At 49.9% G+C, this 61,947-nt stretch overlaps 1 protein-coding gene, 1 long non-coding RNA gene and 1 other non-coding gene across 3 annotated transcripts; all 3 read left to right on the top strand.

Annotated features, from left to right (window-relative positions):
• The first annotated feature begins 892 nt into the window (after nt 1-892).
• On the top strand, nt 893-9,339 carry LOC110255721 (uncharacterized). The gene is made up of 4 exons (XR_014818149.1): nt 893-959; nt 1,106-1,332; nt 5,848-5,910; nt 6,645-9,339. It is a non-coding gene; the product is annotated as an uncharacterized LOC110255721 (long non-coding RNA).
• Nucleotides 9,340-35,717: 26,378 nt separating this feature from the next.
• RBM17 (RNA binding motif protein 17) lies at nt 35,718-58,250 on the top strand. Its single transcript, XM_003130822.7, has 12 exons — nt 35,718-35,848; nt 42,026-42,163; nt 45,325-45,441; nt 49,082-49,248; nt 50,363-50,460; nt 51,057-51,113; nt 52,026-52,167; nt 53,949-54,100; nt 55,093-55,166; nt 55,573-55,671; nt 56,660-56,732; nt 56,862-58,250. Exons 2-12 carry the CDS (start codon nt 42,041-42,043, stop codon nt 56,963-56,965), a joined length of 1,206 nt encoding a protein of 401 aa, XP_003130870.3. The 5' UTR covers nt 35,718-35,848; nt 42,026-42,040; the 3' UTR covers nt 56,966-58,250.
• Nucleotides 58,251-60,915: 2,665 nt separating this feature from the next.
• On the top strand, nt 60,916-61,011 carry LOC146399601 (small nucleolar RNA SNORA84). The gene has a single exon (XR_014818389.1). It is a non-coding gene; the product is annotated as a small nucleolar RNA SNORA84 (small nucleolar RNA).
• Nucleotides 61,012-61,947: the final 936 nt, after the last annotated feature.

Below are 61,947 nucleotides of genomic sequence, written 5' to 3'. Positions count from 1 at the left end.
CCTGATATTAAAGTTTCACACAAACATATCTTGACCTTTGAACCAAGACGTTGCTGAAGTTCACGTAGCTAAACTCCCAGTCCACTTGTAAAGCAGCAGAAAAAATACCTTCAAGTATTTGATCATCATAATAAAATATTCAAATTAATAATGAAATATTTAAATTCCTATTAATCAAAAACTTTAAAAATATCACACCCCAGAGCACTGTCCTGACAAAATAAGAGGACCAGTTCTTGGAGCCACGATGGATTCATCTAAGACAAATAACTTGGCTAACTCTGACAGTTTGCACTGAGCTGAACTCTCAGTCTTAGTCTCCTGACCTGGAGCCTTCCCTCTGAAGGCTCTCAGCACCATGTCAAGGCAGGGACGGGGGAGAGGAGAAGAAAGCAGATCTGTTTGTCGTGAATTGTGTATTATCTGGCACCAAGGCTCCATGAGCAAAGTTGCTGCCCTTAGTGGATTTACAATTGAGAAGGAAAGATGCTTGCTTGAGTCTCAATTCCTCCAGGAAGCCTTTCCTAATCCCTCAGACTTGAAACTCTGGGTTAAATCCATTTCGCCTTCCCCAATCAAGGGTGTTTTAAGACTTGCAGGTGCTCCAGGCGGCAGGTATCCTGAGCAGTTAAGATGTTCGCCCAAGTTGTCTTCTGGGAACTTGAAGTCAGCTGTGTCCAGTTCAAGCTGAGCTGGGTAAGACTAGATGGGACCGACGACCCTTCAACCCAGCAGGTGAGAGGGTCCCCGTGACCTTGAGGACGTGCTGAGGCTCGTGGCTTAGTCACGCTTGCGCAGAGCAATGGTTATCACACCTTTTCCCAATCACCTTTCCCTGCGCTCCCCACGTGCAGACCACCCTGCTTTTTTTTGTTTTCTTCCTATAAGTACCTGGAGCTCCTTGCCTGTGGGGAGCTGGGCCTGAGGTTGGTTTTTCTGTCTCCTTGCCTGGCTGCTTGGTGAGTAACCCTTGCTGCCTCAAGCCCCAGCTTCTTAGCTTGCTGTATCCGGCAAGGTCAATCTGGTTCAGTAACAGCGTCTCTTTGTCACAGCTCTTGCTATGCTGTATTGTCACCCACTATGCACACGCCTCTTCTCCCTTTAGCCTCGTGGTTAACCTTTTGGAGGGTGGGTGGTCCCTTTGAGGACCAGAGATTGAAGATCTTCATGCCAAAGGATGGACCTCTGGGAAGCTGAACTCGTGTGACCCAACACAGCATGTAGCACATGGGTGTCCAACTGCTATTTGTGAATTACATGCTTATAAAAGTATAACTGGCATCTATCAAAGCAACGCCACACAAAAGTTTGCTGCGCGCGTCGTACCAGGAGGTAAGGTCCAATCAGTCCAGGTCAAAGATTTCCTTTGTGGTAGAGATTCTTTTCAGAAGAAAAGGTGGCTAGATAACATTGAGAGGTGACGTTCAAGAGGGGACCCTTTGGTTAAAGGTAGCTAAGTTCCTCCCAGGAGAGATGGTCACCGTGCAAACCGAGGCTCAGTTTATCAGGAAATTGCTCAACGTTATGAGCAGAAGTGCTTGGTACTTCCCAGAAGAGACTGTTCAACACATCAGACGACACATTTCTGCCCCAGACTGCCTTATCTCGGCTTTCAGACAATTCGGTAGCAGTGAGAGGTGGAGTAGAAACTCAGTTGGATTTAGAGCGAGGGGGACCTCCGAGGACAGGATGAGATGTCTGGACGTCAGCCCCTGACGATGTCTACACAGGGACAGCGTGTACTCCAAGCCGTGTCGTAATTAGCCTGCGTGGGTTCAGAAGACCCAAAGAGTGGAGGGGGAGGCGGGAGGGACAGATGCTGGGATGCTCTTCAGGCATGAAATCATGAGGACTGGATGAGGTGATGCAAACTGAATTGGCAGAAGGATTGATGTCAAGGATATCTTGCAAAGGAAAAATGCAAATTTTTGTTTCTTTTTTGTCCTGTTTAGGGCCACATCTGCAGCATGTGGAAGTTCCCAGGCTCGGGGTCAAATTGGAGCTGCAGCTGCCGGCCTATGCCACAGCTACAGCGCCCACAGATTGAGCCGCATCTTTGACCTACACCACAGCTCATGGCAACACTGGATCCTTAACCCACTGAGCGAGGCCAGGGATCGAACCTGCATCCTCATGGATACCAGTCAGATTTTTTTCCACTGTGCCATGATGGGAACGCCCAAAAAGTGCAGTTTTTAACACCTGGTATTTGGAGGCGAGAGGTAGAGATTGGGAGTTTGGAGCTTTGGCAGAGGTGGAATCCATGGGTTTGAGCTGCTCCTTCTCCTTCCCTTGAGCAGGGCCATGAAGGTACTTGTCAAGGTGAAATCAAGAGGGGGGCGAGGGTGGGGGTGGAGGGAGAAGGAAGAAGACCTAGGTGATTAAATCCAGGTGTGTGAGGCTGCGGTTGGGTGGGTGGCGAAAAGGCGGGTGAGAGGATAGGGGCTAGGAAACGACAGCGTTCTCTCACTTCCACTGTCTCGTCTGGTCCTGGCAGACGGGACCTTGGTTTGCCATTCGGACCATCCTCGTTGTAGGCTCTCCCGCTTCTCTGTCTACCTCACTAATAAATAGCTCAGAACAAGCCGTTTCTACTCATCAGCATCTCAAACAACCGACCAGGGAGGAGCGGGTAAAGGCGTAGCAGGTGAAAAGGAAGAGGTGGTGAATAATCTGTCCCCTTCTTTCGTTTTCTCCTGACTTGTCATTACGGCTCATCAGCGGTCACTCCAACAATGCCTCTGGTCCCAAGGGGCACAGGTTCACCTATGAAAGAGGAAAGAAATGGATGGGGGCAAGGTGGAGATGGCGAGAGAGAGGATGAAGAGAAAGGATGGGTAAGGAAGAGATAGGATGTGAACACGATGAGCGGTGGTCCCACTTGGGGATGCTAACCCCAGATCAAGGGGACTGGGGCCCTGCTGGAGCCCAGGGGGGTTAAGTGAGCTCATGGCTGAATCACCTGTTACTGTGTGCAGGTATCAAACTGCTTGTTCTCCAAGGCAAGCTTGAAAGGATGGTCTGAGGAAGCACATTAGGGAAGCCAAGGGCGAGAAAAATTGAAAAAGAAAAAATTGACAGGAAAAGAAATAGCTGGAGTTCCCATCGTGGCTCAGCGGAAACATATCCAACTAGGATCCATGAGGTTGCAGGTTCCATCCCTGGCCTCGCTCAGTGGGTTAAGGATCCAGCGTTGCCGTGAGCTGTGGTGTAGTTTACAGACAGAGCCTGGATCTGGCATGGCTGTGGTGTAAGCCAGCAGCTGTAGCTCCGATTTGACCCCTAGCCTGGGAACCTCCATATGCCACAGGTGCAGCCCTAAAAAGCAAAACAAAAAACGGCCGGCAAAGGGGAAGTAGGGTCGAGAGAGTGACCGAGAAGGGGTTAGGATAGAGTGAAAAAAGTAATGGGAACTTAAAACCTTTGGTAGAGAACGGGGTGCAATTTGCTTCACGCTCTTCACCCTTCCCCCCAGTATTCCACAAAAAATCTTGAGTGACCCCCCCCTTTCTTGCTCGTGCCTTTTGGGGTTGGAGTTACTCTGAAGCTGAGCACAGCTTTGTGAGGTGGGCACAGGGTGCAGCCTGTTCTGGCTCAGAGCCACACGGTTTCTCCCCCTCCTCTGCCCTTCTTAGCATCGCGTTCTATTCTGGTACCGTCAAGGGACATCTGAGGAGGAGCAAAGGTGAGGCTTGGATCAAAGGGTTTCACCTGTCAAGCCCTCCATCACCAAACATTGATGAGAACCTCCAGTTCAACAAGTGCCAGACTGGGATCTGGGGACCCTAGGAGGTGTGGCCCCAGTCCCTGCTCTGAGGACACACGTGACCCCCCTGGGGGGGGGGGGAGTGGCAGGTTCTCATTAAGGGTCCTTCACACCCCAGCCCGCCCTGCCTCACCCAGCGGCACCACATGAAAGCCGCCCTGCCCTCTCATCTCACACCCCCTCTGCAGCAAAGCGACGTGCGAAGCTGTGGTCTCCGAGTCAGAATCCAAGGCAAGAGAACCTCGCCTTCTTGGACGGCATCAGTGTAACGGGCAGAGATGGGGCGGAGAGCCTGCGGTTTACGGAGTCGACAGGCCGCACTTCGTTCAATGAGAGGTGGTTTTCGCAGGCCTGTGGTCGTCGAGGCGTTTCTGCCCCTTATCTCTTAGCTATGGCCCTGAGATCTCCAGCTGAGGTCCCTCAATTTCCTTTTTTTCATAGTTCATGGGCTCTGGGGAGCATTCTTTCGTGCATTCAATTCCATGAATCCTGGGAGATGCCAAAAGAAACTTCAAAGCGTTCCTGCCCTCCAAGAGCCCGCAATCTAATTACGGGGGGTGGGGGTCCGAAAAGCCCCAGCTAACTGCAAACACACCCGTCAAATCGACAGTCCCCCAAACAGCCCATCGACTAACACGAGAGAGGCGGGAGCGCGGAGGTGCTTGTGAGGTGGGGGGGTGGCATCCACGTGCGTGACCACCGCCGTCACTGAGAACGCGGGATCCTGTTCGAGTTTGCCCCATCCACGCTGTGAAAACAGTCTTAGTTCTCTCAAACTGGTGTGCAGGCCGCGCTGCTGCAGGTTCTATGAAATCGACAGGTGCATCCTGTTATTGCGAGGAGGAGTTGATTTTCTGCCGCTTGTAATTTCCACCCGATCTCACTAGTAGAAGGGCATCTCGGAAAACCAAAGTCCACCGTGAATCACGCGCCTCGCCCCAGCTCGCGTGTCTCGTTTCCAAGGAGCTCTTTGACTGCTATGAATTGCCCCACCCAGTAAGATCCTCGGAGAGAACCGTCGTCGGTCTGTGTGAATCAAAAACCGAGTCCTCCATCTCTAGCGGTTAAAAATGGACCTGGCTATTAATTGTTTTGCAGTTAATGGTGACTAGTCCTGTTGGATGTTGCAGAGGTTATCAGAAAGTTAGAGCTCTTTGTATGTGAGAGCAGGATGGGTTTGCAAGGTGTTACTCAAGAAAAGCCCTTGTCTCTCTTTTTTTATTTTTTCATTTTTTTAGTCTTTTGTCTTTTTAAGGCTGCACCTGTGGCATATGGAGGTTCCCAGGCTAGGGGTCTAATTGGAGCTGCAGCTGCCGGCCTACACCGCAGACACAGCAATGTCAGATCCGAGCCGTGTCTGCGACCTACACCACAGCAGATCCTTAACCCACTGAGCGAGGCCAGGAATCAAACCTGCAACCTCATGTTTCCTAGTTGGATTCGTTCCCGCTATGCTACAATGGGAACTCCAAAAGCCCCTCGTCTCTTGCATTGTGGCACTATTTCAAGGATGGATAATGAGACATTTCATCTCTCAGGCAGTGCTGATCCGTTGCCAGTGGCTGCCTGGAGCAGATTCTGGGGCTCCGACCGAGCTCACTGGGCTGAGAGGTCTGGAGAGGGTGCGCAGGAATATGCGTCATTTTTTGTCCTCTCTCTAGCTTTGCAAGTGGCTTCTCTGACCAGGATGCTTGTCTCCCCTCCCCCATAATTGTCATCCATTCCTTTCAGTTTAATCTTTCTGAAGAACGTCGTGATTCCCACCCACCCCCCCCCTTAGTCCAGAACTTTGAATTTCAGGAGTGTCCTTAGAGTCTTTGAAATTAAGCCCAGATTCCTTACTGGGTGTTCAAAATCCTTCATCATGGTTGGAAGAGCTAACCAATCTCTTCAACATGAATTCTCCACCCTTCTCCTTCACGCTGTCCTGGCTACAGAAAAAAAAGAGAGAACAAAGCAAAAATCAATCAACTGCTCACTCATTTCCTCCAGCACGGTCCCCCTGTTCTTGGTTCTCTCTGCCAAATCCCCAAGTCCAAATCTAACTCTTTTTTTTTTTTTTAAATGGCCTCACCCCGCAGGAGTTGAATGCCAGATCCTTTAATCCACTGCGCCTGGCCGGCGATCAAACCTGTGCCTCCATGGTGAGCCAAGCTGTTGCAGTCAGGTTCTTAACCCACTGCGCCAAAGCGGGAACTCCCTAACTCATTAAGATCCAAGTCACATGCTACCTCCCAAAAGGAGTCTCACCTCATCCTCCCTCCCTGTGGAAGGGCCCCCTCTTCCCCACGTCTCAGTAACAGTGATAATCACCCACACTGCTGAAAGGCATGCTCCGTGGGCAGGCGCTGGGCTAAGCCTTTCGAAGGTCTCACGGACTCCTCACAGAAACTGGACGAGGTTGTGCACGACCACAATTTCCACGTTGCACACGAGGATGTCGAATCTCCCTGTGGCTGTGAAACCCACACTCACAGTTAGTTAGGGGTGAGGTCCTGTCTGGATCCCAAGGTCAGCCTTTCTCCTAGAGAATGCCTCCACCCCGTCACCCTCAGGGTACCCCCCCCCATGTGTAACTGTGTCCCAGGCCTCTGGGGACATGGCCCATCCTTCTTAGGGGACTCCACGCTCCCTTTCATCCCCAGTGCTTGGTCGGTGCAGACCCAGCCCAGAACAGATGGTAAGTCTGTTGACCGACTGACAGATGGGGGACCCTTTCAGAGCCCTGGTTTGGGGACATAAGGTTCACATGGCATATCCTTCTTAACTGGTTGTCATCAGGCTCTTACTTGGTGGGATGGGGTTTGAGAAGATGTCATTCAGTTGTGGCCTGAGACCACACTTACACCAAGGGTTTCAATTATACTCACACATTCAGTTTCAGGATGCAGGAAGGCCCGTATTTTCAACCAGGGATCCAGAAAATTGTGTGCATCTGACTGGCTGATAAAAGGAGCTGCGTGTGTTCTCCTGGCCTCTTAAGAGCAGATGGGCCTCCAAGGTCTGAGCTGGGGGCCTCGTCTTCTGAGTCAGGGGGGTCGAGGGGGACCGGGCAAGGAGGGAGGAGGAGATCATAGCACTTATTTAGGTTCTGAGCGACACTGCTCCTCTATTAAAAACTCATGGTTTTCCCCCCGATTCTTTCCAGCAACTTCTAGTTTCAGAGCTTAAGAAAACAAAATGAAACAAAACAAAAATTTAAAAAAACACACCAAAAACAGGGACTTTCGGGGTAATGAGGCCAGAAGATTTTTTTCATAATAAGCAAATTTTTGTGACACTTAGAGGATTAAAATAGAACAAAGGAGCCCATCTGAAGCATCTAGAAGTGACATTAGCTCGTGGTTAAATTCATGGAATCTGAGTATCTGTTTCATCAGTCACGACCAGATGGGGTATTAAGAGTACCTCGAACTGACAAAATGACTTTTTTTCTGAGAAGTGCATGACTTTTTTGAGTAACCTCGTATTTTTCCTCCCCAAACGACTGTGACATATTCTGTTTCTTGTTTGAGAAATGAGAAGTTTGAGATCTGTGGAGATTAGGTTAATTTCATGGGGGGGGGGGACGAATTTCTAATTTACTCATCGGCTTGTCTTCTTCTGAAAAACCCCAGGCTCTCCTATTGTTCCCCCACTTCCCACCTTGGTGCCTGGGGTGCTTCAGACAAAGAAGGGAATTCGTCCTTTTCTGCTGAGTCCATTCCTGGGCGCCTTTGCCGTTATCACTGCTATGTGGTTAGTACTTTTTGCCGGGCACAGAGCGCCCGCGTTTGTGATGAGAAGAGACAGCATCCTTGCCTGTGTCATGGCGCTTAAGTTCTGGCGAGGCAGACAGACAAGGAACAAATAAAGGAATGTGGTAATGATCCCCGGTGATCAGCATTGCAAAAGGGAACCATGCAGTCCTTAAAGCATGAGAGGATGGGGCAGGAGAGGAGAGCCTGCCTTCGGTCCAGAAAAGCCCCGCAGAGGAGGTGATACGTGGCCAGAGACCTGGGTGACATGAGGGAACAAGGCGTGTCACTCGATGGGGGAAAAGCCAAACAGGAGTTCAACCACCTGGGAACCCAAAGAGCGGTGGTGGGAGCGGTCGGATGAGCTGGAAGACGGGGGATGCGTTTGAGACAGTCGGGGGTGGGGGTGGCTCATGTCAGGGTCTGCAGACGAGGTCAGGAGGTGGGGATTTTGTTTTAAGTTGATGGAAAACCACAGGGAGGTCGAGAGCAGGGGAGGAAGGCAGTCGGGTGACCACCAGTGTCCAAGCCAGACGATGGCGGCTGGGTCTGGAGGTGGTGAGACGTGCCCTCTCTGAGGACCATTTTTTTTTTTTTTGGTCTTTTTAGGGCTGCACCTGCAGCATATGGAGGTTCCCAGGCTAGGGGTCTAATTGGAGCTGTAGCCACCGGCCCATGCCAGAGCCGCAGCAACGCGGGATCCGAGCCGCGTCTGCAACCTACACCACAGCTCACGGCAATGCTGGATCCTCAATGCACTGAGCAAGGCCAGGGATAGAACCCGCAACCTCAGGGCTCCTAGTCGGATTCGTGACTCAGATCTTTGATTTCAGTACTTGTTCACTTGTCACTAGACGTTTGTACCGTTTCACCAGCATCTCCCTGTTTCCCCCACCAGCCCCGGCTACCCACGCTCTGCTCTGCTTCTGAGTTCCGTTGTTTTAGAGGCCACAGCTCAGGGAGCTCGTACTTCATTTGCCTTTCTCTGTCTGACCTCCCTTGGCATGATGCCTTCGAGGTCCGTGCATGTTGTCCCAAGTGTCCATAGCAAGCTGGCAATCTTGGAAAGTAGGTGTGGTCTGCAGAGCTGGCCTCCTTGGCTGGACTCCTGGATGGAGTCCAAGAACAGCCAGAGGACATCTAAATTTGGGGTAAATCTGAAGCTGTGGTCGCCAATCCTTGTTTCAGTACTAATGCTGACCTTCGGATACCCGCAAGTCCTTTTGCTTTTTTAAATTCTTCGTGTTCATTGTAAACCAAGGAGGGAAAGAGGAGATTATTATTTATTGTCTAGAGATTGTCTAAAACTCCAGCTCCCTTCTGGATGGAAGGCTCCTTGAGATCCTATTCATCTTTGAATCTGAAATGCTAGCCCAAGTCATGGCACCAGGCAGAGGCTTTGAAAATGTTTATTAAACACATTTTTACTGAAGTAGAAGTTTACTGTCTGTCACATTGAAATGCACAGATCTTAAAAGTACAGCTTGATGAATTTTAACTCACATGCACACCCTTGTAACCATCATCCCAACCAAGGTGCCAAAGGTTTCCACCCCTCCCCCCAGAAAGTGTCCCCATCCTTCTTCCCAATCAGGATCTCCTTCCTGCCAGAGAGAACCTCTTGTCTGATGTCTGGTTTTGCTTGTAATTTTACTTCACATAACTGGAATCCTTTGGTGTTTTTTTTTTTTTAGGAGGGGGCAGGGGGTCTGCTTCTCGCACTCAGCATCATGTTTGAGATTTATACAATGTCGTTCCATATATCTGTAGGTTTTTTTCTCTTTTTTATTGCTATGTAGTATTCCACTGTATAAATACACCAAAATTGTTTACCCATTTTTCTATTGGTGGACATTTGGGTTATTTGCAAATAGGGTGGGTGCAGCCCTAAAAAGGAAAAAAAAAAAAAGAGCCGTAAAAAATCGTTTTGGGAAGCAAAATCTTTTAAAGAGAAGAATTCTTAATCTGTCTCTTTTTGAAAAAAAAAAAAAAGGATATTTCTATGTCTGATTATCTTTTTTTTTTTTTTTTTTTTTTTTTGCTTTTTTGCTTTTTTTTAGGGCCACACTCACGGCATATGGAAATTCCCAGGCTACAGGTTGAATGGGAGCTGCAGCTGCTGGTCTACACCACAGCGATAGCAACGCCAGATCCCAGCCACGTCTGCAACCTACACCATAGCTCATAGCAACACCAGATCCTTAATCCACTGAGTGAGGCCAGGGATCGAACCTGAAACCTCATGGATCCTTGCCGGGTTCGTTAACTGTTGAGACAGGAAGGGCACTCCTCTGGTTATCTCAAAGTGGAATTTACTGCTAGACAAAGTTTATGGTGAGAGTGAACTTCATCACAGGTTAGATAAGTTGGTGGAACGGCGGTTATTGCCACTCTCCAGTGGTTTTCAGCCTTGGCTGATTCTTAGAATTGTCTGGGGAGCCTCAAAATCATTTTTACATCAAGGCTCTGCACCTGGAGTGTGAGCCCATCCGTGCAGGAGTGGCTGGGGCTTTGGCTGGTTTTATAAAACTTGCAGGTAACTTTCAGCTGTAGCCTGGGTTTGGAAAGCATGGTTTAAGTGGTTCCTGAGATATAAGATTAAGTGTTTGAGCGGTACACTTAATCTTAAATCTCAGGAACCACTTAAAAATCAAAAATCATGGTTTGATTTTTTTTTTTTCCTTAGAGTAACTCTTGGGGCTAATAAATAAACCTTTTCAAAGGCAAGAGCGGAACATTTAATTGCAGTTAACAGAAATCCATTCAACATAAAGAAAAAGAGGAGAGAGAACAGGAAGAGAGAGAATTTATGGAGAGAGATAGGATATATCACAGAATCCAAGGCAAATGAACAACCAGACCTCGAGGAGCCATTGGCAGCTTTGGCGTCTTTGTGAGAAAGGATGTTGATCTGATGAACCAGGGTTAGGTGACTACCCTTGATTCTCTTACTGTCTATCAAGTCACATCTTCAACGGAGCACCTGACTGGCTGGAGGCAGCTAATGACTTGAATCTCCCTAAGACCGAGGGCCAATCCTGGTCCAAGAACTGTCCCAGGGGTGATGGTCAGTGTGATGATGGCTCTAGCACCCATCCCTGTGTGTGCACGCGCACGTGTGTGTGTCATCCCTGTGTGTACACGCGCACGTGTGTGTGTCATCCCTGTGTGTGCACGCGCACGTGTGTGTGTCATCCCTGTGTGTGCACGCGCACGTGTGTGTGTCATCCCTGTGTGTGCACGTGCAGGTGTGTGTATGTGTGTGTGCCATCCCTGTGTGTGTGTGTGTGAGCACACGGGTGTGTGCACGCATGCGTGTTCTCAAAGATGGTGAGTCTGAACTGAGTAGGCACCCAAAGGAGAAGAAGGCTAACTCAGCAATATAAAAGAGTATATGGATTGAATAAATCGAATAATTAGAATATGTGGCATTATCAACAACACTTGATTCTATAGCTGATGACATTTTACAGCAATTTTAAATCTCAGCTCGGCTTCTTTCTGTCTCCAAGCCACTCCTTTAAGATTGCAGTCAAAGGAGTTCCCGTCATGGCGCAGCGGAAGTGAATCTGACAGCATCTAGGAGGATGCAGGTTCAATCCCTGGCCTTGCTCCGGGGGTTAAGGATCCGGCGTTGCCGTGAGCTGTAGTGTAAGTCGCAGATGTGTCTCGGATATGGCACTGCTGTGGCTCTGGTGCAGGCTGGCAGCTGCAGCTCTGATTCGATTTGACCCATCGCCTGGGAACCGCCATGTGCCATGGGTCAGCTCTAAAAAGGTTTAAAAAAAAAAAGATTGCAGTCAACAGTTTGGGCAGAAAAAATTCAAACGAACTGAGTAAGCGTAATAAAAACACATAGATGAGAGTGAAAACTCCTGCAAACAATACATACACCAAAACCCCACCAGCCGTGATAAATGAGTTGTTTTCTGTTCTATATTTCTTGTTCCCCAGTTTGTTCACACACACACACTCCTTCCTCATTCCAGCCCCACCAGTGAGAAGTGTAAGACTTTTGTTGGTGCCATTCCCACGTGTAAACTGCTTAGGAACTGTGACACTTACGCAGGGAAGTTCGCAAGAAGAGAATGGCCGTGGATTAGTCATGGGGGCCGGGATTAACTTGGGGTCACGGTCCAAAAGATGTTTACTGGGATGAATAACTGGAATAAGTGTTTACTGGAAAGATTACCTCCTGGAGTGGGACGCCGAGGGCTGAGAGGGAGGCTAGTGACCTCCGTTTTGCTGTGCGGCTGTCCCTGCAGGACTGTAGGTCAAGGATGCCGTTGATAGGGTGCTGACTGATTAGCAATGATGGGCGTGGCTGGCCAGGCTCACTCCAGACAGCGGGTACCTGTCCCATCTCTGAGCCCAGCCTAAGCCTCTCTAGACTGACACATATTCCAGTTACTTAACTCAGAGGTTTTCAAACATGTTTTAAACCACGACAATTTTTTGCTTCTGAAAAAAAAATTAAGCGCAATCCCGGTGTGGCTCAGTGGTAATGAACCCAGCTAGTATCCATGAGGACATGGGTTCAATCCCTGGCCTCGCTCAGTGGGTCAAGGATTTGGCGTTGCTGTGGGATGTGGTGTAGGTCGCAGACATGGCTCAGTTCCTGAGTTGCTATGCTGTAGGCTGGCAGCTGCAGCTCCAATTCGACTCTTAGCCTGGGAACCTCCATGTGCTGTGGGTGAGGCCCTAAAGAGACAAAAAAAAAAAAAAAAAATTTAAACACGGAAACCCAATGTGCAAATCAACAAATCAGCATCACTCAGTTGAAGCAGGGGTGGGGGACCCAAAGCTCTCCCACCCAGGTTTTCCCTGGCCCCTCTGGTGTGTCCAGGATGTCGTCACAGAACCCTGGGCATAGTAGGACAGTTTGAAAAATCTGCCATGGCTGGTTCACTCGGTGAAGAAGCAGCTGCTTGAAGATCAACTGAGAGACACTGAAAATTAGAATATATATATATACATATATATATACATACACCCCAGCATATGGAGGTTCCCAGGCTAGGGGTCTCATCGGAGCTACAGCTGCCAGCCTACACCACAGCCACAGCAAAGCCAGATCCAAGCCACACCTGCGACCTACACCACAACTCATGGCAATGCTGGATCCTTAACCCACTGAGCAAGGCCAGGGCTCAAACCGGCAACCTCATGGTTCCTGGCGGATTCATTTCCGCTGTGCCACATTTATCCTAGTTGATAGAATATAAATTGAAAGCGCATGCCCAGTTCCAAGGAGCAGGCTTGTTAGCAGCCGAGACGTTTTACAGCATGTCAAGGAGATAGGTATCTGGGTGAAACGTGTTTGCCCTGAAAAGAAAAGGGCCAGGAAATTTGGATGAGGAGTAAAAGCTACCTTCCTAACATAAACTGCAGAACCTAGACGCTCGCTACATCGGGCAAAGGAATGTCTTTTACAATTTTCATTATTCAAAAAAAATGTTAATGAGATGAATGATGTAATTGCTGTCCTCTAGTCGGTTCTCAAACCTCAGAAGGCGTCAGAGCCACCTGGAGAGCTTGTGAAAGCGCCGTCGATGCCCCCCCCCCCCGCCCTGTTTCTGGTGCAGCTTTTGTTGGATCAGAGAATTAGCATTTCTTTTTTTTTTTTTTTTAGAAAGTTGCCATCTTAGGTGGTTTGGGAGGTACTTTATTTATTTATTTATTTATTTATTTTTGTCTTTTTGTCTTCTTGTTGTTGTTGCTGCTATTTCTTGGGCCGCTCCCGCGGCATATGGAGGTTCCCAGGCTAGGGGTTGAATCGGAGCTGTAGCCAACGGCCTACGCCAGAGCCACAGCGACGTGGGATCCGAGCCGCGTCTGCAACCCACACCACAGCTCACGGCAACGCCGGATCGTTAACCCACTGAGCAAGGGCAGGGACCGAACCTGCAACCTCACGGTTCCTAGTCGGATTCGTTAACCACTGAGCCACGACGGGAACTCCAGAATTCGCATTTCTGATTTCCAGGTGCTCCTGAGGCTACTGGCCTGGGAAGGAATTTGGAGACACACTGCTTTACATGATTCTAACAGAGAAGGAAAAAGTGGGTAATGGCAAAAGTCCCAGGACTCTGGGGGAAAGTTAGACTTTTCAATAACCACAGGGTGAAAGGCTGGAAACAATCAGACATGTCCATTTACCTTTAGGAAGGAATGTTGCCAAATGTTTATTAAGAGGCAGGCAAGGTCAGATGGCATAAGACTTGGAAAGGAAGGTCGGTACGGGAGAGCTGAAAAGCTGAAACACTGCATTTCTGATGGTACCTTTGGGGTTTGTTTGTTTGTTCATTTAGGGCCGCACCTGGAGCATGTGGAGGTTCCCAGGCCAGGGGTGGAATCGGAGCTGCAGCTGCCGGCCTACAGCACAGCCACAGCCACGCCAGATCCGAGCCATGTCTACACCACAGCTCACGGCAGCACCGGATCCTTAACCCACTGAGCGAGGCCAGGGATTGAACCCGCAACCTCATGGTTCCTAGTCAGATTCGTTTCTGCAGAGCCTCAATGAATGATACTCTTATTAACAAGGATGCCCAAGGAGGAAGGAAGTGAAATGACTAAATAGGGAATTACAATTTCAGAAGGACATGATAGAAGAAGAAAAACCAAACTGATGAGTATAAGGTGAGGTGCAAGTCTGTAGCATAATGGACTAGAGCTAAAATCCAAACTGAGCTGAGGTTTGACAGATGAAAAAGAGACAGTCCAAACAGCTTCGGAATGGATAGTTAACAGTACAGAAAATGCAATGTGTCTAATTTTCTTCTTACCTTTTTTTTGGGGGGGGGGGTCAAGGAAAAATGTTACTGTATTTTTAAGAAGAAATAGCACCCAATATCTCTTAATGAGGTAAAATCTTCTGAGCTATAGCAAGAACTAGTAAATACAATTTTAAAATAGTAGCGCCAATCTTGAATCACGAATGTTTCTCTAGCAGTATACTATCATGTGTAGATTAAAATAATTGTCTTATTTCCAAGATTTATCCCATTTATTTCATTTTCTTGTCTTACCACTTAGAATGAACCAAAACAATATTTAAGGACAGTGATGAAAGTAGACACCCCTGTCCAATTCCTGAATTTTGTTGAGATTTTAATGTGATATTTTATTATTTAGTTTTCATTACGTATTTGTTCTTTCCTATTTTCATTATATTTAGAAGACTTTTTAGTATATTTTTGTCCTTTATAAATGAAGGTGATTTTTTTTTTTTATGGGGCTTTTTAGGACCACACCTGTGGCATATGGAGGTTCCCAGGCTAAGAGGCGAATCAGAGCTGTAGCCGCTGGCCTACACCACAGCTCCAGCAATGCCTGATCCTTAACCCACTGAGCGAGGCCAGGGATCAAACCTCCATACCCATGGATGCTAGTCAGATCTGTCTACTGCTGAGCCACGACAGGAATTCCAAAATGAAGGTGATTTTTATTTTTATTTTTTGTCTTTTTTTGGGGGGGGGGCTGTATCCACAGCATATGGATGGTCCCAGGCTAGGGGTCTAAGTGGAGCTACAGCTGCCAGCCTACACCAGAGCCACAGCAACTTGGGATCCAAGATGAGTCTGTGACCCACACCACAGCTCACAGCAATGCTGGATCCTTAACCCACTGAGGGAAGCCAGGGATCGAACACGCAACCTCTTGGTTCATAGTTGGATTCGTTTCCGCCATGCCACGACAGGAACTCCTAAAGGTGATTTTAAAGACGTATTTATTTTATTTTTAGGGCTGCATCTGTAGCATATGAACGTTCCTAGGCTAGGGGTTGAATTGGGGTTGCAGCTGCTGGCCTGCACAACAGCCACAGCAATGCAGGATCCGAGCTGTGTCTTTGACTTACATCACAGCTCACCGCAACGTCGGATCCTTAACCCACGGAGCAAGACCAGGGATCAAACCTGTGTCCTCATGGATACTAGTCGGGTTCGTTACTGCTGAGCCACAACAGGAACCCCCTATGTGAGGTTCTTCACCAGCTAAGCCATAATGGAACTCCAGTGATTTTTTTTTTTTTTTAATACAGCCCTCGCAATATTACCTAATAAGCAGACCTAGACGGTGAATGGACCAAAAGCTTTTCATTTGAGCCTTTACAGATGGTCAACTAAGAGAAGACGGCTATGGCGCTGTCAGAAAAGTATACCTCGAAGCTTTTTAAGGGCTGTCATGTAGCAGAGGAATTGGTCTCATTCTATAAAGCCCCTCCCCCACCTCCAACAGAACAGGTGCTGCAGAGCAGAAGCTGCAGCGACATGGATTTGGGGGTCCTCATAAGGAATTCCCTAGAAATCACGACTCTCCAGCGATGGGCCGGGTCTGGATAACCTGGTTCCGCCTCCTGAAATTGTTGGTTAGAAACTGCTGCCTTCTCTCCCGCTCTCACTGCCTCTCCCCCCAAAGGGGCATGATTATCTGATCGGGACCCCACAACGGCCCAGGGGTCGTCGTCCATGGTCTGTTTCCGTGATCTACACGGTCCTGTGTGTCAGGGGTTATCTTCGACCTTGAAAGAGCACGAGGCAGGCCACGCCCACAGGGGTGGGGGAGGGCATGCGTTCCCCACCTGGGTCGAAAGGCCCAGGCTTGGGCTTCAGTCTCAGACCTCCCAGTCTCTCCATCCTAGAGCTTGACCATCAACAGAGCTACTATTTTGATTCTCCTGTTCCTCCTCATTCGTATTCTGATGGTTAGTTCCGTCGGGGCGGGGACTCGCGGGGGGGGGGGGGGTGGGGGGTAGAAGCGGGGTGGGGGGGTTCTCTGTACCCGACGCAGTTCTCGAGTGCCCTGGGTGTGGTACAGTTCAGCTCAGTGCTGACACTAGTTAGCCAGAGGCATAGAGTCAGATCGCTCAGGTTAGGGTTCGTTGCTGCAAGACTGCACCGCCTCCCCTCAGACACCAGCCACGAGTCCACATTGTTGCCTGTACTTCTGACCGGCTGGCTGCAGATCAGAAGTGCCAGAGACCCCCCTCACCGGGCTGGATCAACTTGCTAAAGTGGCTCACAAGACAAGGTCGCTGGTTTATGGTAGGGAGATAGAACACAGGAGCAGGCAGATGGGAGAGCTGCTTAGGGCAGGTGTGGGACTTCCATGCTCTCCAGGTACCATTCTCTGCATTGTGCTCACCAACCCAGAAGCTCCCCGAAGCCCCGTCATTTTGATTTTTTTTTTTTTTTTTTTTTGGCCTTTTCTTGCAGCATGTGGAGGTTCCCAGGCTAGGGGTCTAATCGGAGCTGTAGCCACCGGCCTACACCAGAGCCACAACAACACCAGATCCGAGCCACGTCTGCGACCTACACCACAGCTCATGGCAATGCCAAATCCTTAACCCACTGAGCCAGGCCAGGAATCAAACCCGCCACCTCATGGTTCCTACTCAGATTCGCTAACCACTGAGCCGTGACGGGAACTCCCATTTTGAATTTTTATGGAGCCTTCACTATGTAGGCACAGTTGATTAGGTCATTGGCCATGGATGGTTGAACTTAATCTCCAGCCCCCTCCCTGGCCTCCCCTCTCCTCCCTGCAGGTGGGAGGGGGCAGGGTGGGAGCGGGGATGGGACTGAAGTTTCCAACCTTCACGTCACATGTGTGGTTCTTCTGATCCCCAATCTCCATCCGTAGATGCCTTCCAAAAGTCACCCCATTAATACAAGAAAAGACCCTTTTACTATTCTCATCACGTAGGCAATTTCAAGGGTTTTAGGCCTCTGTGCCCGAAACAGGGACAAAAACCAAATGCTTACTTCTTATTGTAAATCCCTATATCACCCTCCTTCTTCCCTTCCCGACAGGTTCGGAGCTCAGAGGGGAGAGGGATGAAATTAGCACTGAAGTCTCATCCTTGCAGGTGCAATAGAAAAGATGTTTGCCGCGAGTAGGAAGACGGGGCCTGTGGTCCCTTTCAGCCTCGTGATAATAGGGCTCTGTAACGACTGTTCAATTCCATCCCCTTCTCTCACTCAAGAAAACGTGGCGGCGGGCAAGTCCCTTTATGGCCTTTGGCAAGAGGGTGACCCCAATTGGTCTCGAGAAGAAGGGGTTTCAGATTTGCCTCCTCTTCTGGTTCAGATGTTCAGACAAAATGGCTTTTCTTAGAGCAGGAAAACTGCAAGAGGAAAACAAACGGATGGAAAGAAATGAGATTCTGTTTTTCAGTTTTTATGTGTGAGAGAAACTATGCTTTTGCTTCAGGAAGAGGTCTTCGCTTTAAACGAAATGAAGGAAGGATACTTGTGAAAAACACTTCACACGCACTTCTTGTTCTGCTTCTTTGAAGGTCACAATTGCAGATATTTTGATAAAGACATCCTCTTTAATGCCTGTGGTCTTTTCACTTGATGGGGGAGATACAGCTGTTTAGTCACAGAGCTGCCACCTTACCTTGAAAGATGGTAGAAGGTAGGAGGTGGGGGAGACAGAAGAAAAGCTTTGTTCGTTTTCCCCAAGGTCGTCTCATTGTTTTCTAACTGTATAAGCATAGCTATGATCCCTATTCCCACGTTCCCGGTTCGGAATCATCCCCTTGGTTTCTGAATGTGTGTTTGGAATGTGAGAGTGGACTCTCGTTATTTGGAATTCTCAAACTAGAAAAAGAATTTGAAAGGCATCCTGCGTTGAGGTAAGACCACAGATAAACCATCGACTAAATCCGCAATCCATCGTTGCATTTGTAGCTGAATCAAGAGGTGGTCAGGTTTTCTTGGGATCTTTATCACCAAAGATATTTTTATATAAGATACTAAAGACTGTGTATATAGTCAGAACACGAAACCCTCGAGCTTAGAAATAAACTACCTTCTGAGATAAAATTTAACAGCGAATGTAAGCCCTCCCCATGGAAGGAAAATCAGAAATTATTGCCACAGAGTTCCCGTCGTGGCTCAGTGGTTAACGCATCCGACTAGGAACCATGAGGTTGCAGGTTCGATCCCTGGCCTCGCTCAGTGGGTTAAGGATCTGGCGTTGCTGTGAGCTGTGGTGTAGGTCTCAGATGTGGCTCGGATCCTGCGTTGCTGTGGCTCTGGTATAGGCCAGTGGCTACAGTTCCGATTAGACCCCTAGCCTGGGAACCTCCATATGCTGTGGGTGCGGCGCTAAAAAGACAAAAAAAAAAAAAAAAAAAAAAAAAGATCATTGCCATGTATGTCTGGGAAAGTCTGGGAACATGTGTCTATTGAAGGTAACGTGTATGTAAGAAGTGGGCAGAGCTGGGATTTGAATGTCATTTTTAAAAACTTAAATCTGATAAATTGTTGATTGCCTATTGAAAGAATGGGCTAATGGAAGAAAGATTGTTTGAAGAAATTTCTGAAAAGAGCCCAAAGAGCCAGCTTGGCTTGTCCGAGGGGAGGGTGCCCCTCTGCCCAGCACGTGCCCTCCTTTGTAGATGAGGGTAAACAGGTATTGTAGGAATCGCCAATGATTGGCTTTACCTCATCTTCCTAGGTGTCTCTGTTCTAGATTCTCCTTTAGTTTCCTGTCCCTTTAAAGGAAATCAGAAATAGAGTCGCAGAAGTAGAAAGGATTTTTTTTTTTTGTCTTTTTTAGGGCCGCACCCACAGCATAGGGAGTTTCCCAGGCTAGGGAGTGGAATCAGAGCTACAGCTGCCAGCTGACACCGCAGCAACACCAGATCTGAGCCATGTATGCAAGCTACACCACAGCTTATGGCAAAGCCGGATCCTTAACCCACTGAGGGAGGCCAGGGATGGGACTTGCATCCTCGTGGATACTAGTTGGGTTTGTTACCACTGTGCCATGATAGGAACTCCAGAGTAGAAAGGATTTTAAGGTCATTTAGCCATGCTTTGAAAGGGTTGTATCTTGAAACACTGACACATTGGTGGGTCTTCGCCTGGTGAGGAATGTGGCAGGTTCTTAGTTACAAAATCCCAGCCTGGTGACTGTTTCACAAACTAGAACTTCATTCTGACTGATCTGTGTATGGCTACTCTTTTGAGAGAAGAGTGAGTGAAATGGCAGCTGGCACCCTTTTCCTGGAAATCTCTCTGGGTGTGTTTTGGTGTATTTCACAGGTGTTGTGGCATATCCACTTCAGTGACTCACTTGAGGTTCCCCCAGCCCATGGTCTCCTCTGTGCACCTCATACCCCTTTGTGAGTTTCCTCTCTGTACTCAGCCCAGAGCTGAGTATATGCACAGAGCAAATGGGTTAGTGCTGATGATGAGGAAATCCTGGAAATTTGGAATGTGCACATGTGTGTCTTAAAAGGGCCATAGCAAAGAAGGCCGTTTTAATGGCATCAGAAGCAATTGAAAGACTACTTGTCTGCTCACCAAGAGAGCTCAAAGAGAGCTCAGCTGTATTCTGCTAGTTTCTAAATATTTCCAACACCTCAACCTTTGAAGTTTTAAAAATTAGATCAAAAGTCTTCCAACTCGATGTTGTCTATAAGAAACCCACTTTAAATAGAAACATACATGTAGATAAAAGTAAATGGATGAAGAAAAACAACACTGGCAACTAATTCAAAGAAATCAGGAAGAGCTGTATTAATTTCAGACAGAGCAGACTTCAAAGTCTTCAAAGTAAGGAAAGTCACTAGGGATAAAGAAAGGCATTACGTAAGATGAAGGGGTCAATCCTTCAAGAAGACATAACAAGTCTTCGCATGTGTGCACCAAACAATGGTATGAGACCACATGAGGCAAAAACTGATAGAACTACAAGGAGAAATAGATGAATCCACTGTCATAGTTGGAGACCCTCTCTCGGAAATGGACAGATTCAGCAGGCAGAAAGCCAGTAAGGACATAGCTGAACTTAACACCTTCAGTCCACTGGATATAACGGGTTTGTAGACCACCTCAGACAACAACAGCACAACGCCCATTCTCCTCAAGCTCATATGAACCATCCACCAAAGGAGACTGCATTCTGGGCCATAAAACACACCTTAGCAAATGTAAGCGATTAGAAACCATACAATGCATGCTCTCAGACTGCAATGGAGTGAAACTAGAAATCAATAACAAAGATAATTGGACGTTCCTCCAAACATGCGAAGATTAAACAAGAGACTTCTGAATAGCATGTGGTAAAAAAAAAAAAAATCTCGAGAAATTAAAAAATATTTTGAGCTAAATGAAAATGAAAGCACAATTTGTGGAATGAAACCTTGTGAGGTGCAGAGAAAGCTGTGCTTGGAGGGAAATTTATAGCATTGAATTAATCTATTAGAAAAGAAGGAAAATCTAGAATCAATCACCTAAGTTTCCACTTGAGGAACCTAAAGAAAGAGCAAATTAAGCCTAAAGTAAGCAGAAGAAAAGAAATAAGAATTGAGTAGAAACCAATGAAATTGAAAACAGGAAATTAATTGAGAAGATCAGTGAAACCAAGAGTTCTTTTAAAAAGCTGAAAAAAAAAAATCAATAGGCCTCTAGCAGACTAAGGGAAAAAAGAGACGAAGACAAACAATATTAATACCAGAAATGAAAAAAGTGCATCACTGCAGATCCCATGGACATTAAAAGGATAATAAAGGAAAGCAGGGAGCAACTCTATGCCTGTACATTTTACTGCCTAGATAAAATGGACCACTTCCTTGAAAGACACAATCTGCCAAAACTTAGAACACTAAACATACTCTTAGCATGTAATCTAGCAGTTGCATTCCTTAGTATTTACACCCAAATCTTGGAAAACTATGTCGACACAAAAACCTGTGCATGAATGTTGATAGCAGTTTTATTCACACTTGCCAAGACTTGGAAGCAACCAAGATGTCCTGTGTGAGGCGAATGAATAAATTTGGATGTGGTCCATCCAGGTAATAGAATATGATTCAGCGCTAAAAAGAAATGAGCTATTAAGCCATAAAAAGACACGGGGGAAGCTTAAGTGCGCATCACTAAATGAAGGAAGCCAATCTGAAAAGGCTACAGACTGTGTGATTACAACCGTGTGCCTTCTGAAAAAGGCAAAATGATGAAGACAATAAAAAATCAGGGGTTGCCAAGGGTTGGCAGGGCTGCTGGATGAACAGGTGGAGCACAGAGGATTTTTAGGTCGTTGAAACAACTCTGCCTGAAACTAAAATGATGGGTATATGTCCTCACACATTTTTTGCCCAAACCCACAGAATACTCCAGGGTATTTTTAGGGTTTATCTCCCACTCTTTGTGGGTCACATGTCTTATGAGGGCTTCCAACAGGCCAGCCATTTCTTGCTGACGTGGCCTGATGGGCAAAGTATCGGCATGATGCTCTGTGGGATGTCTGGACCATGCTGGTCCTTCAAGTGTTGTGACAGAGGGCAGGAGAGTTAACATAGCCCTGGGGCAAAACTGTCCATGTAGATTATTGTCTTTTGCACCTGGTTCTGCTTGAAATCAAAGAGAAATCATTGGCCACACCGTAATGCCACGTGTTATATACTTGAGGCTGAATTAATCTGCTCTGGCAAAAATCCCCTATTTGCTGTGAGGGTTGCAATTAGGGCTTCTCCTTGGTTGACTTTATGGTAATCTACTGTTAAATTTTAGGTTCTGTCTGATGTTTTCCAAGGACAGAATGGTGAATTTAATAGAAGCATGAGGGAGACTTCCACTCTGCCTCAATTAGATTCGGGGGTCCACAAACAATGGCCCATGGGCCAAATCCAGCCCACGGCCTATATGTGTACAACCTGTGAGCCCATGACTGGGAAAAAAAATCAAAAGAAGAAGAATATCATGTGATATATGAAAATTATATAAAACTAAAATTGCAGTGTTCATAAGTTATATTCAACCTCAGAAATGTATTTTATTTATATATTATACTATTTACAGTGGCTTTGGGGCCACTACAGCAAAACTAAATGGTTGCCCTAGAGACTATGGCCTGCAATGCCTAAAATACTTAGCAGTTCTTGCTTTAGACCCTTTGGTGGTGGGGGGCGGGCATTCATCTTTGCCAGTCTTCCGTGGAGCATGGTATTAGTTTTGATTTTCGATCTGGGGAGGGCAGAGCTTCAGAAACCACTCCTGGTTTTTCCCACTATAAGAGCCCTCACCCCCAGGCCAAGGGTCCAAGTATGTCCACCTCAATGACACATTCAGAAACGAGGGCCGTGGGCCACCGGCTGGGTCCATGTCAGCCGGACCTTGGCCGGGACTTGATTTATGATGTGTCCTCTTGTACCCCAGCTTAGACCACCAGGGCGCCATGATAACCCTGCAGGTCTCCAGGTACCAGTGTCAACAGTAATTCTCACAATATTTTGTTCTTTCTCTCTCCCCAGTCTGGTTGTCTGAGCAAAGGACTGGGGGAATTAGTGTGAATCCTTGCAGGAGTGTTGCAGGAGGAAACCAGCCCCCTCTTTTGTCCATGGATTTGGGTCCGATAACCGACTCAGATCAGGAAGTTGGGCATGGGATCATGACTTTGTCTTAGGATGACTTTTCTCGGTCTCCTGGTGGACTCTTCTTCATTTCTTCTGAGGGTACAAGCTGAGCAGTACCCTTGTTACCGGCCCAGCTAGGCTCACTGATAGAAATGGGGGTGACTCCGCTGTAATAGAGGCTCGAGCCAGCTCTTAATCACCAGAAGACAGGGGGTGGAGCTGGAACGAGGGGGTGCAGTTATACAGAGCAGGTTGTTGGAGCGCAGCCCACAGGCCTGACCTGCAGAGGTACAAGGCAGGCTTTGGAAGGTGCATCCGTAAGCTGCGTTACACTGGTTCTCAACGCCAGCTAGAGTTCAAAGCCATGGGGGAGAGGGGAGTAGGGAGAGGTTTCTGTCTTGTGGAGAGAAGGTCTTTGCACTTTCTTAAAACAAGGGGAAGGCTGGCTGGGCATGGCTGTCCGTGCTCTCTGCCCTCCCGCTTACTCAGGAGATGAGAGAGACTCTTTGTAAGCTTCTAGGGAATGTCTCTGGCTTTCAGTCGCTTGTTAAATACTCTGAGCGCTTCCTTTTTGTTAAACACCAGTGGAACCTGGACAGCACCTGCTACGGCCTGAATGTTTGTGCCTCCCCCATTCATATATTAGCATCCTGACTCCCAAAATTGATGGTGGCAGGGGGTGGGGCCTTTAGGAGATGATCAAGTCATTAGAGCCCTAATCAGAGACCCCGGAGAGCATTCTGGCCCCTTCCTCCCGGGTGAAGACACAGCAAGAAGGTGGTAGTCATGGACCAGCAGGAGGGTCCTCACTGATGCTGAATCAGCCGACAGCGTGGTCTTGGACTTGCCACCTCCAGACCTGGGAGGTGGAGTCTGTTTCTGCTGCTGATGACCTACCCAGTGTCTGGTGTTCGGTTACAGTCACACATTAACCTCAGACAGATCTGTGTTCCCATCAGGGTCCAGTCATTCAGCAAATGACTTGACCTCTGGGAGCCTCGGTTCCTGTTCATTGTGACCCCAGCCTCACTGGGTGTTTAGGAATAAGTGGGATGATTTAAGTTAAGATTCCCAGCAGGCAGTGGGCACCAGGTCTCCCCTGCCCTCCTCTGAGCATCGGACCCCTGTGCTCATCTGTGATCACTGCTCTCTGCAGTGCTTTTGCTCCACCAGGCAGAGTGTAACTTGAAAGGGTTACTAATCCCTCGAAACCCTCTGATCACAGATAAACTCATTTCCCGATCCTGCCACGTAAGTCACTGCTCCGGCTTTGATGGCCCGACCACACGGCAAGGACCACATGAAGGCTGCCACTCAAAGCGGTACTCCTCATCAAAGTTCTGGAGCAAGACGTGCGTCTGCCCACACACCCGGGGATGGCACCAGCCGTCGAGATGGAGAAGATAACAGACCCCCATGGGGCACCGCTCACAGACCAAGCTCTTGGTCTCACTGCTCAGAGTGGGAACCCCACGGCTGCAAAGTGGGAAAGACATCTGCAGCTTCTTTGCCCACTTGGCAGTGTGCTTGTGTGAACTCAGCTTCTAAAAAATATCCATGTTACAGCCATAAAACATGAACAAAAATCACATTTAAGAAAAAAAATAAAGGGAATTTCTGGGAGTTCCCATTGTAGCTCAGTGGTAAGGAACCCGACTGGTATCCATGAGGACACAGGTTCGATCTCTGGCCTCACTCAGTGGGTTAAAGATCTGGCATTGCTGTGAGCTTTGGTGTAGGTCATAGATGTGGTTCAGATCCCGAGTTGCCATGGCCATGGTGCAGGCTGGCAGCTACAGCCCTGATTCGACCCCTAGCCTGGGAACTTCCATATGCTGCAGGTGTGACCCTAAAAAGCAAAAAAAAAAAAAAAAAAAAAAAAAAAAGTAAATTTCTTTTAGAGGGATTAGTTTTCACCAATCGAAGTAATTAAAAAGTTATGGGGAGTTCCTGTCGTGGCACTGCAGAAACGAATCTGACTAGGAGCTATGGGGTTGCGGGTTCGATCCCTGGCCTTGCTCAGTGGGTTAAGAATCCGGCCTTGCTGTGGCTGTGGTGTAGGTTGCTGACTCGGCTCACATCTGGTGTTGCTGTGGCTCTGCTGTAGGCCGGCAGCTACAGCTCCAATTTGACCCCTAGCCTGGGAACCTCCCTATGCCGTGGGTGTGGCCCTAAAACAAAAGTTATGGAAAATCTTGTCAAACAAAGCAGATGTCAACTGGTAGACAATGAATTAAAACATTTTTAGGAGTTCCCGTCGTGGCGCAGTGGTTAACAAATCTGACTAGGAACCATGAGGTTGCGGGTTCGGTCCCTGCCCTTGCTCAGTGGGCTAAGGATCCGGTGTTGCCGTTAGCTGTAGTGTAGGTTGCAGACGCGGCTCGGATCCCGCGTTGCTGTGCCTCTGGCGTAGGCCGGTGGCTACAGCTCCGATTCGACCCCTAGCCTGATTTAGAAAATTTTAGCTACTTAAACAAATTTTACTGGGGGGAAAAGTCGACAACGAACCTCCATAATTCCACCTCTGGAGAAAATCGTATTGGTAAATATCCATTAGATAATTTCTCCGTATGTATTTTCGTATTTATTTATTTTTTTATTTATTGTCTTTTTGCCTCTTCTTGAGCCGCTCCCACGGCACATGGAGATTCCCAGGCTAGGGGTTGGATCGGAGCTATAGCCACCGGCCTACGCCAGAGCCATAGCAACGCAGGATCCGAGCTGTGGTGTTAACCCACTGAGCAAGGGCAGGGATCGAACCCGCAACCTCATGGTTCCTAGTCAGATTCGTTAACCACTGAGCCACGACGGGAAATCTGTATTTCCGTATTTTTAAAATGAAGCTGGGATTCTTCCTAAGAAATTGCCACCCAGCATATTTGAATTTCACTGTCTTTATTATTGGGCAGCTTTTTTTTTTTTTGGCTGTGCCAGAGGCATGTGAAAATTCCCAAGCTCCTCCCAGGCTTCCTCTTTTTCTGGAACATCTGCCTTGTTAATGTTTAGCTTTTTTGTTTTGTTCTTATGGCCACACCCTCAGCATGTGGAAGTTCCTGGGCCAGGGGTTGAATCTGAGCCACGGCAGCGGCAACGCCAAATGCTTTAACCCACGGCTCGGGGCTGGGGATCCAACCAGGGAATTGAACCCTCGGCTTTGTAGTGACGGGAGCCGCTGCAGCCAGATTCTTAACCCACTGTGCTATGGGGGGAATGCCCAGTTTCTAGTTTTTGATAAATTCTACCATCAACTTGCTGCCTTCTTCCCTCCAGGCTGCAAAGCCCTGTTGGAGAAAAACACACCTTTTTTTTCCTTGGCATCGCTAGGTAAGTTCTCCCCTTGCTGGACCCACCCTCCACCCCCTCTCCTGCCTCCTCCAAGGTTTGCTCATCCTGCCTGCTGACATCAAGGCCTGGGTAACGCCCTTCCATCTCACTAAGACTCAGAGTCTCAGTTTGTGAAATTAGGGAGTGGACTCTGGAATGATGCTTCAGGTGTACTCAGAGATGAGGGAGAAATAAAGAGCTCCTGAGAATTAAGCTTGAAAAATGCCCAATGGAGGCGATTGCTGCTGGAATCTGGAAACCCCAAAGCTGCCTGTAAACCTGTGACAGATTTGGAAACGCTCAAGAGCACAAAACTCCCACCGGACAGAAAGGTGGGGGAGGAAGTAGTAAACAGCTTGCGAACTGGGGCCACGGGTGAGGGATGCCTGGGGGCAGCCGACTCTCCCAGCCATCCCTCCCTTCGGCCCTGCCTCAAAAGCGGGCAGGTGCACACCCAACCCCCTGTGCCTCCCTCAGGGGGTGGGCAACAGCCGGGCTGGACACCTACTGTCTCTTCTCCTGGCCCTTTTCCTTCAGGGCTTGGAGGAGAGGATGCACTCAGCAAACGCTTTTTCTTTTTCTTTTTTTCTTTTTTGCTTTTTACAGCCGCACCTGAGGTTCCTAGGCTAGGGGTCCGATCAGAGCTGCAGCCACCAGCCTATATCACAGCCACAGCAATGCAGGATCCGAGCCACATCTTCGACGTACACCACAGCTCATGGCAACGCTGGATCCCTAACCCACGGAGCGAGGCTAGGGATGGAACCCACATCCTCACCAACATTCTGTCAGGTTCTTAACCCGCTGAGCCACAACAGGAACTCCTGCATCCCATTTCTTAAATGCTCGAGGGACAGATCCTATTGCAAGAACAATTCCTGCTCCTTCCCATCCAGCCGGCCTGGCCGCATAGGGCCCACCCCTGCCCCCTCCCCCCGCTGCACCTGCTGAGACAGCCCTCGTGGCGCTCAGGTGTGTGGCCACCTCCCGGCTGTGCCACCCGCCAGCCAAGCCCGTGAGAAGGTCATTTCATCTCCTGAGGCGTCACCTGTAAAATGAGGACAAGACGGCAACCCGCAGAGCTGTTCTGAGTGACCCCAATAAATGCAAGTTCCTCCCCTCCCCCGCCGGTCTACGTGTGAGGCAGCAGGGCCAACGGACCCTGCTCTGGAAATTTTGAACAACACAAAAAGAAAAAGTAGGTTATTCGCCTGGCTGCCTTTTAAGGGCACGTTGTAGCTTTTTCACTGTTTCACGCAGACAGGGTCCTCAGCTCCAGTGTGGACGGCTCTCCCTGTTCTGGTGTCGCCAGAGAGAAAAGGCAAAACTACTCTTCTCTCCGCCGACCTGCTCTGGGCCCTGTCCCCCTTCTGGAAGTCTCCCAGAGCCCCTATCTGCCCCCCACCCCCAGACGTCAGGACAGAGAGAATGGTCCAGGCAGCCGACGCTTCCCACCTCTCCCCAGCCCCTCACAAGGAAGCATCCAGAAGCACCCAGAGCCCTTGAGGAGTGTGGGTCTTCTCTCTCTCATGTCTGCATGTGTGTTCCCCCCCGCCCAGGAACTTCACAGGCTGGAGCCCTAACACCCCATGTGATGCTCTTGGGAGGAGGGGTCTTCGGGAGGTGATCAGGTTTAGATGAGGGGTGAAGATGGGGTCCCCACGGTGGGGTTAGAAAGGGACCAGAGCTCCCTCCCCATCGCATGTGCACCTCGGGATAGCGGCCGCCTGCCAGCCAGGAAGCTGCCTCACCAAGAACCTCATCTGCCGGCCCTTTGCCCTTAAACTTCCAGCCTCCAGAACTGGGGGAGAATCCGTGCGTGGTGTTTAAGCCACAAAGTCTGTGCTTTTTCTTAACAGCAGCTGGGCTGCTTAAGACAGGCACGCTGCCTTTTCTTTTTCTCAACGTCTACAGGGAATTTCAGATGAATGTCGTCTCCACCACATTACGTGGGGATTACGGGGAGGTGATGTAAGTGAAATGCCAGTAACAGACGTACCCCGTAAGCCCGCCACGACCAGGGCTCTGAATCACCGGTTGTGTGCTCGTCAAAGGACCAGCAGCGTTGCTTTCCCAGAGCCGCCCATTGAACAGTCTGTTTCCTTTGGAGGAACCTGCTCTCTCGGGTGTGGTGGCTGCTGGCTTGATGCTAGTCTTGTGGGAGATGGGGTGGGAGATTCCTGCCCTCATTTCCAGGCCCCTCAGGCTGCAGATCCATCACTCTCATCAAGTCTTTTTTTTTTTTTTTTTTTTTTTTTTTGTCTTTTTGTCCTTTCTAGGGCCACTCCCACAGCATGTGGAGGTTCCCAGGCTAGGGGTCGAATCGGAGCTGTGGCTGCCAGCCTGCGCCACAGCCACAGCAATGCCAGATCCGAGCCACATCTGCAACCTGCACCACAGCTCACAGCAACGCTGGATCCTTCACCCACTGAGCGAGGCCAGGAATCGAACCCGCAACCTCATGATTCCTAGTCGGATTTGTTCACGACTGCGCCACGACGGGAATTCCTCATCAAGTCTTTATCAGATAATCTTTGCCCGGTTTGCTTCTTCGAACATATTCTGCAAGATGCCAAGTGCTACAGACTGGATGCTCCTGTCCTTCTCCAAATTCCTATGTTGAATCCAAATCCCCAGTGTGATGGGGAAAGAAAGAGAAAGAGAAAAAGAAAAGCAGAGAGAGGCTGGCTGGCGGGCTGCATGAATAGGTGTGTGGACCATCAAGGGCCCGGCTGGGGGTCTCGTCCCGAAATTCACCCAGCGCGGGGCAGACAAATTCATTCACATCTATTCCAACCATCCACTGAGCATCTGGACCGCGGAGATGAGTGCCTTCTCAGGCCTGGTCTTCTCACCTCCTGCCATAGGCTGGCTAGAGGGGCAGCCGGGGCCTGAGCTGCTGGGTCCTTCTCCATGGAGACCTTGGTCTCCTGCTGGGCTGAGCCACTGCCTGTGTGTCTGGGACAAAGTTCTTCCACGAGACCTCGGCCTCCCCACTCCCTAGTGTCTGTGCCTCTCCCTGCCCCAGCTCCCTCGTCTTGTAGGCGCCCTCTGTTCACGCCCTGCCCACCTCTTCCTGGTGTGACCGAGCAGGGCCCTGTGGGGCTCCTGGGCACACAAGCCTTCCTCTTCTTGCTTTTAGGAGATGGGCCTTGTTCAGCCTCCAGGGCCTTCCCTGAGTTCAGACAGTTGCTGGAGGGAAGAGCGCGGATTCAGAGACAGGGGAGGAACAGTCAAACAGAGACAGCACAGCCTTGGGGCAGGATCCTGGTTCCCTCTCAAGGGAGGCGCATAATGACCAGGCATCTTACACCCCTAAGAGAAAAGTTACATTCCTTGTGCTTCTTTTAGACATGAAGGGTTGGAGTTCCCATCGTGGCGCAGCAGAAACAAATCCACCTAGGAACCATGAGGTTGCAGGTTCGATCCCTGGCCTCACTCAGTGGGTTAAGGATCCTGTGTTGCTGTGGCTGTGGTGTAGGCCAGTGACCACAGCTCCAATTCAACCCCTAGCCTGGGAACCTCCATATGCCAAGGGTGCAGCCCTAAAAAGAAAAAGAAAAAAAAAAAAGAAATGAAGAGTTTAGACATTGAATAGCTGGGAGCCCCTCCTTGTGCTTCTCCCCGGCTTAATCGCACCCGAAACACAACCACCTGTGAGCTAAAGACTGGGCAGCCTGAGCACAAGTGCCCGTGGGTTAAAGATGACTAGCACATGATGTTTTTTCAGGAAACGTCCCAGTTTTTTCCTGATCTATATGCCCTTTTCACAAGTGCTGTTATTCGAGGCAATAACCCAGAAGACTGCCACCAGGATCATGCCAAGGTCTTCGGACGCCAGCTTCGATGACCAAGAACTCCCCAGAGAAAGAAGGATGCATGTCTGCCCCAACCCTGATTCTTACCTGAAACCCAGTTTTTCTCTGTTTAGACTATAAAACTCTCTGTAATTCTTCCCCAAAGGAGGGCACAGTCTTTAAGGCACTAACCTGCCTCCTTTGCCCAGCAAAGCAATAAAAGCTAAGGTTGTTTTTTTTCCTCCAAAACTCTGTCTTCACATTCCTATTTGGCCGCGGTGGGCAGAGGCTGATGTTCGGCCACCCTGGTTGTGCGTCCCCTCTAGCAGCCTCTTCCGGGTGCCCAGCCCTCTTTTCCCACCCCCTGCGCCCCCCCATGAAATGCCATGTGGTTGACCTCAGGCCCCCGAGGGCAGCGGTGCCCTTGAAGGAGGCTCTGGGTGTCACCCCTGAGTCCGATCCTGAAGTCAGGTCTCCGTGTGACTGCGATCCCAACCCTGACTGCCTTTGAACCTGCAATCTGGGTCTCCCGCCAGGAATGACTCCCCAGCTTTGGGACTCTCCAGCCTCTCACATGGAGCTGAGCCCCACAAACTTAGGTCTCCACGCCAACCCCAGAAATAAAAGCATCCATTCCACCAGACCTGTGACCAAGCCCCCCAGCCCTGAGCACGTGGCCTTCCTTCCAGAACATTCCCGGTCTCACCCAGGGCCGGCCCCTGCTGCCCCAGGATTGAGGGTTTCCGTTCTCATGCCACGCTAGTATTTTATTTAGGATGTTTGCATCGAGAGTCATGAGAATGGCTTATGGTTTTCTTTGGGCCCTGTTTGCTGGGTAGGCTAGCTCCATACAAGACACTGGAAGAAGAAGAAAAAAAGAAAAAAGAAAAAGAAACTGCGAGATTTCCTCTGTTTTAGAGGCTCTGGAACAGCAGAGGGAATTCATTGGCCCAGAGGTCTGGTGAAAGTCTCCTGTGGAAACATCTGGTATTTTGGAGAGTAGCCCTTTGCTCTTCCTCCATGCTTCTCCTGTGATAGTTGGTCTCTTTAAATTTTATAACGCATCTAAAGTCCACTTTGAGAAATTATATTGTCCTAAAAACTCTCTCTTTCCTCCACATTTTGCTATAAATTTATTGTCTGAACGATGTCATCTCTTGAGCGGGTTTTACTTTTCTCTGTCTCTAGAGTTAGTCCCCCCTTATGCCATATTTTGTATATTTGTGCTCTCTTTATTTTTTAGGGAACAGCTCACCTATTTATTTTTCAAAGAATAAGCACTTGGATTTATTTTTTAATCCTATATTTTTCTATTTTATACACCATCCTTTTAGGTTTTTATCTTTATTAATTACAACTTTCTGCTTTTTTTTTTTTTTTTTTTTTTTTTTGTCTTTTTCAGGGCCACACCCATGGCATATGGAGGTTCCCAGGCTAGGGGTCGAATTGGAGCTATAGCTGCTGGCCTACACCACAGCCACAGCCATGCGGGATCCGAGCTATATCTTCCACCTACACCACAGCTCATGGCAACGCCAGATCCTTAACCCACTGAGTGAGGCCAGGGATCAAACCTGCGTCTTCATGAATGCTAATCGGGTTCATTAACTGCTCAGCCTCAACGGGAACTCCATATTTTGGTCTCTTTCTAACTTCTCGCATAGAAGCTGAATTCTTTTGGTTTGTTCTGACTTTTTAATTAATACTGTCATTTAAAACCACGCTTTCCTCTTAGCACTATTTTAGCTAAATCCCCTGGCTTCTGATATGCCATTCCATATCCATATTTTTCTAGGCATCAGCCACATCATTGTTTTCCTTTTGTTCCTAGTGTCATCTAAGATGTAAAAACTCCTATGGAATTAGGAATGTTTTATTTTCTGTTTCTTCAGTAATTTCTGGTTTTAATGAATTTTGATCAAATAATATTGTCCGTATGCTTCTACTTATTGGACTGTATTAGGATTTTCTCGGTGGCCTAAAATATGGCCAGTTGTGAATGTTCCAGGGGCCCTTGAAAGGATGTAATCTCTGGTTTATTGCTCAGAGTTTGATGTATTAAATCTACCATATTAATCATATTTTTAGGACTTCTCTTTCCTCATTTACCTCTGTGCCCTTAAGCTGGCAAAAACTACAACAGTTATTCCTGCCTATTCTCTTTATGTCTCCTACAGTGTTTCCTATGAGTTATGAAATTATGCTATTCACCGCATAGGTATTCCTTTTATTTGTTCATTGTGAATTGTAATTCCTATGGTTGTAAAATGCCCTCCTTAATTTCACCTAAGCTTTTTGCCCTGAAGCCAACCCTGTATAATAAATAGTAAATTTGTGATCCCTTTGTTTTTTTGTCTTTTTGTCTTTTTAGGGCCACACCCATGGCATATGGAGGTTCCCAGCCTAGGGGTCAAATCGGAGCTACAGCTGCCAGCCTACACCGCAGCCACAGCAATGCAGGATCCAAGCCACGTCTTTGACCTACACCACAACTCACGGCAATGCTGGATATTTAACCCACTGAACAAGGCCAGGGATCGAACCCACGTCCTCATGGATACTAGTCGGGTTTGTTAACCACTGAGCCACGACGGGAACTCTTTTTTTTTTTTTTTTTTGATCCCTGCTTCATTTATGTTTGCATATCTTGGTATGTCTTTTCCATTTTGAGTTTTCAGTGTTTCAGTGTCACTCTATTTTGTGCATTTTCTTGTAGAAATGCAGAGCTGTGTTGTGCCGTGTGCGCCAGTTGAAAGTTGTACTCTTTTAAACAAGTAAGTTGGCTCATCTACATGTCTTCGTGTAAGATGTGTGGTCTTTGTCATGTTGTTTTGTTATGGCTTCTGTTCTGCAACTTTTTCAAATATTTCACTGGGTGATTTTTATATGCTGTAGTTGTGTGCATGTGTTTTGGATAATTTGAAAGGTCTGTATTTTAGTTTGGGTTACCATGATAATTAGAATTTACATGAAGCCTTTTTGTTTTTTGTCTTTTTTTTTTTTTTTTTTTGCCATTTCTTGGGCCGCTCCCGTGGCATATGGAGGTTCCCAGGCTGGGGGTCAAATTGGAACTGTAGCCGCCGGCCTATGCCAGAGCCACAGCAATGCAGGATCCAAGCCGTGTCTGCAACCTACACCACAGCTCACCGCAATGCTGGCTCCTTAACCCACTGAGCAAGGCCAGGATCGAACCCACAACCTCATGGTTCCTAGTCGGATTCATTAACCACTGAGCCACGATGGGAACTCCAGGAATTTATATGAAGCCTTTAGCCAGCTCTTTCTTCAGATTGTCTACTGATTCCCTTTAAGATTTTTTTCTTTTGCCCCTTTTCCTAATCATCAGAATTTAGTTAATTATATCCTTTCTTCATATGTTCCTTTGTACTAAGATATGTATTTATTTTCCTTATTATTTTTTGCCATACAGCACCCTATCTGTCTATCTATGTACCTACTTATCTATCTTTGTTTCAGCCAAGCCTGTGGCACGTAGAAGTTCCTAGGCTAGAGATCAAACCTGTGTCACAGAAGTGACCTGAGCCACTTGATTTATCAGCTTGAAATGTTTAACCCCCATGTATGTTGCAGAACTGAACTTGGGTCGGCTTTGCCTGCAGGCAGTGAAGCTGATCTACTGACACCAAGTGGTGGTGAAGGAAACTACAGCCTCGATCGCTCTGCACCCCACCAGGGGAATGAGCAGCGCGCCCCGCTCCAAAGACCTGAACTCTGCCAAGGCTTTCCGGGAAGGGTTAAAACGCAGTGCCGGGAGGGGGCTGCTGGGTGTGGGGTCAGCTCGAGCACAGTTCTTGGATTGGTGAGCATCAAGGGGAAGGGTCAAGCATCATCAGCCTTCGGAGGTCTCCGTGCTTGCGTCAGCAGTTTTCATCTGGGGGGGGGGGGTCTGCTTCCGGTAGGAACAAGTCAGGCATGTGTGTCCTGCCTTTATCTCTGTCTTTCAGGGAACAGGGAGTTTGGTCGGTCTACTATGTGCGGATTTATAGTCCAAATTGTTACCAGTTTCTTGGCCCAATAGCTCTTCTTTGTTTCTGCGTCTTCACATTGTCAGCTTAAAAAAATACACATTGTCGACTCAAAAAAAAAAAAAAAAAAAAAAAAAAGAAAGCTGAGAGTTAAGTTTTATTTGGGGCAAAATTCGGACCTAGGTCCAGGAGACAGCATCTCAGGTAGTCCTGAGAAACTGCTCCAAGACGGTGAAGAAGGAGCTAGGATACACGGGAGTCTTTTTGCAGCAAAGGGCCGGGAGCAGGAACAAAAGAGTCCTGGGCTCACAGATACCATTCCTTTGATATGCACCTCTGCTGTCGGGGCCTGTATCCTGAGTTTTCACAGCCTGCAGGACTCGCCCGCTCTCACCCTGGGAGGTGACTGCATTCATGGATGACCCTGACATTCTTTGTTTTATCCTTAACTACAGCCCAAGTGGTGGTATTTCAGGTAGCTCTGCAATGCTGCTCCCAAGTGGAAAGGGGGATATCAGAATATGATAAAGAGGAAAGGGGGATACCAGAATACGATAAAGGGGAGGGGAGGTGCATACAGCACACACCCATTTTGCAAAATTTGTTGCTCTCTCCTGAAGGTCACAAGGAGCAGACATCCCCATGAAGGATTTTAGTGTTTTTCTAGATATGAAAATTTGCAAGAATTGGGCACATAAAATCTTCTCCTAAAAATATCTATCTGAAGAACTGTGCTTGCAGTTTTCCCAAAGCACAGAGTGCCTCTCTGATTTTCACCCAGAGTTCTGCTCAGGGGGTGCCGTGGGTTGGCAGGTGCGGTGGCTCATGATTTAATCCATGTAGAGGCTGATGGCAAGTGCCAAACTCCAGTTCACACAAGCATTACCTTTTGAGCCAGCCTTTTTTTTTTTTTTTTTTTTTTTTTTGTCTTTTTGCCATTTCTTGGGCCACTCCCGCGGCATATGGAGGTTCCCAGGCTAGGGGTCAAATCGGAGCTGTAGCCACCGGCCTACGCCAGAGCCACAGCAACGCGGGATCCGAGCCGCGTCTGCAACCTACACCACAGCTCACGGCAACGCCGGATCCTTAACCCACTGAGCAAGGGCAGGGACTGAACCCGCAACCTCATGGTTCCTAGTCGGATTCGTTAACCACTGAGCCACAACGGGAGTTCCCCGAACCAGCCTTTCGAGACTTATGGAAGGCAAAGCCTTTTATTTCAAAGGACAGGGACACAAGGCCTTGCCTACAGTTTTGAACGCAGATGTGAGAATCGTATTTACACAGAACTCCACCTTCTTTTTCCTCCCAGCTTCTGTTATGTCGTTTTTAAACTTTGACGCTTTAGAACATCCACACCCTCCCTGTGTTTCCTTAGTCCTACACTTACTTCAGCGCTTTGGGCCATTTCTTCTGAAGCCCTTCGTTTTCCCAGTCACCTCTCCTATTGTCATTTATTTTCAGCTTTGCCCAAACGGCGGGATGGTTTCGCAGCCCTGCACCAGTCGTCCTCCTCCCGATGGCGGGGAGTGGGAGGGGGTGTTACTGAAATGTGGCAACCTTGCGACACGGCGACATCTTTTGGCGGGAGAGAGGGACGCGGGCGCGGTGGCGGTGCGATGAGGTCCTCCCGCGGACAGGGGGCGCGCGGCGGGGCGGGCGTCCTCGGCGCAGGCGCAGCGCGCCTCTCTCCCAGCCGCACACGCCGTGACCCCGCGCAGCCGCGCGGCCCGCGGACTCTGCGTAGGGGTTGGCGCCGGAGCGGTCCGGCCGTCGGGGGCTGACGCCGAGCGCTCTGCCCGCCGTCTCCGCGGCGCGTCGGCCCCGGTGCGTGGCCGCCCGGGAGCGTCGGCCGGGCGGACCGGGTAAGTGGCGCCCGGGGCAGGGGGCGAGCGCCTCCCGGGCGGCGCTGGACGCGAGGCCGCCGCTTTCGGCCGCGCCGTGAGGGCTGGGGGTCCCAGGCCGTCCCCCGGCCGCCATCCCCTCGCCTCAGGCGGCCTGGCCCCGGCCGACTCTCCGCGTCTCCCTTCGCGCCCCGCCGCCCCTTTCCCTTATTTGCCCGGGTTATCGGGCCCGGTCTCCTCTCCCGGATTCTCATTTTCCGTCTGTGTGTCCTCGTCTCTTCTGGCCCCGCGGGCGTGTTTGGGGAAAGTTGCCCGGTCCGTGACCTGGTGGGCAGGCCTGGGTCACCTGTGGCCCCGAACGCTTGCACCCCTCCCGGTTGGAGGGTGCAGAGGAAGGAAGCCGTTTCCTCCCCCGGCCGCAGAGCGGGGAATCCAGGTGTGGACATCTCTCAGAGACCCGGGTTCACCTGGCCGCGCAGGAAGACGGGACTCCGGCTCTAGCGCTGCCCTCGTCCGTGCAAAGCGGCGTTGCAGCTCTCACGTCCAATCGCCAAGCATCTTTTGAACATCTCCCTTTACCCAGACCATTTGTCAGCAACGAACAGTGGCTGCAAGATAAATAAGCCTCTGTCCTTGCAGTCTGGAAGATTGGTCTTTCGGGAAACAAGCATAAAGGCATGGGTTGATCTGAGGGACTGGAGGGGGGTCTGGAAAGGCTTCCAAGAGGGAAGGAGGCTTATAACTGAACCTTGGAGGTCTTTGGTTCGATGTGCAAGATGGGGGAACGGTTTCCTGCAGAAGAAATAAGTGCGAGAGCGGCAGAGGCCGAGCGTCTTAGCGCGTTTCGGAAACTGCAGCAAAGGCAGAGAGGCTTGAAGAGGGCAGGTCAGGTCAGGTCAAGAAGGTGGGAGAAGTCAGTAGTGGAGAGCCGTGGAAGGGATTTATTGCTAGAGGCAGGCGGATGGGTGGGAAGTAGGACCTTCTGGACGAGGGCGAAACGCAACATCCTCAAGTAGGTGAGGACTGCGTCTCCTCCAACAGAGTTTTTAAAGAGTGCGAGTCAATTTCCAGTTTTATGGGGTGAAGGACACAGACGTTTTGATTATAAAACACAAAGACATTTTGGGAGTGTAGGATATTAGTAACTTAAACTGAGGGTGTTTTCTTTTTAGAACCTTATCAAGAGATGGACGCGGTGCAGTTTAGAACAGTGAGTAGGCTGTGAGCCGGCGGGAGATGTGAGAGGTGTGGGCACTGAGGAGCTGACCCTGGGGCTCTCTGATGGCTGCGGACAGACTTTACAGAAAACAGGAATCTGGAGAACTGTCTTGCGTTTCCAAATGCAACTTTGTAAAGTGGATGTCTCTTTACCTGGCTTGTTTTTTTGTTTTGCTTTTGTTTTTGCCATTTAGAGCCACACCTGTAGCATATGGAGGTTCCCAGGCCAGGGGTCCAATTGGAGCTGCAGCTGCCGGCCTACACCACGGCCATAGCCACACCAGATTCTTAACCCACTGAACCGAGGCCAGGGATCGAATCCGCAGCCTCACGGTTGTTAGTTGGATTCCCTTCTGCCGGGCCACAGTGGGAACTCCTACCTGTCTTGTTTTAAATTACACTCGAGGAGCAGTCAGGGCTGGTACTCCTTCCCCAAGTCTTCCGTACTTGTGGATAGTGAAGGATGCTCTCTTACACACCTGAGTTACAGGTGACTCACGGACACTCCAGCCTATGTACTTGGGCAGTTATAGCGTCTATGAGAATGAATGGAAGTATTAAACTGTGACAAGGGGTCAGAGCTGGAGGTACAGGGAAACATTTAAAAATTCTTTAGGAAGTCACACATCTTACACATGAAGCGATGCCTCTTATTACCTGTCTTTTTTGTTGGCATCAGCATGCACCACCCTCGTGGCCTTTCCTGTTGCTTTGTGTCCATGTGTCTAGCACTTGGCGTGTTCTTTAGGATTCGTTTTTGATTTATGATACATGAATGTCTATTTAGTGATAAAAGGTCTTTTCTTACCATGTCCACTTGTTTAGGTGCTCAGAGCTCAAACTTTGACTCATTATTAGTTGTATGGTGAGGGGAGTTTCTCTCCCATGAATTATGGTGTAAAACTTACGGTGCTTCTATGGGCAAAGACAGAACAGGCCTTACCTTTAAAGGGCTGATGATATAGTGAGAGACACGTGTTCAGGGACAGTTGCTTTTACGTGGGGGGTTGTCACAGAGGCTTCAGAGACGCACTTGAAAGGTGAGTGAGTGGAATGCTTCTGAGAAGATGTCTGTATTCTTTTTCTGCCAGTTGCACATGTGTAAAAAATACTTTGCCAGCTTAGGTAGAATCTTGAAAAATCCTCATTCTTCTGGCAGAACCATGTTTACCGTGTTTCTTTTTAAGGGGAAAAAAAGCATACCTGGAGGGGTTTTTGTTGTTGTTGTTGTTTTTGGGTGCACCTGCAGCATGTTGACGTTTCTGGATCCGGGATTGAACCTGCACTGCAGGTGTGACCGGCGCCACAGTTGTGGCCATGCTGGATCCTGAACCCGCTGTGCCACACAGAGACTTCCTGGAAGATGTGTTAACCGAAGAATGGTGTTTAGAAGTAAATAGTTAGAAGGTTTCTTAAAGACATTATACAAATCAGCTGTTGGTATTTGATCCTAACTTCTTAAAGTATATCAAATGTTAGAAAGTGCTGGATTTTTATTACCTGGCACCAGACTTCATGAAATAAATGCTATATTATCTGAAAGCCGTCACAGCATTAATTAATTTCAGGCCTAACGGCCTTGTCTGTGCACCTGTTACATTTCAGTGTTTGCGCTGGAGTGAGTTGTGTATGATATATTTACATGTGCTTAAGGCAGCTGAATTAAAGATATACCCACCTTCTAAGGAATTGATGCAATAAAGCTTTGTAAATAAAGTTATACAAAAGGAGGGAAGCAAGGAATTAACAGAGCGGGGCTCAAGTTGCTCACCCCTGGGCCGGGGGGATCACTTGAACGGGTTGGGGGCCCTGGGGGTTGAGTGGCTTCTTATCCAGACCATGTCTCTTCTTTTGGGTGGTGAGTCCTCTGCTTGTAGTGTCGTGGTAATTACTTAAAGCAGGTCGTAAGTGTGCAGTAACGAGGGTGCCGTTGCTGTGATTAATCCAGTTCTGTGAATTTGAAGATAAATGAAGAGGAGAAAAGTGAGGAAAGCACTTCTGCGTTTACTGTGATGCGGAGATCTGATTAATAAGCCCCGGGTTACACAAAAGCCAGCGGATGCTGCTAGGGTGACGTCAGTTTCGCGTGTTTAAGGTGTGTTTTTAAAGCGTTTGAGAACGGGAACGGGGAACTTTAAGTGACCCGAAGGTACAGCTGTATAATAACTTCCAAAGCTTGCGGAGCGCGGCAGGTCCCGTGGAATTGTTGACGGGTGAGCTTCCGAGTGCAGTGGAGCTAGAGGAAGTATGGTCTCGTGGACTCTTGTCACTGGATCTGGGTTGTCGTGGCGTTTATGATGGCCTGGATTAAAACGGTGGCTTCTGGGGTGGACCTGGGGCGTTCCCTGTGGAACCTGGAAGACGGGGTGGGATGTCAGCCGTGCTTAGTTAGGTCACGGCTGCACTCGGCGCGCTCGTTCTTGACGTAGCCTCAGTGGCTCCCGCGTGGCTCGCGCTTAGAGCTCACAAGACCCGGTTTGTTCGGCACTGAAGGCAAACCGAGGGCACTCCCTGCGGGACACACTCTAGGGGATTGTTGGCACTGTTGTCAGCCGAGCGGGTGGGCTGTCACCCGGGCCTGGAGGAGGAGGCCGCGTAGGCCTTGCGCTAGTGCAGGTGAGTTATGGGGCCGCCGAGGGCTCTGCTGCTCCTCGCCTCCTCCTGTGCTGCCGCGGGCCTTTCATGTCCAAGTCTCAGCTCAGGGCTTTTAGCAGCCTGAGGGTTCAGACATCCGGGAAGGGGGAAGACTGAACGGTGCTGGCGCGCGGGCAGAGAGCTGCGCGGAGGGAGTGGGTCACCGCTGCTCCTTCGGCCCCGGGGCGCCTTAGAGAATGGAGAAGCTTTGCCCAGGGTCAGACAGTACGACCCGGGAAATTAAATGTTTCCCTTCTTGACTCTGTGACCTTCCCTCCCCGAGACACACACGAGCACAGGAGTTGTGTGGCATGATTTCAGTGCAGGATGCGGTCCGAGCCTGGGAACTGACAGATTTTTGGAATGTGTCTGTGGTCAGAAACTACCTGGGTTAAGAATGTCTGCAATTTAGAGATTTCAGTCAAAGTTTTCTTCTCTTTCCATCTGCAAGGAAGAGATTGATTTCTTTTTTTTTTTTTTTTGCTATTTCTTGGGCCGCTCCCGCGGCATATGGAGGTTCCCAGGCTAGGGGTCTAATCGGAGCTGTAGCCACCAGCCTACACCACAGCCACAGCAACGCAGGATCCGAGCCGCGTCTGCAACCTACACCACAGCTCACAGCAACGCCGGATCCGCAACCCACTGAGCAAGGGCAGGGACCGAACCTGCAACCTCATGGTTCCTAGTCGGATTTGTTAACCACTGCGCCACGACGGGAACTCCTGATTTCTTATTTTGAGAAGTGGGACAGGTGGTTTCGAATGTCAAGGTTTTTAAGGGTGGCAGAGAGATTTACCGGCACAAGCTGTGTTCTGACCAGCTCTGACCTGGGCGGATTTATCTCCAGGGTCCCTGGTCCCCCTTCTGGGTGCCCTCGGCTTTCGTGGTCCTGAGCCTCTGTAGCAGGTGCTGCTCTTCGCCCACTTCAGTGGGACGAGGCTTCCTAAGTGCCGGCTCTCATCCTTCTGATGTCGTTGTCCTCTTGTTCCTCTGTCTGCTGGGGTGGCAGGTATTGGTCGCTCACATGTAGGTTGTTGGCTGTCTCTTTGTAGTCACCGCCATCGAAGACTAAGATTCTTCTTGGTGGATACAAGGAGGTCTGGGTGTTAAAATGATCTAACCCTGGGGACTGGCCTGGTGGCCTGGTGGTTGGGATTCAGTGTTTTCACTGCCGTGGCCTGGGGTCAGTCCCTAGTCTGGGAACTGAGATCCCACATCAAGCTGCTGCATGCAGCAGCCAAAACTTTTTTTTAAGAAAGAAGAAATCTAACTCGCTTCCGTCACATCTGTGAGATCATTCCGTTTTTTTTTTTTTTTTTTTTTTTTTTTTTAAGCGTATATTTAAATTTTTCTCTTTTTTTTTTCTTTTTCCCTTTTCTAGGGCCGCTCCTGTGGCATGTGGAGGTTCCCAGGCTAGGGGTGGAATCAGAGCTGTAGCCACTGGCCTACACCAGAGCCACAGCAACGTGGGATCTGAGCCGTGTCTGCGACCTACACCACAGCCCACGGCAACGCCAGATCCTTCACCCACTGAGCAAGGGCAGGGATCGAACCCCCAACCTCATGGTTCCTAGTCGGATTTGTTAACCACTGCGCCACGACAGGAACTCCTAAATTTTTCTTTAATAAAAGGGTAGCCTCCTCCCCAAAGGGAATTTTGTTTTTCGTTTTTGGGTTTTTTTTTTTTTTTTTTTTTTTTTTTTTTGCTTTTTAGGGCATGTGGAGGTTCCCCGGCAAGGGGTCTAATCAGAGTTACAGCTACCAGCCTCCACCACAGCCACATCAGATCTGAGCCATGTCTGTGACCTACACCACTGATCACGGCAATGCCGGATCCTTAACTCACTGAGCGAGGCCAGGGATCAACCCTGCATCCTCATGCTTCCTAGTTGTATTCGTTTCTGCTGTGCCACTACGGTAACTCCGGATTTGCTGTTTTTGTAAGGCTTCTACTTTCTGCTGTTGACACAGCTAGAACTTTTAAGAAATTGGGTATATGGGATTACTAATGCCTGAATCTAGAACTTCCGTCTTTCCTAAGTCTGTGCTATAGAACAGAACAATTGCACTCATGAATTACTTGATTGCAAGACCGTATACATAGGACAGTCCGTTCTTAAGGGTTTTTTAAAATAATACCTGGGTGTAACTTTGTGTATTAGCAGGGATGTTGCTTGGTGAAGCCCAGTGTCTTGGCCTCTGTCCCTGAATGTTCCTGGACCTGGTGATCTTGTCACCTACCTCCTACCTCTCAAATTCCATGGTGCTGCATCGTGTCGTCGCGGAGTGACTGGAACTCTTTCCCCTTGAGCAGCCTTCTGAAAACCCGACCCCCTTGTCTTCCAGCATCAAGCTGAGACCATGTCCCTGTACGATGACCTGGGGGTGGAGACCAGCGACTCAAAGACGGAAGGCTGGTCCAAGAACTTCAAGCTCCTGCAGTCGCAGCTGCAGGTGAAGAAGGCAGCCCTCACGCAGGCCAAGGTAGGAGCGGCCCCGCGCGGGAGCAGGGTTGACAGGAGCGGGCTCAGCCGCCTCCTCCACCTCTCTCCCGACCTCGAGGCCCAGACATTCGGCAGGAGGAGGACGTGAGGTGGTTTCGTCGCTCTGCCTCCTGGGCACAGAACTGCTGCGGGGAGTCCCAGCGGAGAAAAGCAGTGCTCTTGGTTTCTAGTTCTCAGACTTGTGTGCGTCAGAGATTGAGAATTTGCTTAAAATGCTATGTAATGCCTTCACGGCTCAGCAGTAATGAACCTCACTAGGAACCATGATGACGCAGGTTCGAATCCTGGCCTCGCTCAGTGGGCGAAGGATCCCGAATTGCCATGAGCTGTGGTGTAAGTCGCAGACGTGGCTTGGATCCTGCGTTGCTGTGGCTGTGGTGTAGGCCGGCAGCCGCAACTCCTATCCAGCCCCTAGCCTGGAAACCTCCATATGCCAAGGGTGCAGCCCTACAAAGCTTAAAAAAAAAAAAGGCTATGTAATACCTGTTACTCTGGTAAATATGGGTTCTGGTTGGGGCTTGGGGAGCCTGCATTTTTAGGGAGCAGCCTGCTGTTTGTTGTAGGTGGTTCGGAAGCAGCACTTTGGGACTGAAGCTGTGGTAATTCCCGAGCTGTCATAATGTGTGTGTGTTACCACGCGGCTCAGGTTGGTTTATGAGTGTGTCAAGGTTCACAGTCTGGGGTAGTGGTTTTGTTTCTGTTGTATCGTGATGGGGGTTGGCACCATCCTCGAAATCGTTCACCACGTAAAACATTAAGAACAGTGGTCTGCTGGATGTTTGATACTAAAATGTTGCTAATAAAAGCGTAGGAGGAGTTCCCATCGTGGCACAGCGGGAACGAATCCGACTAAGAACCATGAGGCTGTGGGTTACCCCTGGCCTCGCTCGGTGGGTGAAGGATCCGGCGTTGCTGTGAGCTGTGGTGTAGCTCAGCTGTAGCTCCGATTTGACCCCTAGCCTGGGAACTTCCATATGTTGCAGGTTTGGCCCTGAAAAGAAAAAAAGAAAAAAACCCAAGGAATGAGAGCGGTGTTGGGGTTGGCTCATTGTTGCGGAGCGTGCACCTCCGGTAGAAGCTCTACCCCCCAAGTGCCGCAGCTATGTGTCCTAAGGGGGGAAAAAGCCTTGCTCTTCCTGTGTGTAAAGCAGAGCTACCCGTAAAGGACCTGAGCAAGTCGGCGTGTGTGTGGTGTTACAGTTTCAGGGTTGGGGGAAAAATGTATGCAAAGCTTCCTTAAAGGAGGAGGCAGTGACGAAAAAAGGAGTTGACCCAAACTGCTTCACAGATAACATGTTGAAATATTTACTGATGAAGTGGTATAATTTCTGAGATTTCCCGTAAATGCCCCAGTCTAGGGCAGGGAGGTAGGGATGTACGTGGAATAAAATCCGCTGTGAGTGGATAGCTGCTGGAGTCGGGTGGAGACCTGCGACTTCATTAACTGTTCTCCTTGATTTAATGTTTGAAAATTTCCAAAATACATTTTTTTTTCAAGTTCGCTTTTTTTTTCTCCTCAGTGCCAACATCGTTAATGTTGAATGGCTTACGTTTGATGCCTTGGGTATTGGAAAAGGTTTTCAGGATTGGGATACACCGAGTAGCACTGACTTTAAATTTGTCTTGTTGGTTCTGTTGATCAGGGTTTTACCTTTTTATATATCATTATCAGATTTAAATGTTTCAATACCAGTACTACCTCATTTTCAAGAGATACAGTTTTGTCTTTTTAAGACAAACCTTCATTCCATGTGAAAGGAAGATTGTCCTATTTGTTTGTTTGTTTTTTAAATGGCACACCTGCAGCATGTGGAAGTTCCTGGGCTGGGGACTGCATCCGAGCTGCAGCTGCAGCAATACCGGATGCTTTAACCCACTGCGCCAGGCCGCAGATCGCCAGGCCGCAGGCCGAACCTGTGCCTCCGAGGTAACCCGAGCCCCACCACAGTCAGGTTCTTAACCTGCTGTGCTACAGCGAGAACTCTTAACAAGTCTTATTTTTCATTTTAATTTTTTTAAGTTAATTTAAATCTTTGAAAGTTTCGCGTACTTTTTGTTTTGCATGTAAGGTATGTAAATACAGCTTTATATTCTAATGCTAATACCATTTTGTGCATTTTATTCTTGAAGGACTCATCTTCTCTCCTTTGTGTGTGTGTGTCTTTTTTGTCTTTTTAGGGCTGCACCCGTGGCCTAGGGAGGTGCCCAGGCTAGGGGTCTAATTGGAGCTGCAGCTGCCGGCCTACACCCCAGCCACAGCAACTCCAGATCAGAGACATGTCTTCGACCTACACCACAGCTCATGGCAACGTCGGATCCTTAACCCACTGAGCAAGGCCAGGGGTCAAACCTGCAACCTCATGGTTCCTAGTCGGATTCATTTCTGCTGTGCCACAATGGGAACTCCCTCATCTTCTCTTTTGTAAAGTGACTGGCTTCAAGGAACAGTGCTGTTCTGTTATGAAGTATCATAACACAAACTCAGTTAGACTAAAAGTGGGCATAATTATACAAGTGTATGCCCACGATATAAAAGCATGCCCGTGTCTTCTGAAGGATCCACGCTAGCTAGAGTGAAAGGTGCTGTGACACGTTTGCTCTCCTCGGGTCCAAGGGGAAATCAAGTGAAGGGCTTTGTTCCTGCAGTATTTCATACGCATATTTAAATAAAAGTGATCAGGCTTTCTGTAAACTTTTTACAAAAATGGAGGAAATTTACCTTGTTAAAAAAAAAAGGCAGGAATTCCCTTCATGGCTCAGCAGCTAATGAACCTGACTAGGATCCATGAGGATGCAGGTTTGATCCCTGGCCTCACTCAGTGGGTTAAGGATCCCCCATTGCTGTGGCTATGGTGTAGGCTGGCAGCTGTAGCTCTGATTCAACCTAGCCTGGGAATTTAATATGCCACAGGTACAGCCCTGAAACAGCAAAAAAAAAAAAAAAAAAAAAAAAAGTCTAAAGAAACCAGTATATGGTTATTTTAATAACTGAATTAGAAACTAGTTATTTTAAGATTGTTTTTCTCATATCTGAAACATTTGTTACAGAGGGAACCCCTCCCAAAAAAATCTTTGTTACAAATAGAATGGATTTTAATGGGAAGCCTCAAGTACACTTTTCTTGTTTTTCATTGATTTTAGAGCCAGAGGACAAAACAGAGCACAGTCCTTGCCCCAGTCATCGATCTGAAGCGGGGCGGCTCCTCGGACGAGCGCCAGGTAGTGGACACCCCGCCGCACGTGGCCGCCGGCCTCAAGGTAACTGCGCTCGCGCCTGGCACTTGGCAGTTGGGCTCATTTTCAGCTTACTTTTGTCTTTTGTTTTACTAAGTTGGAAACATTGATATGTTTAAAATAAAATTGTTAATAGAAAAATCAGAAATTGGAGACATGCCAAGAGAAAAACACAGGACTTCAGTCCTACCCCGCACATTTAAAAGCTTCGTGTTCTGGAGTAGCTTTCCGTGCTCGGCCTCCCCCCGCCGCTCCCTGACTGGCTTTCTCCCTCGACGTGTCGTGACTTCGGTCTGGGTCCGAAAGCGCAGGACCACATGCGCGTGTGAGTGGCGGCCCTGCATCCCCTGTGCGGGTGAACCCGATTCCGTTTGCTAGTGACGGACACACAGGTCATTTCTAATTTTTGTTCTTAGGAGGAATTTTAGTGCTCGTTGTTTTATTGTGGGTTAAAATTGAGAATTTTAAAAAATAGTTCTACCACCCCAGGCTTCATTATCCCAGTGATTTCACGTAGGTTTCAAAACAAGAAGCAGATGTGGTCAGCTCCAAAAATGGGGTAGCGAGGATGAGAAGGATACGGAAAAGGGTAACTCGGAATCATAGTTAAAACTGTACAGAGTGGAGGACAAGTGGATCCAACACAGACTGTGGTTAAAATTACACCTGCGCGGGAGTCCCGTCAGGGCGCAGCGGAAACGGCTCTGACTAGCATCCATGAGGATGTGAGTTCAGTCCCTGGTCTCATTCAGTGGGTTAAGGATCTGGCGTTGCTGTGGCTGTGGTGTAGGTCACAGATGTGGCTGGGATCTGGCGTTGCTGTGGCTGTGGTGTAGGCCAGCAGCTGTAGCTCTGATTTGACCCCTAGCCTGGGAACCTCCATATGCCGCCGGTGTGGCCCTAAAAAAAAATAAAATTACACCCACCCTATGATATACTTTTAGCCTTCCCCAGATGGCGTTCACATAATATGAAGAATAATAAATAATAAAGAGCAGCATGCAGACACATTGCTTAATGAAAAATGACTGAATGGCTAATAATAGATAGAATATTCTATTATTGCTGTTTGTCAGCAAGGTTCTCGTCCCAGCCCACCCCCACCCCCAGGCACGCTGAGACAGTCCCTGCCACGTGCCCCTCCTTCTTTATTTAGTGTGTCCTCACAGTGTGGACTGTTCTGGGTTGGAATCCGCCTGCCCCCCACCTTGCTCTGGTTCCGTGCCCGGCGGGGCCTCTGGTTTCTTGGCCGGAGGACCTGGTGCTGCTCCTGCAGCTGACAGTCGTCAGGAGGGAGAGGCACCCCCAGGGGAAGGTTTTTGAGGATTCTGTCTTTTAACATTTCCCCCACCTCATTCTTTCTTGCTTTATCTAGTTCAAGACTGGTTGGTCATCTTCTCTTGCTGAGTACTGGTTCTAGAACCTGTCACATGACGCCCCCTCCCCGTTAATCAGTGAGCATTTTCCTTCCTGTTAGGTAGTTTCCATAACCAGTTTCCAGCTGTGAAGCAGTCCCATCAGGTGAGGGTGTGCTGCTTGGCCCAGGTATTCTGGTTATAGCGCCGTCTGGATCTGCCTTCCTGTGTCACCGCAAGTAACACTAAGGAACACCTCTGCAGGGAGCCTTCTGTGCGCTTTATGTTGTCTTCTTCAGATGCACGTCCTGAGGTGGCAGGAGGCGATGAGTCACTTCTACGGCCAGTTTGTTGCAGTGCCAGCTTGTTCCCAGCGCGTGGTCTCCGTAAACGGTGTCTCCTGCAGTGCATGGGCTGGGGCCTCTCCCACCCTCCCCAGCATTCGGGTTTTAGGCAAGCTGCTCCATCGCTGGAGCAGAGAATGCTGGTGCATCGTTGAACTTAGTAGCAGGTTTATACAGCGAAAGTTGTCAGCTGTCAGATTTTGACATGACAGAATTGACCTTCATGCTGACAGTTTGTCGTTCCATGTTGTTTTGTTTTTTCAAAACAGTTGGATTGGATTAGTCATTTTTATTTATTTATTTTATTATTATTTATTTTTTTTTGGCCGTGCCCATGGCATGTGACAGTTCCTGGAGCAGGGATCGAACCCCAGCCACAGCAGTGACAACACCAAATCCCCAACTCTGCTAGGCCACCAGGAAACTCCCATGCTGACAGTCCGTTCTGAGTTGGAAGCTTTGTGATGGCAACGTTACGTAAATCAGGTGGCTGATGGTTTAGCCTCTCCTGTCCTAAAACTGAAAGGAAATCTTGTTCCTTTGTGGGTTGTTTTTTAAATAAGAACCTACTTCTATTTATTTATTTATTTTTTGTATAGTTGGTTTACAAAGTTGTGATGATTTCTGCTGTACAACAGAGTGATTCAGTTATACACACAACATACCCGTTCTTTTTCAGATTCTTTTCCCGTATGAGTAATCACAGAATGTTAAGTCGAGTTCCTTGTCTTTCATAGGATTACAGATTTATTTGAGAGCCCTGTGGTAAACAGATTTGTGTAAATTTTCCAGAGATCAGGCCTGGGACAGGATTATAGTTATTTTTTAAACTTCTTTTACTCACCAGGTCAAAGTGTTATTGTAATTTTGTAATTGGAAGGAAACCATGAAGTATTTGTTTACAGGGAGAAACGTCAAACTGAACCGTGCAGCCCAGGAATTGTTAGGTTTAGATCTGTTGCCTTTAAACATAAGCTCCCGTTGTCACATCAGTTTCGTGTTCAAATACCAATTACATTTTATGAACACCCTGCCTGCCCTGGGCAGAGGAAGCAGACCGGGCGCTCAGGGATGCCAGCCTGGGCTTGTCCAGGGCCTTGGCGGAGACCAGTGGAGGCATCTTATTTTCGCAGAGTGAGGCGGAGTCGTGCTCAGAAAACGAACAGGAGAGCGTGCGGCCGTGTAGGAAGGCGAGGCCTCGTGTGGGTAGGCCAGGGCCGACGAGAGCCGCTGGGATGGAGGCTGCCAGCCTGGGGCCAGGCCCGCTTCTGTAGGCTGGGCCCTGTCCGCCACTGGCTTCTCTGATTTCCCGAAGGCTACTACCTCTTTCTCAACTAGCAGCCCAGTTTCTAGGTGTGTAGAAGGGAAGCGGGGCTGTCATCGGGCTGGTCCTAGTGGGCCTTGGAGAAAGGGGTGATGATGTGCAGAGAGCCCCCCACCTGGCGGACTTGGGGTCTGCCCAGCCCGCCTGCGAGGGGATACAGGCCAGAGGAGGGCACGATGCCCGAGGGGATGCTCTGTGCTTTTTTAAAGTCTTGACGTGTCACGTCTCCATGTGATCAGAGTCTGACGTTTTTCCAAGAGGTGACCACAGGCATGGTTGTATTCTTGAGTGGTTTTGTTGTTTTCTTTCCATGGATGTACATAACAAGAGAAGCGTGCAGTGTTCGCTAAAAGCAAATGCCAGTGTTGGGGTGGCAGCTCCTCGAGGACCCCTGGGGAACTGGTGCAGGTGTTGGTGGACCGAATCCTGACCTGGGCGGGCTCCTTGCCGTCTTCTGCTGCTGAGCTGGATGTGCAGCCCCGTCAGGTCACCGAACCTCCTCTGGCGTCTGGTCCCTCCTCGGGACGACGGGCAGACAGGCTCCTCAGGGCCCCTCGGACCCTCCCGTTCCTCGACCGGAATCTTTGAGTAAGATTCCAGGACGGAGGCCGGTGCTCACTCTGGCCTTTTCCCTTCCTCAGGACCCTGTTCCCAGTGGCTTTTCCGCAGGAGAAGTTCTGATCCCCTTGGCCGACGAGTATGACCCCATGTTTCCTAACGATTACGAGAAGGTGGTGAAGCGGCAGCGAGAGGAGCGGCAGCGACAGCGGGAGCTGGAGAGACAGAAGGAGATAGAAGAGAGAGAGAAGTAAGGCTCCGTGTGGACGTGGGTGTTCTTTGTTCGAAATACCGTGACCCATCTGAGCAGGCAGCGGGAGGGCGGGGGCTGGCTGTGTACATCCCGGCGTGAAGACAGAATCGGAGCCACTTTCAGGCACAGATGCAGGATCATTTGGGTGTGTTCTTAAAACAGTAACTTAGGGAGTTCCCGTCGTGGCGCAGTGGTTAACAAATCCGACTAGGAACCATGAGGTCGCGGGTTCGATCCCTGCCCTTGCTCAGGGGGTTTAAAGCTCTGGTGTTGCCGTGAGCTGTGGTGTAGGTCACAGATGAGGCTCGGATCCCGCATTGCTGTGGCTCTGGCGTAGGCCGGTGGCTACAGCTCCAATTCGACCCCTAGCCTGGGAACCTCCATATGCCGTGGGAGCAGCCCCAAAGAAATAGCAAAAAGACAAAAAAACAAACTAACTTAGAAACTCGCTGTTGAATAATAGTTTTTTGCTTATGCTGTGAGTCTGCTAGAATCCTAACTCTTTAAAATACTAAAAATGTTACTCTTTTACTGATTTTTCTTAACTGTTAGCTCTCTTGGTATGCTTTAAAAGTGAGAGAGGGAAATATCAAAGAAATTTTTTTCTTTTCTCTCTCTCTCTCTTTTTTGTCTTTTTAGGGCATATGGAGGTTCCCAGGCTAGGGGTCCAGTTGTAGTGGTAGCAGCCCTGGCCTACACCACTGCCACAGCAACGCGGGATCCAAACCTCATCTGTGACCTACACCACAGCTCACGGCAACACCGGATCCTTAGCCCACTGATCCTTAACCCAGGGATCGAACCTGCATCCTCATGGATGCCAGTCGGGTTCGTTGAGTGCTGAGCCACACTGGGAACTCCAAGGAAATGTTTTTCCTGCTGCTGTGCTTGTACTTATCAGATTTGCTCCATCTATCTTCTGGATTGTTCTCCTCATACTTTTGCTACTTTGGTCTTCAGCCAGCTCTTGGCACGTGCGCATGCACACGCACACGCACACACACACACACCCCAACCCTTTAGTGTGGGGGGTACGGTCTCGTGACTTCCTTGGGTTTGTGTCTCTAAATTGGCTCCTCTGTGATGAGTGTTGCTTCCTTTGTTGTCACAGGAGGCGTAAGGACAGACATGAGGCCAGTGGCTTTTCACGGCGGCCGGATCCAGATTCGGACGAAGATGAAGACTACGAGCGAGAGAGGAGGAAGCGAAGTAGGATGGGAGCGCGCGGCCGGGGCGCTTTAGCTGCGGGCTCTCCCTCTGGCCTTTCACGTTCGGTTCGATAAGTCGTTGAGTTGGCGCTGACTTGGGGGATCTTCTGCGGATCCCCGCAACCCATGTGAGCGTCGGAGCTCTAACACCCGCCGTGTCTGAGCCACGTCCTTGGTGCCACGGGGTCGCTGGGCCCCGACCCTTCTCGAGCGTGCCCTGTCCAACGCTGGGATTTCCTGGGTTTAGTCGCCCACTGGTTGACGGCGATTTGCTTGAGAATTTCAGATCTGCGCTCTGGGCCGCCCAGCATGGTTCTCAGCACGATTTAGGTTGTGTCCTTTACCCCACACGGCCCGGGGGCGGCTCCACGATTCCTTCTCGCCTGGAAAGGGGAAGCAGTGAGGCCTGCTTCACCAAGTTTAATCCTGGATTCCAGTTCTGAGTCCCTGGGCTTTGGTGAGAGGGGCGGAGCCACGTCCCTCCATCCTTCCTCCTCGGGGGGAGGTGTGACGCAGCAGGCAGCAATGTCACATCCTTGAGACTCTGACTCTGAAGCGCTCTCCCGCCTTTGATCAGCGGAATTTATGTTTTTGCAGGTATGGGCGGCGCTGCCATCGCCCCCCCCACGTCTCTTGTGGAGAAGGACAAAGAGCGTACGTACCTCTCTCTCCCCTCCTTCTGTCCAGACGCGCATCTGCAACCCGCGCATCTGCAGCCCAGTCGGGGGACGTCCTGGCCGCGGCCAGCTGGGCTTCCCGAGGGCAGGGCAGTGGCCGGAACCGTCCCGCTCCAGCCCTCGGCCTGGTCCTCCCTTCCACCCCTTCTGCCTTCGCCAGTTTATGTGCCAGTCTCTGAGGCGTGGGTTCTTCTACAGGGGGATGCCTTTTTGGTTTGTTTCTAAAAACAACTTGTTTTGTTTTCTCCGATATTTCACATTCGGGGTTAGGTTAAAACAGCTCAGTTTAGAATTTTTGTGCCCAGTAATTTACAGGCTGTTAAGCACGTGACCCTCCACAAGGTGGCAGCACTTTCCTGGGTCGGATGTTTTGGTGCCCGGGTTGTGTGCGTTCACTCAGGTCGCCCAAACCGCCTTCTCCCGGTTCTCCCTCTAGAATTCGGGGTTGGAATTGGCCCTGACAGATCATCTGGGCTGGACCCCACGCAGACCTCCCTAGAAAACATCCTCCCTGGTGCTTTCCACCACTGTGGCCCTGTGCGCGTCACGTCTGTTTATAAAGAAGGGAGGTCGGGGAATGTCAGGTGCCTTTTGTGTGGAAACACCCGACGACCATAAAGCCAGCCCAGCTGAAACCTGTCTCAGAGTGCGGCCCCCACATCCGGGTCTCTGGGAAGCTGCCTGTTGAGTCTGCCACCCCCACCTCGGAGACCGTTCGTGCTGCCAGGCTCACGTGGGTGTGAGACTCGCGAGACTGTAGGACAGGTGCACAGGATGTCGTGGGAGCCGCAGGGGTTGATGGCGTCTGCTGGAGCCTGCAGAAGACTCAAGTGCAGCTCAGAACTGTTTTGTAGCGTGTTGATAAACTGGCTTTGTTTTCCTCCAACAGTGCCCCGAGACTTCCCTTACGAAGAGGACTCCAGACCCCGTTCACAGTCTTCCAAAGCTGCTATCCCTCCCCCGGTGTACGAGGAACAGGACAGACCCAGATCCCCGACCGGCCCGGGCAACTCCTTCCTCGCCAACATGGGGTAACCGTGCAGCTGCAGGGAGGCCTTGGCCCTTTGGGTAGATGAGTGAGTCTGGAGGTGAGGGTGTCCGGGGTGGGGGGCGTGGGGTGTGCGTCACACCGCCTCCCCCAGGAGGAGCAGTGCTCCCGGCACAGGCGGGTGTCCGGCAGGACACGCCTCTGTTCTGTGCGAAACGCGAGGCCTTCTCATGGGAGTTTGAGTGATTTAGACGCTGGACACTGTGTTCTCCAGGTAGGAGCCATTTCCGGTCACTGCTGATACTGAGTTTTGTAACATGAATGAGCAAATAAAGTAGCTCCTGAGAATTAGAGTTAACTTACGCTGTGTCCACAGGGTGGATGAGATCTGTTTTTTTCTTTTCCTTGATAAAATGACCTTTACTTTAAAATCATGGTTCCGAACCTTTGGTCTAAAAGCTCTTAGTCATTCTAATGATAATTAGAAATTTGTTTGCCAGCATATGAAAATAGTTTTAATGTTTATTTTCAGGTGGGGCTTTGGGATTTTTTTTTTTAAGCCTCACTGGATTTGGCATGCATTTTGGTTCAGAGGGTGTTTTATGTTTAGTCTGTTTCTCTCGTGCTGTGCGGGGCTATGAAATGAAGCAGTGTTGCATTGCACTGAGGCCTTTGTCCTGTGTTCTCTGGAAGGACACTGCCTATGGCACAAGTGCTGGACTGTTGTCGTCACACGCTGTGTGCGTGGGCACGGTGCTTAGTGCCCTCGTCCACGGGCCAGTCAGAATTGCAGAGATGCCTGGGGTTTGCACCCTGCCAGAGGATTTGAGTCTCTCTCTCTCTCTCTTTTTTTTTTTTTTTTTTTTTAAGGGCCGCACCCGCGGTTTATGGAGGGTCCCAGGTTAGGGGTCAAATGGGAGCTACAGCTGCTGGCCTACGCCACAGCCACAACAATGCTGGATCCTTAACTGGCTGAGCAAGGCTAGGGATTGAACCCGCGTCCTCATGGATGCTGGTCAGATTCATTTCCGCCGAGCCACGATGAGAACTCCTAGACGTGGTAGATCTTCATCCGTAAGGAAGGTGCAGTGTAGGACAGTCCAGCAGTTTTCGGTCTTTCCAGCCCTAGGACAGCTTGTTCAGATGAAATGTTTGAGGAAATTACATACGTGAAATGCTGTAGGTACAGTGGCGGGTTGAAGCAGGGCTCTGTGCTTCAAGCCCTCAGGAGTAGTGGTCTCTGGGGGCACCCGTGAGACCCCTGAGGCCCCTCGCGGTGCAGGGGGAAAAGACTGGACAGGGCAGTGGACGGGAGTTCAGAGTGGCGGGCCCCTGTCGGTTTCCCCGTGGACGTTGTCGGGGGTCTTGCTGGGCTCATCGCCCCTTGGGTCCCGGTTTCTTTACTTCCATGTATTTAAATAGATGGTCGCTAGTGTCTTCTCACTGATGAAGTCGGTTGTTTGGAAAGTTGCAGTCATCTTCGCTCTCTGAACCATACGTAATTTTTGATGGGCTCCCTTTTAAACGACCTGGTCAGGAGCCCCGTAGCTGGGCCGAGTGGGGCACCAGGACGTCCAGTGTCCTCTCACAGGCCTTGGGATCTCCCTGGGGACCAGCGTTTCCCTCACCTCGGAGGCGGGGCGCCCCATTTCAGTGTCGGCGGCTTCGCTTTGTCCTGAACCTCCCACGGCTTCCCGGCTAATGGCTCCTTGAGAATGACATGTGACCTCATCGAAACCCTCGTGGGATGCATGCTCTCTCTTTCCTCAAGGGGGTGCTTGTGATGTAAGCCGAGATGCCAGGTCTCTCTCTCTGTCCTCGCAGTGGCACCGTAGCACATAAAATCATGCAGAAGTACGGCTTCCGGGAAGGCCAGGGCCTCGGGAAGCACGAGCAGGGGCTGAGCACGGCGCTGTCGGTGGAGAAGACCAGCAAGCGGGGAGGCAAGATCATCGTGGGCGACGCCACCGAGAAAGGTGCGCCCCCTGCAGGCCCGGCCGGCTGGTCTGCACCAGAGTCCCTGGCCCTGACGCGTCCCTGCTCTGCCTGGGCCCCGGGGAAGCCTGAGGCACGCTTCACAAACAGTTGAGGACAGGTGGTGAGATGGAAAAGGAGGACGTCTGTGCACGTGAGCAGGCCCCCAGACGACCACGTCATGCCCGCTCCCGCCAGGCAGAGCCGCGTTCCGTTGCTAGAGCCGTGGTTATGTTTTTAGGGCGAGAGGGGCAGGGCCGTGTGCAGGATGGCAGCGATTCCGTCTGCTCGCGCTCCGTCCTCCAAGGCTCCTCTGCTTTTCCCTTTGTCCCCCCCTCTCGTTCCGAGTGTGGGCACTCGTTTTCCTGCGGGTGACTGCCGCGGGAGTAGCGTTCCTTCGCAGTCTTTGGCAGGTGATGCCCATTTCTGTCCTGTCCTCCCTGGACTGGTACAGTCTGTTCTGTAGTGCGGGCGTGTTGGGATGAGGCAGACGTGACTTAGCATTCAGGCAGCAGAACGGAGTTCGTGTTGAGTCAGCTTAGCGGAACGCCTTTACCTGCAGAGGGAAGAGACGTTTTCTGGCAGCCCCGGAAGCGGCAGCGAGCCTCTCCGGCTGGTTCCGGAAGCCAGCAGATGCCCGACCTGTGGGGGTGTTTGAAATTGGCCCGCTGGTGGCGGGCGGGCTGGGGCCTTTCGCCACTTCCAGGCCAAGGCTCACCTGGAGGCTTGTGAGCACGCTGCCCCGTCAGCCCTTTAGGAGCTGGACTCGGCGGAAATGCAGAAGTCAGGGAGTCTGGTGAAACCAGGAGTCCTGGTGAAAGTGTATGGCAAAGCAGTGATGCTTCCGCCCAGCCCAGCTGCAGTTTAGCTCAGAGACTGTGAGGCTGCTTTAGACGTGGGACCTAAACCGTGGAGGTGGCGGTTGCATTCACATTCTTCCCTGTAGCTCGGACGCGGGGCTAACCCGTCTGTGTCTGATGATGTCTTCTCACAGATGCAGCCAAGAAGTCGGACTCAAATCCACTGACTGAAATACTCAAGTGTCCTACGAAGGTGGTCCTGCTAAGGGTAAGGAGGGGAGGCCTGTCCGCCCCCCAAGAAAATGGAAACGAGGCTTTGGGGCAGGTGCCACGCGAGACTGGTTTTCACATGCCACTGCTGGGTCTCTGCCAAACACAGGGTTGAGGGCTCCAGTGAGTAATTATTCGAAAATGCTTGAAATTGGTAGAAGTTCAGCTTGGTTTATACATTTTGATGCTTGCAGAGTTGCTCACGTGGCTCTTTAGGAAGCTTACTGTATGTTTTTATTTTCTTTAAAGAAATACCAACTTTGGGGTGCTTTCGGGATGAGCGTTTTCTTTGTGTCACCTGGGTTGGGGAACACCCGCTGTCGTGAGAGGTATCTGTACGTGTCTTTCCTGTGGGAGCCAGTTCTGCTCAGGACTGGACCGTCTGTGTGTGCTTGTGTCTCTAGAACATGGTCGGCGCGGGGGAGGTCGATGAAGACCTGGAGGTGGAAACCAAGGAAGAGTGTGAGAAGTACGGCAAAGTCGGAAAATGTGTGATATTTGAAGTAAGAGGGCTTTCTTTTGATGTTTATAACCCAGACTATAAGTGACAGTCACCACACACTGTCTACGAATGGGGACAGGGTGCGGTGCCGTGCGGGACGCCTTGTGCCGTCGAAGGCACTTAGAACAGTTTCAGACATAAGCGCGGGGAGGACCGCAGAGTTTAGGTGGTGAAACGTCTGGTTTTGTGACTGAGGTGTGCTCCGTGGCTCAGGGACTGGGATGTGCCTGGGTGTCATTCATTTGGCAAGTGTGTGTCTGGGGCCCCCCACAGCCCGACAGCGCGTTGAGAGCGTCGGGGATGGGGAAGCCTGTCCGTGCCCTCGGCGATGCGCTCAAGAGAAGAAACACAGACAAACGGTGACATGAGATGCTTCGTCCCCAGACTCAGAGGGACAGCAAGCGCAGGACTCGATCAGCACGGAGCAGTGTTGGATGCGAGCAGGGCCTTGAGTCGCGTGGGTGGGATTCGGGGGGAGGGCAGGGGGCCCCAGACTGGGCTCAGGCCTGCGGGAGACTGAGGACAGCCCCCCGGGGGAGCGCCTGGGGGTGGGGCTCCGCCGGAGCTGCGTCCACACAGCTGCAGCGGGGCCCTCAGCGGCCCTCAAAGCCCCACAGGAGCTCAGGCCAGGGTGAGAGACAGACTGCAGGTCCTGCGAGCGTGGTGTCCGCTCCTGCTGCAGCTTCTCCCCTGCACTGAGTCGCAGTGCGACGGCGGCATGATCACATGTCTGCGTGTCCGAGGCACGGGACCTCCAAAGGGCAGAGCCGTCCTGCTGAGCCGTGTGTTCCCAGCACTTAAGGCGGGGCCTGTCAGAGAGACGTTGGGCACGCTCTCACGAGGCATAGGGGACGGGTCCCCTTGCGATTGGACGGGTCTGTGTGTGGCGATAATTGGGGAACTTACTCTGACAAAATCACCTGTGGAAGGAAACTCAGGTTCGGTGGATTCGCAGGTGATCGCGTGACCTGTTACACGTTCCTTTCCAGATCCCGGGGGCCCCTGATGATGAGGCCGTACGCATATTTCTAGAGTTTGAGAGGGTCGAATCAGCAATTAAAGGTGAGTTGTACAGCCGACTGTGAAGAACTGAGGCGTCGAGTTTGAGTTCTTAACCCTGATGATGAAAACGTGCTCTGTGATGTCTCACAGACCCTGTCCTAACGGCGTGTCTTTCTGCTTGCCTTCTAGCTGTTGTCGATCTGAATGGGAGGTATTTTGGTGGACGGGTGGTCAAAGCATGTTTCTACAACTTGGATAAATTCAGGGTCTTGGATTTGGCAGAACAAGTTTGATTTTAAGAACTAGAGCCCACGTCATCTCCAAAGATCCTTTGATGAACTGCACGCTGAGAAGAGAAAAACGCGCCAGCCAGCCCGCACGGCTGTGGCACAGAGACTCCAGGAGGACTCTGACACTTACCTTGACTGATCCCTTTTTTATTTTGTGGAGTTTTTTAATATAGTATAAAAAATCCTTAAAAAGAAAAAAAACACACACACAAAGCAAAACAAAAAACCAATCTGTGTGCCTCTCTGGTTGTTCCCCTTTTCTTACCACTTCGGAGGTGATCACCCTTTTGCTAGGATTTCACGATACTTCTCAAGTGCTTCAGTGATACGTATTTCTTGCACTAAAAAATCTAGACAGTTTTGGGATGTGGGGTTGTTACCCTTTGCTTTTCTTTCTTTCCTTTTTTGACTCATTTTAATAAAACCTGCCAGTTACTAAACTGTAGCTTCATAAGTTCTATAATAAAGTCTCATCTTGGCATTCTGCGCAAGGTGAAAAGCTCAGCTTTCTCTAGCAGAGAAATTCTTCTGGCTCCAGTCGCAGAAACCTCTTGACGGCCTGAATGAAGGTTGAAGAATTGTGAACCTTCCCTGACCTGTTTGGATGAAGCTCTTTTCAGTTAAGCCAAGCCAGCTTATAGTTTGTGATGGACTTAGGGGTATTTGGGTGTAGAAATCATAAACATAGCATTTGTGTTCAGCGCGTCAAGCCTAGTCTTTAGACCAGATGGACAGGTTAGCTCAGCGCCTCCTAGGGACACTGAATGGGCCCAGTTCTGCTGTGGAAATGATGTTTCCTTGGGGTCACGTGTCTGCTGGCAAAATTTGCAGTAGTGTCAGTTCTCATACGTAATTTTAAGATTTATAAAATTGAGCCACGTCACCTGCCTGACTTGTACTGCCCACCGGTACGAGTCTGGAATTGTGGACGATGGTACGGTCAAGTGCAAACACTGAGCAGGACGCCAAGCAGACACCAGATAGAAATACTTGGCGCCGCGAATCCGGCGCAGGAAGTGCTTCCCGAAGGTTCGTGTCCGGTGTTGTGTTCCTCGCCTGCCCCAGCGCTGCATGTGACTTACCCGCGGCGGCACCTGCCGGTCGTGCCCCATGGTCTCGCGGTCACCGCGACCACACGAGAGCGCGCTGTGACCCTGCGGGGGAAGACGCGCTCGGCATTTCTTTGCATCCATGGACCTTGTTTGGAGACATAAGGAATATTCTGACCCTTTTTAAAAAAGGATTTTCTCATGTTTTTATTTAACATAAATAAAAGAGTAACGTTTTCTCTTGTGGTAGCATTTTACTGAGTAAAATTAAGACTCCGCTTTTGGGACAAAAGTGCATGTATTCTGTGAAATAAATTTGGATTAAAGAGTGTAAGGTGAAAGAATTCGCTAATTGGACATTTGTAGGATGTGAGAATCAACAGCCTGAGGCTTGAGCAGGGCCACCTGCGGACTGCGCCTGCTCATCAGCGAGGACGCCACTCCTGGGCTCGCAAGTGCCTAAATGTGCTCGCGCTGAGGATGTGTTACTACGGCTTCGTGTAATTTGTGTAAACCCTGATGTTTTAAAGGGTAACCCCCTTTGGTGGCTGCATTAGTATTGTTCGTGCTTTATAATAACGTCATGGTTGATGTGCATTTGGGTGGCTCTCCCCAGTATTCTCGAGCAACAAGCAGGGAAACGCAGGCGACTGCACCAGTCTTCACTAGAGCGGGCACCGCGTAGGGAGTACAGTTCTCAGTCTCCCATGACTAACTTTTTAAGTTTTCCATGATTGTGGTAATTATTTAGTGCATTATTTGCCATCAATTTCTGATATTGGAATAATATAAACATTTTTGGCAATGTAGTTTTAAAATTAATTTTGCTAGTAACTAAAATTCGAATCAGCCTCAATGTAAGAATTTCAGTGTAAAATGAAAATCCATGAAGCTGCAAAAGTGTAACTAGAAAGGCCCCGTGGGCCTGAACCTGTCATTCTGGGCCTGCCTGTGAGCTGAAAGCCCTTCCTCTGGGTGTGTGGGTGTGTGTAAGGGGGCGGAGGGGGGTCCTGCGTTCACCCCACTGTGTGCAACTTGGGAGTTTCTTTACGGAAAGCCATGAAGCCCGACTGGGCCCAATCTGGAGAGTCGGTTTGCTGTCTAGGTTTGTTTCGGATATTTTGGCAAATGCCTTTTCTGTTTCGATAAGGTAGTGTGAGTTCTCTCAGCTGCACCCAGGACACTATAGGTTGGTTCCTGGGATTGCAAGTGATTAGAGCCTAGAAATGGGGCACGGGGCCTGCTGTCCTGGGTTAGCTGGTGAGAGATTGATGAACCTAGTTATTGGGCAATGAAACACTTTCAGGTCCAGCCCGGACTGAGGGTGGGCTGCTGACCACCGGTCATCTCTGAGGCAGCGGTGCTCTGGGGCTGGGCTGAGTGGGGTCAAACCCTGGTTCCAGTGCTGGCTGTGGAACCAGCTGCCTCCACTGAAAGCAGGAGGGCCAGTCCTGTGTGCTCAGAGCTGAAGCGGCTGCAGGTGGGCGGCAGCATCGCAGGTGGACCCCAGCGGCTACCCGGGGAGGGCCCCAAGGCCAGATGCAGGTGGCCCACTGGAGAGCAGGGCCAGGGCGGTGCGGCCTCGCCTGCAGGGGCTTCCTCTGCTACAGCCGCGGCCTGAGTGCTTGAGAGCCCACTGGTTCCAGAAAACCCACCATCACTGACTCACCGAGAGGCCCGTGGCAGCCGCAGCAGGCATTTACACTGGAGGTGGTGCCTTAACCGTGTTGCTGCCTGCCTTCAAGTCACCCCAGGACAGTGGCCACTAAGGCACGGGAGGGGCCCGACAGCCAGCCCAGTGCTCCACGTGCTCAGACTGAAGACTGTCCAGGTAAGGGCCTTGCTCAGCAGGCGGGTCCCCTGCCCTTCCCGGCCGTGCAGTGTGAGGTCTGCTCCTGGCCGTGCAGCATGGGCGGGGCGGGCTGGGGGCCACGGCTGCACCTGCGGCAGAAGTGGCAGCTCAGCCGGACTCTGCTGGAATCGTCTGCCTCAGGTCGGGGTGAGTGCTTTTAAGGTGTATGGACTGGAGGGTCGACGTAGAGTTTGGGGAGCCACAAGGGCAACCGGCAGGCACTGCCTGGCCCAACGCCTGTCCCCACGCTCCTTTCATCCGTAGGCCTCTATTTACAGGCTGGAAACATTCACTTCTCACCTGGAACTCAGGGCGGCCATGTGTGCAACCCACAGGCTGTAAGTGGCAATCGTAGTTTTAGAAATGCTTTTCACTTTTCCAGTTAAGCCAAGGCGGCCGTTTGGTGAGCTTGGGTCCAGCATGCCAAGCATGATGAGGAGGGGTGTCCTGGGCATAAGCAGTGATGCTGCCACCACCCTGGGTGCAGCTCTTGTGCAGGAAAACCATGGACCCATGGTTTCCATTGCTGTAAAGCAGATTCACCTCTTGTGATTGTCCGCGTCCCAAAATGTGTGTAATGTATTCAAAGGCTGGGGAGGGGGAGGAAATAATTTGCAGATAATTTGAAAATCACCTGTTAGTATTGAAGCTGCAGATTGTTTTCTCGCAGTTTGCGTCCCGAAGCTGAAGGAGAATTCAGTTCGCTTCAACAGGCATTTCTTTGTGAATTGCTATGTATGTATATGGGTATTGGGTTTTGCACGGGGGTGAAAAAAATGAACACGGTAGTAATCCTTGCTTTCAAAGAGCTCGTAGTTTATTTCAGAGAGAAAGGAGTTCCTGCTGTGGCTCAGCAAGTTAAGAACCCAACTAGTACCCATGAGGATGGGGGTTCGATCCCCGGCCTCGCTCAGTTAGGGATCCAGTGTTGCCATGAGCTGTGGTGTAAGTCGCAGATGCAACTCGAATCCCACATTGCTGTGATGGTGGTTCTGAGGTGACCCTTAGCCCAGGGGACTTGCATATGCCACAGGTGCAGCCCTGAAAAAAAAGACAAGAGCAAAAACAATGCCAGGTGCAATCCTGTGATTGATGCGTGGGGGCTGTTTCTCTTCGGCAGCCCCCATAGCCCGGTCACTGATACACGGCTCTTCCTGCCAGTACATTGGGTCTTGGTGTTTGGCATAATAATACAGTGGTTCTTAATCTCTTGGGAAATAAAGGCTCTCTAGAAAATTTTATAGAAGTTAAAAGCCATCTTAACAGAAACCTAAAATCTCATTTTCTTCAAAACAAACTGGAAAAAAAAAAAAAGCTCAAATAGATATTCCTAAGTAGTGGTCAGAACAGTTCAAGACAAGGACTTAAATTTTGATGCGCTTGCTCATCCCTTGGCTCTTGTTAAAATGCAGGTGTAGACTCCTGATCTGAGGTGGGGCTGGCAAGTCTGCTCTAGTAAACTCCCAGAGGTGCTGGCAATCAGGACTAGCCTTGACATAGACGCACTCTTTGCAAGTATTAGGGATGATACAAATAAATGTGCTGATATCTAAAACCAAACCAAAACAAAACAAAAAAGCAATGCCAGGTGAACCTCGATTGCATAAGAGATGTCCCTTGACCCCTCTTTGGGGTTCGTGACACTTTTTATCTGTAGTCCTAGCCTCCAGCTCGTACCTGGCACAGAATAAACTGGCAGTAAATCTGCTGTGTGTGAAGTACTTAGGCCGTCGGGGTCTGAGCAGGTCTGTGCGGTGCAACGAGGTCTGAGGAGGCATCAAGGAGAGGGGACGTGACGTGTGCTGGGGCTTGAAGGAGGGGGGCCATTGCCGTCTGGGACGGCGAGGGGGCTTTGCAGGCGGAGCTGTGTGGGGCGGGCAGAGGCCTTCTGACCTTGGACGGGTTCCCATTCCACCCCCTGCTCTATGAGTTACCCCCCTCCAATGTCTTTAATTAATTTTATTTTTGGCAGAGGCTGTAGCAGGTGGAGGCTCCCAGGCCAGAGGTCAAACCCGCCCCGCAGCAGTGACCTGAGCCGCAGTAGTGACGACACCAGATCCTTAACCACTAGGCCACCAAGGAAC

The sequence above is a fragment of the Sus scrofa genome, chromosome 10, assembly GCF_054392235.1.
Source record: "Sus scrofa isolate SSC_HxYL_T2T_F1_AM1 chromosome 10, Sscrofa_HxYL_maternal_Yorkshire_Landrace_v2.0, whole genome shotgun sequence".
Classification (NCBI taxonomy): Eukaryota; Metazoa; Chordata; class Mammalia; order Artiodactyla; family Suidae; genus Sus; species Sus scrofa.
Note: the sequence above shows the minus strand (reverse complement) of the source record. Positions and strands in the feature narration are given on the sequence as shown.

Bases quoted from the DNA above. Each gene is read 5' to 3' on its own strand.
- RBM17 (XM_003130822.7), top strand. From the start codon at position 42,041: ATGTCCCTGTACGATGACCTGGGGGTGGAGACCAGCGACTCAAAGACG. The intron at 49,249-50,362 runs GTAAGGCTCCGT...TTGTTGTCACAG, and splicing joins GAGATAGAAGAGAGAGAGAA to GAGGCGTAAGGACAGACATG. The intron at 51,114-52,025 runs GTACGTACCTCT...TTCCTCCAACAG, and splicing joins TGTGGAGAAGGACAAAGAGC to TGCCCCGAGACTTCCCTTAC.